Genomic DNA, 72089 nt, shown 5'->3' on the forward strand with positions numbered 1-72089 from the left:
AGTTCTCCTCGATTATCTCGAAGATCTATTCGATGTAATCTTCTTTTGCGGTGTGTTTGTCGAGATCCGATGAATTGTGGGTTTATGATCAAGTCTATCTATGACAATATTTGAATCTTCTCTGAATTCTTTTATGTATGATTGGTTTATCTTTGCAAGTCTCTTCGAATTATCAGTTTGGTTTGGCCTACTAGATTGATCTTTCTTGCAATGGGAGAAGTGCTTAGCTTTGGGTTCAATCTTGTGGTGCTCGATCCCAGTGACAGAAAGGGAAACGACACGTATTGTATTGTTGCCATCGAGGATAAAAAGATGGGGTTTATATCATATTGCATGAGTTTATCCCTCTACATCATGTCATCTTGCTTAAGGCGTTACTTTGTTCTTATGAACTTAATACTCTAGATGCATGCTGGATAGCAGTTTATGCGTGGAGTAATAGTAGTAGATGTAGGCAAGAGTCGGTCTACTTGTCACAGACGTGATGCCTATATACATGATCATACCTAGATATTCTCATAATTATTCGCTTTTCTATCAATTGCTCGACAGTAATTTGTTCACCCACCGTAATACTTATGCTATCTTGAGAGAAGCCACTAGTGAAACCTATGGCCCCCGGGTCTATTCTCTATCATACAAGTTTCCAATCTATTTTATTTTGCAATCTTTACTTTCAATCTATATCATAAAAATACGAAAACTATTTATCTTATTATTTTTATCTCTATCAGATCTCACTCTTGCAAGTGGCCGTGAAGGGATTGACAACCCCTTTATCGCGTTGGTTGCGAGGTTCTTATTTGTTTGTGTAGGTACGAGGTGACTTGCGCGTGGTCTCCTACTAGATTGATACCTTGGTTCTCAAAAACTGAGGGAAATACTTACGCTACTTTGCTGCATCACCCTTTCCTCTTCAAGGGAAAACCAATGCAGTGCTCAAGAGGTAGCAGCCATCCGTTAGCTTAGCACGATGATCATTTAGTTTGTTGCTATTGCTTTCTCCATAACTATACATGTTCCTATAACTATGAGATCATGCAACTCTCGAATACCGGAGGAACACTATGTGTGCTACCAAATATCACAACGTAACTGGGTGATTATAAAGGTGCTCCACAGGTGTCTCCGATGGTGTTTGTTGAATTGGCATGGATCAAGATTAGGATTTGTCACTCCGATTGTCGGAGTGGTATCTCTGGGCCCTCTCGGTAATGTACATCACTATAAGCCTTGAAAGCAATCTAGCTAATGAGTTAGTTACGGGATGTAGCATTACAGAACGAGTAAAGAGACTTGCCGGTAACGAGATTGAACAAGGTATTGAGATACCGACGATCGAATCTCGGGCAAGTAACATACCGATGACAAAGGGAACAATGTATATCGCTATGCGGTTTGACCGATACAGATCTTCGTAGAATATGTAGGAACCAATATGAGTATCCAGGTTCCGCTATTGATTATTGACCGGAGACATGTCTCGGTCATGTCTACATAGTTCTCGAACCCATAGGGTCCGCACACTTAACATTCGGTATTACAAGTTTATGTGTTTTGATGTACCGAAGGTAGTTCGGAGTTTCGTATTTGATCACAGACATGACGAGCAGTCTCGAAATGGTCGAGACGTAAAGATCGATATATTGGAAGCCTATGTTTGGACATCGGAATGGTTCCAGGTGAAAACGGGAGTATACCGGAGCACCGCGAGGTTACCGGAACCCCCCGGGAGGTATATGGGCCTTATTGGGCCTTAGTGGAGGAGAGGGGAAAGAAGCAAAGGAGGGGGCGTCCCCCCCCCCAAGCCCAATCTGAATTGGGAGGGGGGCCGGCCCCCTTTTCCTTCCTTCTTCCCTCTCCTTCCTTCTCTCCTAAAACCAACAAGGCAAGGGGGGAGTCCTACTCCCGACAGGAATAGGACTCCCCTTGCGGCGCATCTAGGAGGCCGGCCCCCTCCCCATCCTCCACTCCTTTATATACGTGGGAGGGGGGCACCCCATAGACACACAAATTGATCATTGATCTTTTAGCTGTGTGCGGTGCCCCCCTCCACCATAATCCACCTCAGTTATATCGTAGTGGTGCTTAGGCGAAGCCCTGTTCCGGTAGCAACATCATCACCGTCATCACGCCGTCGTGCTGACGAAGCTCTCCTTCGAAGCTCTACTGGATCGTGAGTTCGCGGGACATCACCGAGCCGAACGTGTGCAGATCGCGGAGGTGTCGTACCTTCGGTGCTAGACCGGTCGATCGTGAAGACGTACGACTACATCAACTGTGTTGTCATAACACTTCCGCTTACGGTCTACGAGGGTACGTAGACGGTACTCTCCCCTCTCATTGCTATGCATCACCATGATCTTTCATGTGCGTAGGAATTTTTTTGAAATTACTATGTTCCCCAACACCTCTTACCGTTGAATTTGATGATCTTGGTTTCTCTATGAAGGACGCTTATACACGGATGGTTCTCCACTGATGTGACAACCCTGATGACCTGTACCCGGTGCACTCTGCCACCACCACCACCATCACCGCCCCTCCAGTTGCCCTCTCAGCTGGGGTCGACCTTTGGCATGCACGTTTGGGTCATCCCAAATCCATAGTTCTTCGTCAGATTCTTAAGAGTTTTTCGTTTTCATGTAATAAACTCGACAAGAACACTTGTCATGCTTGCGTCTCGGCAAGCACGTTCGTCGACCCTTTAGTGTGTCAACGAATATTTCCACCTTTTCGTTTTAGTTACTTCATAGTGATGTATGGACATCTCCTGTTGCGAGCAATACGGGCTATCTATATTATCTTGTGCTACTTGATGATTTTTCTCACTTTGTGTGGATGTTTCCACTTCGTCGCAAGTCCAACGCCTTTGCCATGCTCATGTCATTCTACTCCTACATCACCATCCAGTTCGGTCGCCATATACTCACACTTCAAATTGACAATGGAAAAGAGTTTAACAACGCTGCCGTTCGCCAGCTTCTCGCGTCCTACGGCACCACCTATCGCATAACATGCCCCTACACCTCCCAGCAGAACGGCCGCGCCAAGCGCATTCTCTACACACTCTCAACGACCACGTCTGTACATTGTTGTTTCACTCCAATGTACCCCCTCGGTTTGGGCCTGATGCTCTCTCTACCGCCACCCTCCTCCTTAACATTCGACCGTGTCGTCCTCGTTGGAGCGACGCTCCTCATCATCTTCTCTTCGGCTCCCCTCCATCCTACGATTGTCTCCGCATCTTTTGTTGTCTTTGTTATCCTAGTACCGCCTACACCACACCACACACACTTGCACCTTGTTTTGTAGTGTGTATTTTCCTACGATATCCCACCAACACCAAAGGTTATCGGTGCTATGAACCTGTCTCCCACCATGTGTAAACCTCCCGGCACGTGTACTTTGATGAGCGGGTGTTTCCCTTCCACTAGGTACAACCTTCTGTAGAGGACTCGGCGCTTCTCGACGGATCTCGAGCCCGGCTTGCTCCTGCCCCACCTGTTGGCAGGCCGCCCGCTCCATCTTTTACCGCCGCCTCCCCTGGTGCGGCTGTCCCCGCCAGGTCCTCGGCCCCGGCGCGCCCCCGAGAAGCCCCTTCGGGCGTGGCTGCTTCGGACGTGGCCCCAGTGTGACCCCGAGCGGCCCCTTCAGGTGCGGCTATCTCGGACCCAGGCACTTCGGGCGCAGCCGCCCCACGTGCGGCTGCACCAGCCGCCTCTGCTACCGCCTCTGAGGCACAGGCTGCGACGGACTCATCCTCACCCTTGTCCATTGCTCCCTCGGCGATCGACCTGTTACCTGCCGGTGTGATGACTCGGTCTCGCGCCGGTATCCACCGATGCAGCACGCGTTACACCTCTAATGAGTATGCGTGCATTGCGTCGGCCTTGTCGTCTTCACCATCGCCCATCCCCTCATCCGCACATGTAGCCCTTCGTGACCCACATTGGCTTGCTACGATGCGCAAGTAGTTCGATGTGTTGCAACGCAACTGCACGTGGCATCTTGTTCCATGGTCCCCTCATGCCAGCGTCATCAGTGGAAAACGGGTGTTTCACCATAAGACCCGCCCTGACGGTTCTCTCGAGCGCTACAAGGCTTGCTGGGTGGTGCGCGGCTTCCAACAGCATGTCGGCATTGGCTTCACCGACACCTTTTCTCCGGTTGTCAAACTGGGCACGATTCGTATTGTGTTGCAGCTGGCGGTCTCCCGTGCCTGGTCCGTGCATCAGTTGGATGTCTCCAACGCTTTCTTGCACGACCATCTCACTGAGAAGGTGTTTTGCGAGCAGCCTACTGGCTTCATCGACGTCGAGCATCCTGATCACGTGTGCTTGTTGTATTGGTCTCTTTATGGGCTGAAGCAGGCGCCCCGGACGTGGTACCAGCTTATGGCGGTTTTTTTGCAGCAGCTTGGGTTTCACACCACTCGCTCCGACACTTCCCTCTTCGTCTATCATCAACGCACTACTACTGCATATCTGTTGCTCTATATTGACGATATCATCCTGACGGCATCCTCCCCTAAGCTTCTCCAGCAGCTCACGGCTCGTCTTCGTGATGAGGATCTGGGAGCGCTGCACTACTTCCTTGGCATCAAGGTTATCCGCCGTGCCGACGAGTTCTTTCTACATCAGCAGAAGTACGCTCATGAGCTTCTTGAGCGCGCGGGTATGCTTAACTGCAAGCCCGCCACCACGCTTGTTGACACTAAGGCAAAGATCTCTGCTCTGGAGGGCTCTGTTGCGCTTGACGCCGCCTTCTACTGCTCCATGGTCGGTGCCTTGCAGTACCTCACCCTCACTCGGCCTGACCTGCAGTATGCAGTGCAGCAGGTGTACCTTCACATGCACTCACCTCGTGACTCCCACTGGACTATGGTGAAGCGTATCCTCTGGTACATACGCGACTCATTGACCCTGAGACTCACTTTGATGATTTCCACCTCCATCTACATGGTCGCCCACTCCGACACTGACCGGGCTGGCTGCCCGGACACTCGTCGCTCTACGTCAGGCTACTGCGTCTACCTCGGGCCCTCGCTGATTTCGTGGTCGTCCAAGCGACAACTCATGGTCTCTCGCTCGAGTGCTGAGGCGGAGTATCGGGCAGTGGCTAACACTGTTGTTGAGTGCTTTATGTGGTTCCTAAGGCCACGACCGTCTACTGCGACAACGTCTTCGCCGTATACCTCTCCGCCAACCCTGTTCATCATCGCCGCACGAACCATATTGAGCTTGACATCCACTTCGTTCGAGAGCAGGTGGCACTTGGGAGGGTTCAGGTTTTGCACGTCCCTATTGCTCAATAGTTTGCCGACGTTATGATTAAGGGACTACCGACCCTAGTCTTCGAGGAGTTTCGGTCCAGTCTCTGTGTCTCCGGTGACGCTTCGACTGCGATGGGGTGTTGAGCGAACGTTGTCCTCGGTACGTGTATAGGACTAAGGTCTATATTTATACCATTGTATCTCTCTCTCCCCCTCGTATATTTGTACATCTTGGGAGACAAGTAGAGGCCGGTCCATCCTGTACCTATATATGTGCATCATGCACACGATCAATGAATTATCGATGCTTGCAATCTCCTCCTTCCAATTAACAGTTTTCCACCATGTAAATGCACTTTTTCAATAAAACACACATTTATTAATTCAAAATGTACTCCCTCCGTCTCATAATATAAAATTGTTTGTCAAGCTATCAGGTACGAAGACGTCTATGGCGATTTTATCAATCTCAAGATGATATGCCAGCTTGGTCTCTCGAAGGTGCTCATAGAAGTGGGTTATGCATACGTGCGTTCATAAAGATAAGAGTATGTGTGTATGTACGAGTGTCTACGTCCGCACTGTGTTATATAAAGGATAATGAGCCTGGACCCGTCCAGAATACATGCAAGATAAATTAGAAACTTAGCACAACACCAGCATGTGGGACATTATCCAGCGATCCTTAATGCCAAGAGTGCTCAGATTCGACTTCTGCTAAAGACTTCAGCCGCAACCTGTAACAGCAGCTTTGCCTCGTTGTTCTGTAGTACGCGCAGTCCTCGTCTGTGTAAAAACCTGACAAAAATTCAAGCCAATGAGCCGCTTGAGCTATACCGTCTTTGATCTTCAGCCAACACATTCATTTTATCTATATTGGTCAGTCGTAAGCAAGCACGGTCTTGGCGGAAATCCTGGCTAGCCAGTTCTTCCCGTTGAAATAGGCTATCTGCGGACTGTTTCACTGACAATATTCTGCTAAAAACGAAAGGCCTAAGCAAGCTTGACTTTGAAAGATACGTACCTAGCCAAGAATGATCCTGCTGTTGCCCGGAAGATGAAGTTGATAAAAAAAATCGCGACCCCCGACCTCTGCATCTGGACGATACATACAGTCACTTTATTAATTATTGACATAAGACCGTACAGAGTCATACAACAATAAGTCTAAAGCCACCAAACTAAACAACAACTGTCGCTATCCCTATCCAGTTGATGTAGGGGCGCTGAAAGTCTGGGCCTAATACCAAACAGACCACGCAGCCAAACCTAAACAGCTAAAGACTTGAGGTCCCACCCAAGACGCCTGCCGGGCATGGGCACCCACCAGTCCGGCGTGCTTCTCAGCCAGGACCCCTGCCGGGTATGAGGCCGCCGCAGCCACCTGCCACGAATTCATCTTCAGAGTTGTACTGCTGCATCAACCTTGGCCGGTCCAACTGCCGCCGACGCCACCATGACGCCAGGCAGCGTCACCCTCCTGCGCGAGTCCATCTCCGCTCATCAGGCGCCGAGTCTCCACTACGTCACGTCGCCGAGATCCGCCGTCATCAATGGAGCAGATGAAACACCGCTCCTCCTCTTGTCCCCTCCAACCAGCACTCGCTCCAAAACGATGCCCCCGTGAGAGAGAACGATATCGATAGCACCGTCATCGTCCGATCCGGTAGACTCAGATCTAGGGTTTCCCCGGAACTTCCCGATCAGGTTGATGAGACCTGCAACGACGATGCCTCCAGAAGGAAACGACGTCTGAGACGCCGCCATCGTCCGCCAAGACCGCAGTCTGGCGCGATTTTCATTGGAAGCCACGTCTTCCTGACCTCGTGGCTGGCTGGAACCGAGCGGAACCTGGCCACGAAGACGTATGTTGCCGTCAGTACTCCGGCGGAGATCCGGCATCTCCTCACCGGTCCCTCCACGCGCCGCCGGTCGGCGAAAGGCCTCCCCGCGACGGATCCAAACGGGGCGTTGGATCCGCAGTAGCCGTCGTCACCATCATGAGCAGGACAGCCCACCTCGCCGGATGGGGCGCTGCCACCGCCGCCGTCCATGCAGGGCCGCCGCTCCGCCGGCGATGGTGCTCGGGCCCCCGCCGCACAGCCCGGATGCTCCGTCCTAGCCGCCGCCGTTGGATCTCATGAGAAGGGCCACCCCTGCCGCCTCAGATGGGATCCGCTGCCTCCCTCCGCCCAGGACCTTTGGCACCGGGCCCGCCGCCACCGCGGTCCACGCCGGCGGCAGCGGCGGCAGGAGGGGGTGGAGGGGGAGGTGCTGGCGGCGCTAGGGTTGGGGCCCCTGGCGTCGCCCGGGGGGAGGCGACGCGAGGGGTTATTACCGAACTTTCTAGATTTAGTAAAATCGCTGAAAGATACCCTTGAAGATCCGAGTTCGTCAGAAAATCTAGCGGATGCAAGATAATTAAATTGGAGCATCGACGAGGAATCGACGTACTCTCTCCAGTCTCCATCTCATTGCAACTGTCCCTGTCTGTGAGAGAAGCCGTTTCTTTTCCTCTTCTTCTACGGGGGTGAACGACTCGACGAAGGTACATATAACTTATCTTTTTTTCGAAAGAAAAAAAACAACTTGACAAATAAGCTGAGCTAAGAAAGCTTGAAACTGTGTAATAATTAAGAACTACTCCCTCGATAGTGCTAGATACATCTATTTGAGGGACAAATTTTTTCGAACGGATGGAGTACTGTATTAAGGTAATGCACTGGTGCTTGTATTTTAAGGTACATACATCCGTTCCCAGATCAGCTAAGCAGCTAATTAAAGAACCAAACTTAGCGTTCTCCTGTCAGTCTGTTATGCATACTTCTCTAACTTTGACTGTTATGGATATTATTAAAGAAAAACATTTATCATTGATTAAATGAAAGCAATACTGTTAATTTTTTTGAAAGATCCAGCAATGCTGGCTTTTCATGTTGATCATAGCAGGGAGCAGTGGTTAAAGAGAAAATACATGGGCGGGGATCCGAAGATCACAAAAGGAGCAAAAGAAAAGAAATTGAGAGGGAAAACTAAAAACTACATCCGGCCAAGAACTAGCTTATCCATCAGCCTATCCCCTCCGGTGGTAGCGTGAACGGGTGCAGTAGACACGTTGCTCCAGCCTGCCTCCATAGCTCAGTGCCCCGCCTGATGGCCTGCAGAACCTCACGCCTCGAGGCCTCCTTGCTCCTGAATGTGCAGTCGTTTCGGTGACTTCATATTTCCCAAGCTGCTAGCATCATCAGGGACCTTATGCCTTTTCTGAACTCAGGTTTTGTGTCCTCCGCTATACCCACAATGCGATCAGCAGCACTGTGCGGTTGGCGAGAGGCTTGCTGTCTCAGAGCTTCGCAGCCAAACCAAGATGACAGGCTGCTCCAAATCGCCTTGGTGAAAGGGCACGACCAGAATATGTGATCAGCCGTCTCAAGGTTTCTGAAACAGAATTGGCAGAAGTAAGAATTGGGCCATCCACGTCGCTGAAGGCGGTCATTGCACCAGAGCCTGTTGAGCAGCATTAACCAAAAGAAAATCTTCAGTTTCCCTGGCGCCCAAGTCTTCCAGATGATCCGAGGGAAATTTGAGGCGTGGATCGCCTGGAACTGCGCCGTATATGCTGATGCAGCAGTGTAGCAGCCGCTGGCCTCCAAGTTCCATCTTATCTCGTCGCCCACTTCTGTAGTAAGGTTGATCGGCATCAGGCGCAACAGCCGCGCCAAGGCCACACAGTCACAGATGATCAGGTCTGTCTACCCATGCGCCAGATCAAGAATCCAGCAGTCATTGCTAAGGGCATCAGCGATTGTTCTATTCTTCCTCCTCGAGTGCTTATAGAGCGCCGGAAAGAGCAATCGAAGCGTGCCCGCCTGATGCCAGGAACAGGTCCAGAACCTGGCCGTCCGGCCGTCGCCCACCGTGACCGAGGTGGCCGCGCTAAAAAACAGCCGATCGGAGTCCGAGCATGGCACCTCCATTCCTACCCATGGCCTGTCTGGGTGTTTCCAGGTTTGCCAAAGCCATCGCTGGCGCAGGGCCCGGCCAAAATGCTCCAGATTGAGAATGCCCAACCCTTCTTTCTCAACGGGGAGCAAACTTTGCTCCAGCTTACTTTGCATTTGCCTCCGGATAGCTCCTCCTCTTCTGCCCACAGAAAGCGACGCCTCACTTTGTCAATTTCCTTGAAGAATTTCTTTGGCATACAGAGTACTGTCATAGCAAAAACTGGGATGGCAGTCAGCACTGCTCTGACGAGCACCCATCGTCCAGCAATAGTCATGAGTTTGCCCTTCCATCCAGCCAATCCTGCTCTGATTCGATCCAAGACAAACTGAAGGTGCACTAGCCGTGTTCTTGTCAGAGTAAGCGGGAGGCCCAAATATTTAAGCGGGAATGAGGTGGTGGTGCCTCCAAAACTCTGAAGAAGCTGCTGGATGTCCATAGTGTCACATCAAATTGGTGTTGCCGTTGATTTTTGTCTATTGATCTTCAGGCCCGATGCCTCGCTAAACATATTCAGAATGGTGTTGAGCACCTCCATCTCCTCTTGGTCTGGGTTCATGAAAACGACTACATCGTCCGTGTAAAGGCTGACCCTGAGCTTCAGTTCCCTTCTTGGCAATGGTTGCATCATCTGTCATTGGACTGCTGCATCAATCAGGCGTTGCAACCGGTCAATGGCTAACATGAACAGCAGAGGGGAGAGTGGATCGCCCTGGCGAAGGCCCTTGCGGTGCTGTATTTTCCTCCCTGGCACTCCATTAAGCAGGAATTCCAAGTGTGAAGAAGCCAATAGCCAGGCAATCCAATCTCTCCATCTAGCGCTGAAACCCAGCTCTTGCAACAGCTCCAGCAAGTAATCCCAGGATACGCTATCAAACGCTTTGGAGATGTCTAGTTTGAGCAGGAGAGCTGGGGTTTTGGTGCGGTGTAGAGCACACACTCCATTCTGAACATAGAGGAAGCTGTCTTGTATACACCTCGTCTTCAGGAAGGCTGACTGTGCAGGGGAGACAACCGTGTGGATTACTTTGGTCAGCCTAATTGACAACACCTTAGTGATCAGCTTAGCGAATGAATGGATGAGACTAATTGGGCGAAAGTCTGTCATCCGCACGACTCCGTCCTTCTTTGGCAGCAGTGCGACAAAGGCAGTGTTCAGAGCAGCCAAATTACCACCAGCAAGGTGATAGAACTGGTGAAGGGCCGCCATGATGTCGCTGCTGATGATCGACCAACAAGCTCTGAAGAATGCCCCAGTGAAACCATCAGGGCCCGGCGCCTTCTCCGTCGGCGATTGCATGATGGTAGTCCAGACCTTTCCTTCCGTGAAAGGATTATCCAAGCCGGCTGCTTGAATTCTTGGTAACTGCAGCTCGTTCTAGTTCAGCGTCACGTTTCGACCGGTGTTCGCTGTCATCATCTTGCTGAAGTGATCATAGATGATCTGTGCCTTGTCACTATGAGTCGTGGCGCATCGATCGTCGCTCTGAATTGTATGGATGAAGTTCTTGCGTCTTCTGGAGTAGCATTTGGCATGGAAGAACTTTGTGCTGGTGTCACCCGCCTGCAGCCAGAGCACCCTGGAGGCTTGTCTCCTTCTGGCCCTTTCAATGGCCGCAAGCCCCACCAGACGAACCTTGAGCAGCTTGCGCAACTTAAACTCGGCTTCTGACAGAGCTTTTGTCTCTTGAGCCACATCCAACCTCAGAATTATCTCATTGGCGATGTGGAACTGCACCTTTGCGTCGCTGAACAGGGATCTGCTCCAGATCTTCAGGTCGTGTGCCACCCTGCTGAGCTTGATTTGCAAGCGTGCGAAAGCGCAGCGCTGCTGAACCGGCCTATACCAAGCATGCTCGACAGTATGCGAAAGTGCGGGAATTTCGGCCAGAAGGATTCAAATATAAAGCTAGCACGACGGATCGGGGCATTGCATGGCGCCAGGATCAGTGGGCAATGGTCAGAGCATGTCGTGGCTGCGGCCATCAGGCCATAGGCGGGGAAGAGAAGCTCCCAGCTCACCGTGCAGAAGAATTTATCTATACTAACCAGCGTGGGGTTTTGGCATTCATTACTCCATGTGAACCTTCTATTTTTACACTTGATTTCCCGCAAGCCAGCCGCATCTAGCGCCGCCCTAAACTTCCCCATAATTCGCTGGTTCAGGTTGAAATTGTTCTTATCTCTAGCTTCGTAGATAATATTGAAGTCGCCGGTTAGAAGCCAGGGATCACTAGGGGGGGTGCAGATCTTGCAAGCTTGAGAAGGAAAGCATCCTTGCGAGCGTCGTCCGCCGGCCCGTAGACTGCAGTTAACCAAAAGACGGTGGCCGATCGGACGACGGTCACTTTTACAGTGATGGCAAACTCTCCTACGGCCTGGGACACGATCGAAACGATCTGGCTGTCCCAAAAAATGGCAACCCCGCCCCAGGAGCCGATCGCAGGTAGCACTACACAGTCGACTAACCTGCTACCACCTATGTCCTTCACTAAGGCCGGGGACCAGACGTCGATCTTGGTTTCCTGAAGGCAGAGGATTGCCGGTTGATGCGCAACTATTGCTTCGCAGACAGCATCACGTTTGGCCGGCATATTGAGCCCTCGCACATTCCAGCTAACTATGGGACAAAGGTTGTCATCCATATGGAAACATGATCATACTCCAGCGACTACTACTTTCATTGATCGAAGATAAACCAAATGACAGTGACCGACACACTTCGTCTTCTACCAGGGAGCGCTGATGCCCACCAATAGGCCCCAAATTGCAGCAGCACCTTCTACTCCTAACAACTAACCCTACAAGAATTACAAAGGATCCTAACTCAACCCCGCTTAAGGCTGGGCGCCGCCGGAGACATCTAAAGCATTTCACTAACATGATCACACCGCGGCCTCCTCGGCAGCTCCATCAGCGCCGGCCATGGCGGCCACCACACGCAGCGCCTCCTTGTTGAGGCGAGTTAGCTTGGCAATGCAGGCAATGTCACCATCGGTGAGCGGTTCGTCGAACTTGCGCAACAGTTTCTCGGCCGTCTTGGCAGTCATCTTCTCCTTTGGACCAAGCAAGCCCAGCTCGCGCACCAGCCGCAGCGTCTCCTGCTGCGTGACAGGCACGGTCGTCGGGTTTGCAACTTGCCTAGCGCTATGGCGAACAGGGGCGGGAGTCGCTCTAGTCTTGGGCGGGGCCGACGAGCGACGCTGCGGCGCCTCCGGCACTAGCGGCGGCTTGGTGGCTTGGAAGAGGCGCAGCGGGGCCGCGGCCGGCTCTGAAACCTCGCCCTCTGCACCAAGCTGAAGACAACAGACTTGCTAGGTGACGGCCCCCAGCTGCATCTCCACCGCCGCGGGGCGGGCCGGCTCTTTGCGGCTGAGCAGGCCCACCGCAGCGCGTGGGCCGGCCAGGGTTGGGCCGAAGGCATCTGGCAGGCCCGGAGATGGTGCTTTGACGGTGCTGACTTGGCTGTTGAACTCCAACGGTGCGGAGACAGCAGCTTCCACGTGGGCCTCCATCTCCGCAGCCATGCAGTCGAAGGGGGGTGGCTGCGGCAGTTGGCTCTTGGCGCCGGCGAAGAAGTCGGCGATGGGGTCAGCAACAGCAGCAGCGATGGCAGGGGGGCGGAGGCGGGGGCAGGGGCGCGGTGCTTGGAGAAGAGCACCCCCCGCACCTGTGATGTGGCGACGGCTGGTGTTGTGCCGGCCCCGCGAGCTTTTCGAGCGACGTTGCCCAGGCGGTGAGCGGCTGCGGCTGCGGCGCCGAGAGGAGCCCTCCTACTCCGGCGCCTTCTCCTTCCCGGCGCGGCTTCGACCCAGCAGCGTGTCCTTCCAGGATCTGCGCCCTCCCTGGTCTTCTCCGTCGTCATCTTTGCGGCCGCCGCCACCGCGGGGGGCACCGCGGCAGCCCATGTCAGCAAGCACGGCAAGCTGACGCCGGGGATGCGGCTCGCGCTGGCCGTCCTCCACTCCTTTCTTCCAAGAGCCAACGGGGATGATCCGCGGCATGGGTCTGTCGTCGTTGTCGGAGTCCGAGGAAGGCAGGCCGCTCTGCGTTGAGCGCGGCGACCACGGCTCGTAGGGCGACCAGTCCTCGATGCGGTCCACATGGATGAGGACGTCGTGGCGGCTTGCAGACGGAGGCGCGGCGATGACACGACCCGGCGGCGAGAAGCCGAGCATCTCCTCCATGCGGCCAGCCCCGCGCTCCATCCGCCAGAACGTGTGCTTGGTCGGGATGAGGTCCACGTCCCACACCCATACCCAGCAGGCGAAGCTCTTGGTGTGGCTGCGCTCGTACGTGCGGCTGTTGAGGTGGTCAACACGGTAGCCAAGAGCCTCCTCAGCCCCTTCGACGGACCAGAACTGCTGCGGCATCTTCTCGATGACTACCCGGACATGGTAGTTGAAGGTTTGAATCACCGCGTGGTCGTCCTCATGCCAGCGCTTGATGAAGAACTTGGCGCCGTCAACCGACAGCGAGCCCAGCTTGACAACTTGGTCTTGATGGATCGGCAGATCGAAGATGATGAGGTAGTCCACCGGGTCGTGGCTGGTGATCCGCAGCAGGTGCGGCGGGATGCGCAGCCGAGCCTCAAGCTCTTGACCAACCGCCATGGCACTGGACGTGCGCCGCGCATCCGCCGCCGTGAGCAACACCGCCTGACGCTTGAGGACGAAGGTGGCGTGCTCCAGCGCAGGGGTGGACATCACCACCTTGCAGCTGTGCCGCGGGCGGCGCACGGGGTCGGTGACGTGGGTGCCCTCCATGGCAATGGGCGGTGGTGCGGTGGCGGAAGGAGGCGCGGCAGCGGGGGGGGGGCAACGGAGGCCAAGCGGATCCTATCCCGCACCGGCACCCTAGCGGTGGCCGCGGGGGGGGGGGGGGGGGGGTTGCGCCTGGGATTCTGTGGGCACTCGCGACCGAGTGGCCGGAGTGGTTGTAGACGATGTAGCAGATCGGATCGCGACAGTCCTTTCTACGGTGCTTCTTGCTCAAGCAGCGAAAGCACTCGCCGCCGAACCTGCTTAAGAAAGCAGCCCAGCCGGCAGCAGCATTGATGTCGCCTCGGCGCCCATGCCGAGCCGGAGAGGGGCGCGGCCTATAGCCCGCCGTGCCAGAGCTCGGGCGCCTGTTTTTCCGGGACGAGACCTCGGTCCAACTCCCATCCAGCTCAGAGGGGGAAGTTAACGCCAGCAGCGGGAGCAACTACGATGGATTGAAGGCGTGGTCGCTCCAAAAAAAGAAGCGAGGCAGGGTCAGCGGCTAGATCCGCCGGGCGGGAAGGGGGCGCCGCGGATGAGCACTCCCCACGAAGCAGGATCCGGGGCGGAGAACCGGGATCTCGCGCATTGAAATTGCGGGGCAGCTGCGAGTCCGGCACCACGGACGGACCAGAGGACGCAGGGGAGGCCGGAGAAGATGCACGCAGGCTACCGTTAGTGCTAGATCTATGAGAGCGTGGCGGACCCATGCCGGCCAGCAGGCAGCAGCTGGCGGGCGCTGCGAGGTGGCCGTCGTGGCCGGAGCGGCCCACGGCGCAGCTAGGGAGAAGGGTGGCCGCCGCGGCCGGAGTGGCCAGCGGCGCAGCTAGAGGAGCGGCGCAGCTACCCACACGGTGTTGCAAGATGCAGCACCGGAGAAGAAACGGATCGAGATAGTACTGTTAATTTTTTCTCTCTCAACAAATTCAGTACTGATAAGTTCATCTGAAAGTTGAGATTTCTTCACCAAGACCATGTATGTTGGAGATTATGGTTTTGTCTGAACCATCAACTGTCTATAAAGGACACGTAACAAAAACTGTCCATAAAGGAGCTGGAGAACCAGTACATTGTTGCTTCAAGACGATGTCATAAATCATGTCAATCTGAAGTTCTGAACAGACAAATGTGCCTTGCAACAAAAAAAAACAGACAACTGTGTACATCACTAGTGTCAAAAACGCCCTTATATTATAGGACGGAGAGAGTATATCTTTAATACGCAAAAGAGAAAGGAAAGAATACGACTGTTTATCCAATTCAACTTGTGGAATGCAGCGTTGCTTTAATAGCAACAGATCTCCTGGTAGGCTGAAGCACACATGTAAAGTCATATACTACATATGTAATACTGCCTCCGCTCAGTTTACAGGGCAACGTTCCATAAAACATGAACTTCCCCAACTTCGGACATTCAGGGTTGTAAAATGCAAACAATACCATTAGAATGTTATTTATAAATGTTGAGGACTATACCTGTCTAAACCACCATCTATTTACAAATGAAATTACAGAACTTCTAGTACACCGGTACTACTTTGAAAACATAAGTAAATTGTCTAAAGAGAATATGCACACTGAACATCTACCTCTTCTTTCCAAGAGAGCGCGGAAGAGAGAAAAAAACAAGTCCTATATAGTCCAAGATATGGAATGCAGTCAGTGAAGTACTCATGAGCATCTGCGCTTCCCTTTACCTGAGATATCGCGCATCTCAATCTGAATGTGTCCTGCAGGGACAGAGCCACCATGCATGCCATTCTGCTGCAATGTGTCAAGCTCTGTGTCTCCAACATTTTCGCTGCTCATATGGACGCCCCCAGAATTATTATTGCGAGCTTCATGGAAGGGTTGTTGATCAAGGCTGGGGTTGTCACCTATGCCATTCTGCAACAGATGGGACTCATCGTTGGTGCCACTGTAGCTGACACTTTCCACATCAGCCTTTCTCAACTCAGTGCATTTGGCATGAATCAACCTCATTATGCTTATCAGAAGCATGAGAGTTGAAATGGATCGTGATGACGAAGAGACCAGAGAAGCTTTCTAAAGTAAGAGGCGCGGAATCAGTGTCTGGGATTGTGCCAGCACCTATCGGCGATGAAGTTGTGCCAAACCATTTCACTTCGATTCGTGATCCCTCATCCCCTCCTGCGAGGTTCAGGATGGCAGTCGAAAGATTATGAACTAGCGGAGAACCTAGACGAAATGCCTGAAGATAAGAACACAAAGTCAGCAACTAATTTTTTTGTCCAGACTGCAAAGAACAAATCAGGAATATACCAAGGCATTAGGTTGAGTAGCTTACAAAACCAAATCCAGGAGTCTTGTATATGCACCCGAGCATCCTAAAATCATTTCCATACCGACGGTCTGAGAGGAAAGAAGTCAAATAGGGGATCTCATCGACGATAGCCGACACCCCTCCATTATTGGACCCCTTCCACAAAGCATCAGCATATTCTTCTTTCGTGGTGTAGTTCCTTAACCTGTTTTCACTGATGTTATGATTCATCAAGAAGGACCGCACAAATGAATCATCTTGGTATCCTACAAAGTCACCACTGTGCCGCAGCTGGTCAAAATCTGTCATCCAAGGACGGAGCCTCTTTGCAGTCAGAATGGATGACAGGCTTGCTGTATAGCTCTGGACAAGAACCAGCACTACAAAGCACCATATCACCACCACAATTTTTGACAAGGGGCTTCTAATAGTATGGCCTGTCCATGAGATAACCAAGAGATCTTAATCTTGTAACTGTGTTAATACATCAAACCACTTATTATAATGCATCAAATATTGTCAAGAAGTTTAAGCTTGAAGTGCTGACCATGAGAAAATGTCAAAGTGGAGAAAACGAAGTAGAGGGCGGTGCTACACTGTCTCAAACTTGATCCTTGGTACTCCTGATTTCTGGGTAGTTCAATCATCCACACGACAAAGCCAGTATAGAAGAAGAAGACCATGGTTGCAAACCAAAGCTTCCCATTTAGTGGCTTTACAAATGTCCAACGGATTGTATCCGATTCATCCTGGGCAAGCACAAGCATAGACACACCAGACTGTGTGTATGGCATTGTAAAGTCGGTGGTGATGACTCGTTCCGCCGTTATGGTCACGTCGCCTACTGCACCATCATACATCTGTTTGTCCGCCAGAAAGTTAGCATGGATCAAAAGGTATATTTAGGTATAAGAAATTATAATGTTAACAAATCCATACTCAGAAAATAATAAAATACAAGTGGTGTAGGAGTAAGCCTTACCCCTGATGAGACGTTGCCTACTAGCTCATCGTAAGTACCGTTGAAGACAAAAAATGTATAGCACGGATGACGATGTAAATTCTTCATAGCAGCCTTGAAGATATCAATGTTGTAGCCAGTGACATTTTGTTTCTTGGAGATAGGATCAATAACATTCACAAAAACTTCAAAACCTAGTTTCAGTGGCACAGCAATCTTCAGCCCTGTCTCACCTCTACAATTCTTCCTTGATTTTCTTGTTTCTAGTCTTCTGCTATATCTTCTATCAGGTTCTGGATTAGGAAAGGTTATACTATCACTTCCAAGTGTAAATCCAAACTTGACATGACCCTGGGAACCTGCTACATGATCTTCCAGCCAGAAGGCACACAATGTTGGAGAAATGCCGGAGAAGGAGAGAACCGGAATGTGATTGCGGTGGTGTGCGGCGCGGTCTGATTTGGTCAGTGTCTCAGTGGCCCATATGATGGCTTGCACTTGCCCATTCTTGATCAGGTCATCGGCTGCAAAACTCATATGCATCACAGAATTAGCCGAGCAATTAGCATAATGTTGGAACAATTAGGCAATCAAATAAGTCTATTGTTGCATTATTCGTTAAAGGTCTTTTTTTTTTGAAAATAAAAGGTAGAGTTCTTTCTACCTTATATATTTCAAACAGGCCGCAGCCTGGGGACGCATAGTCCATTACATGAAACAGGAGAAAACACAGCAAAAGTGCATAAGAAACATGGGGGAGGGGAAAGAAAGGAAAGCGTCTCTGTGGCGACGGGATTACAACATAATTAGCCTGTTAAAGGTCTTTTTTTTGGGGAATTACTCACTGCAGTTTCACATCCAAGTAAGTGATTAGAGGTGTGCTGTGGATCTGCATCATCAGAGCAAGGGACTAGAGGAGTGCCGTGCATCCTCATCACTCTTATTTCCTAAATTCGGCACATAAACAAAACCACCTGAAAGAAATTTCGGCACTGCCGCTCTGTACCTTGTGAGCGAGAGACAATGAGGCATTGGCGCTAGCTGCAGGGGGTGTGGAGGCCATGGCAGCCCGCTGGTTGGGTGGCAGGCGGAGCAAGGGCTCGACATCTCGGATCCGGGCTGGGGGGGCGGGGGCGGGATGACGGAGAGGACGCCGCCGGTATGGGGGTTACGGCGGCTGGACGGCGTCCGTTGCTTCCCGAGGAGACCGCGACTGCTGAAGCCAGTGGATGTTCGGCCCTGGAGCAGGTGCGTTGTGTGGGCCAGCGTTGCATTAGGCCGGCCCGGCCGGTTTACTGTGACCAAACCAATCAAACTCTCGTTTCTCAAAAAAAAAAAAAATCAAACTCTCTCTCTAAAAACAAAAGGCTCAACGTGCCATAAGCACACCGAGCAAGTTTAGTGAGCAAAGTGAGCATCGAAGACAAGTTGATGTATAAATTATGTTTATATTTAACTAAAAAACAACCAACCTCCATTCTCTAAAAATAATCACTCTCTGCGGAGCAAACCGAGTGAGCAAATGGCCGGCCCAATTAACTGGATTTAGCTTTGGTAAGGTTCTAGCTCAGGTTTTATCAGTTTTAGGAAGTTTCTAGAAGGTTCAATTTTGGTTTGTTCTTTTTTCTATTTTCAAGATAATTACTTGTTTTCAGTTTTACTCTTTATTTTTCATTTCCTTTTTGGTTTTTTCTCTTTCAACTATTTTCACAAATTTAAAATAATGTTCACATTATATAAGAATGTTGTCGTTTTTTCAAGAACATGTCAATTATTTTCAAAAAAACTGATTTTTTAAATAATGTTCATAATTTTCTAAAATGTTAGGGTTTTCTGAAAATATGTCTTTTTAATTATGGAAACAAAATACAAAACTAATCGAAAACTGGTTAGACAGAAATAAATTGAGACATGATCAGTAACGGGCCGGCCCACCTAAGCGAGCTTCGATGCGAAAAGTAAGAGCATCTACAGTCGGCATCCTCAAATCTTCCTCAAACGTCCGCGGACGCGATCGGTCAATGACTGGACAGGAGAAAGAGAAAAAAGTGATCTAACTAGAGCCCTCATATCATCCCTATACGCCTGGGCGCGTCCGAGGGTTCGCGGATAGTCTGGATGTGTCCGATCAATCCGTCACGTAGGACGCGGCCCACTCTGGACCACCTTTTTTCGTTCTTTATTCATTCTTTTCTTTCTCTCTCTTCGTCTCTACCAATCGTCTGGAAGTGATCGGACATATAAGGGGAAAAACGAGGAGTGTTGTTGCATGAACGGATAAATAGAGGCTCAAAACAGACACACCCGATCATTGACCGAATGCGTCCGCGGGCGTTTAGAGAGCCAGGGCTGCTCAGTCTGGTTGTAGATTAGAACTGTATTTTATACATTTGTGTCCTCACAAGACCCTTTTCCTTAGCTCGTTTAGTGAAATCGCTAGTGAGGAGGCTAGAGTTCCTCCCTCCCGCCTCCCCCCCCCCCGCCGCCGTCGGCCGCCCCCTCCCGCCGCCGCAGGCCGCAGGCTGCGCGCGCCCCGCCTCCCTCTTCCCCACCCCTTCCCCACGTTCCCGTCCGCTCGCTTGCCCCCCGCGGGCGACAGGCGGGGCCCTGCCGCTCCCTCTCCTCCGGCCTCCTCCCCATCCCTCTCCCCCCCTACCGCTGCCGGCTTGGTCCGTCGGGCCCTTCCCGCGTGGCGCTGGCGGCGGCGAGCCATTCCTTCCCCGCGCGCTCATGGGGGGGGGGGGGGTCGGCCGACTGCGGTGTGGCTCGGCGGCTGGATTTCGACGGGCTTCGGGGTCCTTGGTGCAGCGGCGCGGCCGTTGGCCGCGGGGCGGCGTGGCGGTGCTGGTGACCGGCGACGCCCGCGCGGCCCAAATCTGGGCCCTTTCAGGCTCCATCTGGGCTAGGGCGGGTCAGCGACTCGGTGAGCGGCGACGCTGCTCCCTGATTGGTGGCGAGGAGGCGGTGGTCTGCGGGGTGGTGGCGGCTTCGTCGGCCGGCAAGCTGCAGCGTGACGGCAGGGGCTGTCCGGGCCCTTTTGGGTCCGACCGGGCCTCGGCGCCTGGCAGGCCCCTTGCCCGTTCGTCCGGTCGGCTCCGCGGCGACGGTGGTGGTTGTCCCCTCACGTCGGCGATGTTGCGGATGCCCCCGAGCCTACTATCTCTTCTCCCACCCTCCAGGTCTCATGTCGGTGACCTCAGGGAGACTGCGAAGTTGATTCGGTAACCGTGGTGGCACATGTTGGGAGGCAGCGTGATGGCAGTGCACTATGGGTCGTCTGGGATGGTGGTGGGGGTTTGGGTCAGGAGAAATCTCTCCCGGCTCGTCCGGCCCCGACGCGACGACGCATGTGGGTGTACACCCTCCCCCCACTGCCCCCAGCGTACCGGGGAGACTAGTCCGGGCAATAGCGGCGTCGTCGTCGCCTCCTTTTTGAAGGTATTGCTTGGCATGCGGCGTTTCAAAGTGCTGGGAGCGTGGTGATACTTCTCCGGAGGGTGCCGCGGTTGCTGGTCATCTTCGTTTCGTTGATCTGCCGTTGTTGACATTTGTTTCTCTTTTTTTCTTCTTTGTTTTTCTTTGGGCTCGTTTGTGCTGTGACCCCAGCATCTATCATTAGCTGTATCGATAGTTGCTTTGTAATACAAAGCGGGAAAACCCCTTTTTCGTAAGTCTGGTTATTATAGATGCTCCAACAGTTTGAAACACTTAACATCTTCTCTGAATAAGGTAGACACACATGGCTTGGTCTGCCGTATGATCCAAACTGATGATTATCTATCAATGAAGCCTAGGAGGTTGTGCTAAAAAATATTACACCCTCCAATCCAAAATAAATGTCATGGTTTTAATTTTTTACTCTCTTCGTTTATTTTTGTAAGTCATTTCAAATAACTCAAAGTGGGTTGTTTTGTCAATTGTCTAAAATGTCTTCAAGATCTTATAAAAATGAACAGAGAAAGTATTTTGAATTGATGAGAGTAGCATAAAATAGGAGCTCCCCATAGAAAGGGATAATAATACAACGGTTCTTTTTCTCGAAGTGCATTTACCACAGAAAACAAGTGTGTGTATAAGTAGATCCTCCCTTTCTAATTTTGTATTAAAGGTAATACAAATTTAAATCACTTATTTTGGGATGGAGGGAGTCGATAATGCAGTGGTAGTTTAGCTTGAAGTGAAGAAGAGTTGGGAGAAATTTATCTTCGGCGTTCATTACCACCGTGTGCGGCCGCGGCGAGATCCCCGCGCGAGTCCCGCACGCGCAGCTCGACCCGCCGCGCGGCGGCGGCGGCGCCGGAGCTGGCGTACTGGGCGGCGTTGAAGTCGTCTAACGCCGTGGAAATGCAGGCGCGCCTCTCCCTCCCCACGTCGCTCGTCAGGTCCAGCACCACGCCAACCTGCACCGGTGCCGCCGCTGACAGCGATGCAACGGATGCGGCGCTGCTCCAGAGCGCGAGCAAAGAGACGAGCGCGATCGAGCACCCTGCTGCCGGCCACTCCATGGGAGCGCACGGTTGGTTTCTCAGTACTAATTCGGTCTAATTTGCTTGCTGGTCGATCAGACGGGTTGGTGTAGCGAGTACGTCGATAAGTGACAAATGTACCGCGTATATATACCTACTGCCCGCCGTGTACGTATGTTGATGCGTACCGCGTGGGGAGCAACGTGTGATGTGATACAGTGTCAGGGGTGGCTGGCCGGCGGCGAAATTTCCTGGACAATCCTCATCCCCCGACGGCTAGCTAGCCGATGGTACCGATGGTAATTCTTTTTGAGGAACGCTAGCCGATGGTAATGCAAGCAAGATCTGTGGAGAATGCAACGAAACTCTCTCTCTCTCTCTCTCTCTCTCTCTCTCTCTGTGTGTGTGTGAACGATGACCATCAGGGTCAATGCTGAAGTTCTCGCGTCAACCGATGTACAGTAGTTAATTTTTGAGACACCCTAACAAAATTGTTAGGATTCCAACGGCCACTTGACGTTCAGTATTGGCCTGCACATGCATGAAGGATTCGAATCTTTGGCAGGTAAATTCTGGATACAGTAGATTCCCAAAGGAGCACTCATGCCTCATGGATCCGGTTAAAGTGTGACTTTGTATAGCTAACATCGCGTATTCCCATTTGCATACGATTGTACATATATGTGTATAGGTTCTTTTTTGGTCTCCAAGACTTGTAATCTTGCTATAAATATATGAGCCGATCGCCCCTAGAGACACGTCTTCCCTCAAACCAATTCTCGTTTATATGGCATCAGCCCTCCTTTCCTAAAACCTTAGCTTCCGCCGCTCCAACCCCATCCGCCGCCGCCCTAAACCCTAGGTGGCCGCGGTTCCGCCTCCCCTCCCAGATCGCCGCCATGTCCACCTCCGCATCCTCGTCGTCCATGTTCGGGGCGCAGACGTCCGGAGCCCTCACCACCTCCACCGCCGCCGCCGCATCGCCCGTCCTCACGTCGCCGGCATCTCAGGTCGTCCACGTGGCTAGCGTCAAGACGCACGTCCCCGTCGTCCTCGACCTGCAGCAGTCCAACTACGCCATGTGGCGCATGCTCATCACTGTCCTCCTCGGCAAGTACGAGCTCATGGATCACATCTCCGCCGTCACGCCGCCGGACGCTCGCACGGCCGAGTGGCAGCGCCAGGACTACGTCGTCGGCTCGTGGCTCTACGGCTCCATCAGCGACGACATCCTGAACACCATCATGGCCCAAGATCAAACCGCATATGACGCCTACGCGCTGATCCGGAACCTCTTCCTCGACAATCAGCTCACCCGGGCCGTCTACCTCGAGGCACAGTTCCGAGCCCTCGTCCAAGGCGACCTCACCATCACCGCCTACTGCCACCGCCTGAAGGCCCTCAACGATGCGCTGGCGGATGTGGGGCAGCCCGTGACTGACCAGACCTTGGTCCTCACCTGCCTTCGGGGCCTAAACCCACGCTTCTCCGACATCACGACCCTCGTCACGATGCAGGTTCCGGCTCCCACCTTCCTGCAGACGCGCTCCATCCTCCTTCTGCGCGAGAACCAGCTCGCCAACGCCGCTCTCGGTGGCTCCCTCTCGTCCCAAGTCGCTCTCTATGGCAACACCGTTGGGTCCTCCACCGGCGGCAACTCGGGCGGCCACTCGGGCGGCAACGGCGGCCGCTGGTCGAAGAAGAAGAAGAACGCCGACGGGGGTGCAGCCAACTCCACCACCACTCAACCTGCCACGGCACCCGGCCCGTGGATCTGCTTCAACTCGTACACCGGCGAGACTCAGCAGATGCAGCCCGCCTGGCGCCCCCACGCCGCGCCGGTTCCTCCTGCCGGGGGCGCTGGTCTACTCGAGCCGGCCCCGCGGTCTGCCTCTTCAGAGCCGTCGCCCCGTCAGTCTACCTGGGTGCCCCCAGGTCAGGTCGCCTACACGACCCAACTGGCACCACTGCACGGCCAGGCCTGGGGCACTAACCGGCCCCCACCCGTGGTGCAGCCCGCCTGGCGCCCCCACGCCGCGCCGATTCCTCCTGCCGGGGGCGCTGGTCTACTCGGGCCGGCCCCGCGGTGTGCCTCTTCAACGCCGCCGCCCTGTCAGTCTACCTGGGTGCCCTCAGGTCAGGTCGCCTACACGACCCAACTGGCACCACTGCACGGCCAGGCCTGGGGCACTAACCCGCCCCCACCCGCGGTGCCATACACCCCTGGCCCGGCATGGGACTGCTCCGCCCTCGTCGCCGCCTTGAACGCCACTGCCGGCACTCCAGCCGCCGGCCCTTCCACACCGGGCGCATGGGTCATGGACTCCGGCGCAACCTCGCACATAGTCTCCGACCCTGGTATACTCTCCACTCCCTCCCATCCTCCTCTTTCCCTTCGTGTCACCGTTGGCAATGGCGATCCACTTCCCATCACCGCCACCGGCCACGTCACTCTCCGCACACCTAGCCACACTTTCCACCTTAACAATGTTCTAGTTGTTCCAGATATCATCAAAAATCTTCTTTCTACTCGTCAGTTCACCATTGATAATTCAGTTTCTGTTGAATATGACCCGTGTGACTTTTCTATTAAGGATCTTCACACTCGGCGCGAGATTATTCGCTGCAGTAGCCCCGGTCCACTGTACGAGTTCTTCGCCAACACCAACACCACCACCTTGCCGTTTGGCCTCGTCGCCACCACCACCGCATCGGAGCTATGGCATCGTCGCTTAGGACATCCGGGTCGTGACTCTATGTCACATTTATCTTCAGAATTTGCTATTCCATGTAATAAAAGCACTCAAGTGTGTCATGCATGCCAACTTGGCAAGCACGTGAGTCTACCATTTTCTAGATCATCCACAGTTTGTGTCGTTCCGTTCCAATTGCTTCATTGTGATTTGTGGACATCACCTGTTGCTAGTAACTCTGGCTTCAAATACTACTTGGTTATTGTCGATGATTTTTCTCATTTTATGTGGACCTTCCCACTACGTCGGAAATTCGACACATGTGATATCCTCGTTAACTTTGTAGCATACGCACATACACAATTCAATCTCCCGGTCGTGTCCTTCCAAACCGACAATGGCACTGAGTTCGTTAACTCCACCTTTGTTGAGTTCCTTGCCCGCCACGGTATCCACCTACCTATGTCTTGCCCGTACACTTCTCCTCAAAACGGCAAGGCTGAGCGTGCTCTTCGCACACTTAATGGCATCACTCACACCCTCCTCTTCCAGGCTTACATGCCTCCTCCCTACTGGGCTGAGGCTCTCGCTGTCGCCACCTTCTTACTAAATCGCCGCCCCAGCCAAGCCTTGCACTTCCGTATCCCATATACCCTTCTCTACCAACAAAAACCCTCCTTCTCCGACCTTCGTGTCTTCGGGTGCTTGTGCTACCTGAATCAATCCGCCACGGCACCTCACAAACTCGCTCCGCGCTCCACCGCGTGCGTGTTCCTCGGCTACCCCACCTCGCATCGCGGCTATAGATGCCTCGACTTATCCACCCATCGTGTCATCATCTCTCGCCACGTCATATTTGACGAACACACCTTTCCCTTTGCCACGAATCGCACTGATTCTTCTCCGGATGACCTCGACTTTCTCCTCGACCTGGCCGCCACGCACCCGGCTCCCGCGATCATCACACCCTTGGCGGGCCAGCCCAGCATGGCACCGACCTCATCGGCTCAGCCCGCTATGCATGGCACTGCCTCCGTGCCGTCCACGCCCACCCACGACGCACCCGCCTCGCCTGCGTCGACTCCACCCGCGTCTCCCGGCCGGTCCCCTTCCCCTTCACCACCACCACCGCCACCCCTCCCCCTCCTCGTCGCTCTCGTAGCAACACCGCTCCCGCCACCAACACCCACACCATGCTCACGCGCGCCAAGCGTGGCATCGTCCAGCCGACTGACAGACTTAATCTCTCAGCCGAACACTCCCACATCTCTCCCATTCCCAAAACCTATCGCTCCGCTCTTCAGGACCCTCTTTGGCGTGCCGCCATGTCCGAGGAGTACGGTGCCATCATTCAGAACCGCACCTGGTCTCTGGTTCCTCGCCCAGTTGGTGCTAATGATGTTTCAGGCAAGTGGATCTTCAAGCACAAGTTTGGCGCTGATGGCGGTCTTGCTCGGTACAAGGCCAGGTGGGTCGTACGTGGATTCTCCCAGCAGCCTGGTATTGACTACGACGAGACTTTTAGTCCTGTTGTCAAACCGGCTACGATCCGTGTTGTACTCAGCATCGCCGTCTCCCATGCTTGGCCGGTTCATCATCTGGATGTCAAGAACGCCTTTCTTCATGGTGACCTTGATGAGGTGGTTCATTGTGAGCAGCCACCCGGCTTCATCGACCCTACGCGCCCCCAGCACGTCTGCCTGCTTCACAAGTCCCTCTATGAACTTAAACAGGCGCCCCGCGCATGGTACCAACGGTTCGCTCATCATGCTCATCGCCTTGGGTTCGTGGCGTCCCAGAGTGATGTGTCTCTCTTCGTGCTTCGGCGCGGTACCGAGATGGCCTACCTGCTCCTCTATGTTGACGACATCATCCTCACCGCCTCCAGCACCGGGCTTCTTCAACACATCACCGACCAGCTCCACCGTGAGTTCTCCATGACCGATCTCGGGGACTTGTCCTACTTCCTCGGGATCTCGGTTTCCCGCTCTACTTCGGGGATGCTTCTCTCGCAGCGCCAATACGCCATCGACCTTCTTCAGCGCGCCGGTATGATGGACTGCAACTCGTGTGTGACGCCCATCGACACACGTTGCAAGCTCTCTGCTGATGAGGGACCACTCGTCACCGATGCTACTGAGTACCGGAGCTTTGCAGGGGCACTTCAGTACCTGACGCTCACCCGCCCCGACATTGCTCATGCCATCTAGTAGGCGTGCCTCTACATGCACGCCCCTCGGGATCCTCATCTCAACCTCGTCAAGCAGATCCTCCGCTACATTCGTGGCACCCTCGACCTCGGCCTTCAGCTCCACTCCACGCCGGCCACCTCGCTCACTGCCTACTCCGATGCGGATTGGGTCGGCTGCCCCGACACACGCCGCTCAACATCTGGATACTGTGTCTATCTCGGCGACAACCTGGTGTCTTGGTCCTCCAAACGCCAGGCCACAGTGTCTCGCTCCAGTGTCGAGGCGGAGTATAGAGCGGTGGCGCATGCCGTGGCCGAGTGCTGTTGGCTTCGCCAGCTTCTTATTGAGCTTCATCGTCCCCTTCCGTCAGCGACCGTTGTTTTCTGTGATAACGTCAGTGCTGTTTACATGGCTTGTAACCCGGTCCAGCATCGCCGCACGAAGCACATCGAGATCGACATCCACTTCGTTCGTGAGAAGGTGTCTCTCGGTCAGATTCGGGTTCTTCACGCACTACTGGAATCAGCTACTTTGCCATCTGCCAGTTCTTTGCCGTCCGCTAGCAGACGGCAAAGAAGCTCTTTGCCATCAGCTACCAAAAAGCAGACGGCAAAGAACTGGCTGATGGCAAAGACCAACTTTGCCATCAGCCAGTTCTTTGCTGTCTGCTAGCGGACGGCAAAGATTCTTTGCCGTCGGTTAACGGACGGCAAAGAGGCAGACGGCAAAAATTCTTTGCTGTCGGCTAGCGGACGGCAAAGAGGGAGGGGCCCCACTGACGAGCTGCAAAAAAAAACCTAACGGCCCCCCTCTTTGCCGTCCGCTAGCGGACGACAAAGAGCAAGAAGGCGGACGGCAAAGGGGGGCAGACGACAAAGAGGGAGGGCCCCACGTAACGTTAACAGCCGCGCCCTACACCCCCCTCTCTCTCTTTCTCTCCCACCCCAGTTACTCTCGCCGCCGCCCCGTCGCACCACCCCGCCGCCGGCCCAGCGCCCCCCGCCCCGTCGCCCCACCACCCAGCCGCCGCCCCGAAGCCCCCCGCCCCGTCGCCCCCATCGCGCCCGCTGCCCCCGCCGCCCTGCCGTTTGGGCGCCGCCACGCCCCGGCGCCCCGGCACCTCCGCGCCCCGCCGCCCCGGCCGGGCCCGGCGCCGCCGCCCCAGGCCGCCCCGCCCCCCTCCTCCGCCGCCCCAGGCCGCCCCGCCCCCCTCCTCCACCCAGGTGAGCTCTCTGCTTCCTTTTTTTCCTTTTTTCTGTTTTTTTAGTTTTAGGTTTATGTTTAGTTTAGATTTAGTTTTAGTTTTAGTTTTAGGATTAGTTTTAGGTTTATAGGTTTAGTTTTAGTTTAGTTTTAGGTTTAGATTTAATTTTTTCCTTTTTCTGTTTTTTTAGTTTTAGGTTTAGGTTTAGTTTAGTTTTAGGAAAGAAGAATAAGAAGAGAAAAAGAGGAGAGGAGAAGAAGAAGAAGAGGAGGAGGAGAAGAAAAAATAAGAAGAGGAAGAAGAAGAAGAAAAAAGAGGAGAGGAGGAGAAGAAGAAGAGGAAAAAGGAAAGGAGGAAGAAGAAGAAGAAGGAAAAAAAGGAAGAAGAGGAAGAAGAGGAAGAAGAAGAAAAGGAAAAAAAACCCGACCCGACATGGTACCCAGACCCCGACCCGGCACCCCGACACGACACCCCGACCCCGAGACCCCGACCCCGACACCCCGACCCGAGACCCCAACCCCGACACTCCGACCCCGACCCCGACCCCGACCCCGACCCCGAGCCTGACCCGACACCCCGACCCCGACACCCCGACCCCGACCCCGACACCCCGACCCCCCGAGCCTGACCCGACACCCCGACCCCGAGCCTGACCCGACACCCTGACCCCGACACCACACCCCGACCCCAAAACAACACCCCGACACCGACACGGCACTATCCCGACATCGACACGACACCCCGACCCCCCGACCCCGAAACAGCACCCCGACCCCGACACGGCACCCCGACACCGACAGGACACCCCGACCCCCGACACCTCCCGAAAAGGTGTTCTTTGGCCTTCCAGAGGCCGAGGGGGTCATATATTTGTGAATTATTAGTTAGGTCATATATTTTTCGATTTTGTTATGAAAAACATCATATATAATTGTGTTGATCATGTAGTTTTAAATGTGCAGTTGTTTCATCGCTGCGAGGTTTGGTGTTCGACGACCTCGCCGTGCGTTTGATCTATTCCGATGACAAGTCCTCCTCCCCCATTAATTATTTGATCTATTCCGATGAAACTTGATATCTAGCTATATATGTGTCTTGAATCATCAGTATGCGTAACCAATATGTGTCTCCCGTTCGAAAGCGTCATAGTTATAAATATGCATGCATTTGCATATTTATAACCTTGATTCTTTCGAATTGTCCAACGCTACCCATGGACAGTCCGAGTATGTGTAGATTGGGTTCGTTTTCCCATATGCTTTGCTCCGGATCCGACGCATATATTTCGTCAGTGCCTCCCCTGTTGTTCTCCGGGTACACATCCTCTCTGTTTATTGCAGAGACGTGTATCAGGTGAACAGCGGGGAGGTGATGCCGAAATTTTGCGTCGGATCCGGAGCATAGCATGGGAAAATGAACCCAATCTACACATACACGGGTGGGATTAGGACATAGCATTACCTATTAGAGTGTAGGTTGCATGGACGTAATAAAATTGACAAAGTAGATCAACTGATGAATATATACATGGTGAATTACATATATAATTGTTGTGTGTCCAGTAGCTCTAAAAGTCAAGATGAGTGACCGTGCGTGGATGTATACCGGTCACACTGGTCAGAACAAATGGAGCACTGAATGGTTCACAAAAACTAAGGGGTTTGTGCAAGCCGCATTTGCAAATGGCCAAAAGAAAACCTGGTGCCCCTGTTTCCGGTGCGGCAATTGGGAAAAGAAGACAGAGGCTGAAATGGGAAAACACCTGCAGAAGAGTGGTTTTACGCCCGATTATACGGTGTGGACATTTCATGGTGAGTCTGCCCAACGTGACCGAGCTGAGGTGGATCATCGTTGCACCGACGAGCATGGTACCGGGATGGAAAACATGGTGCAAGGCTATGATGATGCTCGGGATTCGGACGAGGAGATGGAGGAATCTGCAAAGGCCTTCAATGAAATGTTGGAGTCTTCGAAACGTCCGCTCCACGAGCACACTGAGCTTTGTCAGTTGGATGCCATCTCACAAGTAATGGCTCTGAAGGCTCAGTTCAACTTGGGCAGAGAATGCTATGACGCAATTATGACAGTATTTGGATGCTTTCTACCCAAAGGCCATGTAATGCCTGCAAACTTGTACCAGTCGGACAAAATCCTCCGTGCACTGAAGATGCCCTATGAGAAGATACATGCCTGTGAGAAAGGATGTGCCTTATTTAGGCTTGACTATGCGGACTTGAACTATTGTCCCATTTGCAAGTCTTCCAGGTATATTGTGGTAGACAACGGTATGGGTGAGAAGACACAGACCAAAATCCCCGTTAGTGTTCTTTTCTATATGCCAATCGTACCAAGACTTCAACGTCTTTTCATGGTCGAAGAGACGGCCAGACAGATGACATGGCACAAAACAGGCAAAAGAACCGAACTAGATGCAGATGGGAATCTAATGATGGTACACACATCGGATGGTGTTGCGTGGAAAAAGTTTGATGAATTACATGCTGACAAAGCGGCAGATCCGAGGCATCCTTGAGTCGGCATCAGCACGGATGGGTTCAGTGTGTTTGGTATGACGGCAGCCCAATACAGTTGTTGGCCCATATTTGTCTTTCCACTCAATCTCCTCCCCGAACAGATTATGCAAAGAAAGAACATTTTCCTGACGTTCATAATTCCAGGACCCAACTATCCGGGCAAAAATATGAATGTGTACATGCAGCCGCTTAAGGACGAATTGCAAGAAGCCTGGGATAATGGGTTCAAGACATACGACGCCTTTAGCAAACGGAACTTCATAATGCGTGTCTGGTACATGTACTCGACACATGACTTGCCGGCGTATGCGCTATTCGTTGGCTGGTGTGTGCATGGAAGGTTCTCGTGCCCCACATGCAAGTGAGCTTTTGAGTTTCGTTGGCTTCAGGCCGGTCGCAAGTTTTCCTTCTTCGACATGCATAGACAGTTTCTGGATCCTCGCCATAAGTTCAGGAAAGACAAGAAGAACTTCATCAGGGGTAGAGTTGTCAAAAACTCTGCACCACCTGCATTGACAGGCCAACAGACCCTGGATCAGTTAAACGCTCTCGAGCCAGATCCACAACGTCCAGGGTACTTCAAGGGGTATAATACTAAGCACGCGTGGACTCACAAAACATGCTTATGGGATCTGCCTTACTTCAAAGACCTCCTTTGCCCACACAACATCGACGTGATGCACACTGAGAAGAATATCGCCGAGGCACTTTTTGGTACATTGTTCGGCATAGATGGGAAGTCAAAGGATAATACTAAGGCTAAAGTCGATCTAGAGGCGCTATGTGATAGGCCATTACAAAACATGAAAGAACCGAAAGGAAAGCAGAACTGGACGAAGTCAAAGGCATGGTTCAATCTTGAAAGGCCAGCTATGAGGGAAATTCTCTTGTGGGTGCAACAGCAGTTGATGTTCCCCGATGGGTATGCAGCGAATCTAAAGAGGGGAGCGAATCTTGATAAACTGAAGATATTTGGTCTCAAGAGTCATGATTGGCACATATGGATTGAGCGGGTAATGCCGGTGATGTTGTGTGGCTTCATCCCTGAGGATGAATGGCTAGTACTGGCAGAACTCAGCTATTTCTTCCGTGTTCTTTGTGCGAAAGAACTATCGCCTGGCGTGCTAGAAGAAATGGAAGAGTTGGCGCCGGAGTTGATCTGCAAGTTAGAGAAGATCTTTCCACCAGGCTTCTTTAATCCAATGCAGCATTTGATTTTGCATCTCCCGACCGAGGCAAGATTGGGGGGGGGCGTGCAAAATCGTTGGTGCTACCCAACTGAGAGGATGCAGAAGACGCTTCGAGAAAAATGTAAAAATAAACGTAGAATTGAAGCATCGATGGCTGAGGCATTCATCACAGAGGAGGCGGCAAACTTCGTAACAGCGCACTACGAAGCCAAAAATCATCATTTGCATAATCTGAAGCCTCGGTACAATGCTGACGAGCCTAAAAAGGGTGGATCCAACCTCAGCCTATTCAAAGGGAATCTCGCACCAGCTAGTGTTTCACATCCAGTATCTTTGGATAATGAAGAATGGCGGACCATTTCGTTGTATATCTTCAACAACCTGATAGAAGTGCGGCCGTACATCGAGTAAGTTCTCGGTACATTGTTTCGCAACTTCTATTTCCTTTGAACTACTCTTATTCGTGGATATGTCATACAGTCGATACGTCGCCATATTCTCGTATGGAGCGGAGATCCAAAATGATTCCGTCGAAGAGTACGAGCTTCTCGCAAAGCAAGGAGGTGGCTATCCCGGTTTCATCTCTTGGTTCAAACAAACGGTAATTTCTATTAGACAATTTCATTTCATTCGCTAATTTGTGCATAATGCAACAATCCTTTCATATTAAACTTGTAGGCTAATTCAGAATCTATGGACGCCGAATTGAGACAAGTCACTAATGGTTTTGACTATAAGGTCCGTTCATTTGACAAGTACGACATCAACGGGTATCGCTTTCGTACCTATGGCAAAGAGCTATCTATGGCCGACCGAAAGTCTACAAATTGTTGTGTATCTGCTATCGGCGAAGGAGGTACCGAGTATTATGGGAGAGTTGAAGCAATTTATGAACTTCTGTTCTATGGTGAAAACCCACCGAATGTCGTAGTCTTCAAGTGTTATTAGTTTCAGCCAAAGGAGACTAGAAGGACTCATGAAAATATAGGGCTAGTTGAAATCAACCAAAGCACTCATTTAGATGTTTCTGATGTCTATATTATGGCTCAACAGGCGACCCAAGTATTCTGTCTACCGTGGGCCTGCCAAACTAGCTCTTAAATGATCCATTTCACCTAAATTAGCTCTTAAATGATCCATTTCACCTAAGTTTGCTAAAAAACAATCCATTTCACCTTAGTTAGCTCAAAAACGATCCATTTCACCTTAGTTAGCTAAAAAACGTGGCATTTCACCTTAGTTAGCTCATAAACGACCCATTTCAACTAAGTTAGCTCAAAAACGATCCATTTTACCTTAGTTAGCTCAAAAACAATCCATTTTACCTTAGTTAGCTTAAAAACGATCCATTTCACCTTAGTTAGCTCAAAAATGATGCCCTTCACCTTAGTTAGCTCATAAATGACCCATTTCAACTAAGTTAGCTCATAAATGATACATTTCAACTAAGTTAGCTTATAAACAACCCATTTCAACTTAGTTAGCTCATAAATGATCCATTCCACCTAAGTTAGCTCATAAATGATCCATTCCACCTAAGTTAGGTCATAAATGACATATACTTCTTGTTATAGTCTTCTTCTTGTTCTATTCACCTATTTCTAACTTCATATTTACCATTTTGTAGATTTCACTCATTTCATGGAAGCTAGCTTGCTATGATGGAGTGCCTGCTTTTCCTTTGCTAAAACTTTGCATTGTATCTAGCTTGCTATGATAGAACTTGCTATGTTGATGAAACTTTGCTATGTAATATGTATATGGAACAATGTGTATGGATGGAACTTGCTATATATGTTGATGAAACTTTGCTATGTCACATGTATATGGATTTGGAATTATGTGCTGGATATGTGATATGTTTGCTGTTAAATATATCTATATATGTCATATATATTTGCTGTGAAAATTGTTGGATTAAGAAAAAACAGAAAAATAGAGACAATATACAGGCTCTTTGCCGTCAGCCACCGACGGCAAAGGGCTCTTTGCCATCAGCAGCGGACGGCAAAATGGCCACGTGGCAGGCAGCTGTGCTTCCTGGGAGGCTGACCAATTTGGTCAGTTTGCCTACAGTGGCTGACGGCAAAGGCTTTGCCGTCCGCGGCGGACGGCAAAGAGCAAAAACTTTGCCTACAGCGACAGACGGCAAAGGTCTGCCGTGTAGTGACGTCGGCTGACATCACACGGCGGACGGCAAAGGCCTTCCGAAGTTTGCCGTCAGCGGCGGACGGCAAAGGCCTGCCGTTAACCACCTAACGGAGTAACAGCGCACTTATTGCCGTCTGCGCTCTTTGCCGTCCGCTGCTGATGGCAAAGGCTCCCTTGCCGTCAGCCGCCCGAAGCAGACGGCAAAGTACCTCTTTGCCGAACCTTACTTTGCCGTCACCTTTTGCCGTCCGCGGACCTTTGCCGTCCGCCATCCGTGCCTTTGCCGTCTGCCATGGCTGACGGCAAAGTAGCTGATTCTTGTAGTGACGTGCCATCTTCACAGCAGTTTGCCGATGTCATGACGAAGGGGTTGCCGTCGCACCTCTTCGAGGATTTTCGGTACAATTTATGCGTTCGACCGACGCACAAACTGCGGGGATGTTAAAGTGTGACTTTGTATAGCTAACATCGCGTATTCCCGTTTGTATACGGCTGTACATATACGCGTATAGGTTCTTTCTTGGTCTCCAAGACTTGTAATCTTGCTTAAATATATGAGCCGATCGCCCCTTGAGAGGCGTCTTCCCTCGGATGCAAGTATGTCTGCCAATCCAAGGTTCAAGGACTAGCTAATTGGTGTTGCATTGACAAACATAACCGTACACACGTACATTTCTGTGCAGAGCTTGCGTCTACACCGAAGCTGCCTACACGCGAGTCGGCGAGTGAGTCCAGGCAGAGTCAGGCATGCATATGTGAGTTTCCACCAAGTTTCTTGTGTGAGTGACTTAGTGATTCACTGTCCATGCAATCTCAAGTATATAATGTTTGCTAGAGTAGGTGAAGCAGAGACAAGGAGAAAGAAAATAATTAACGACAAACCGCAACATCAGGACATGAATGAACATTCACTAGTGGATGGGGCGCGCCCAGGCCGCGCCTCTTGTGCGGTCCTTTACGCACTTGCCTTGACGGTGACATTGTGAACGTGCATATGCGTGCTAGAGTAGCTCAGTTGTTAAAATATGAATAGAGTTAAACAAGCTTAACAGAAAAATGTTCAATCATCAAGCATAGCAAGGTTAGGTCGATATTATCAAATAGGTGACAGTTTTACAAGATTGATAACAGTGCACATCATTGAATTGAAATCAAAGCCTAACATGCTACAAAAGACATGTGATCTCCAAAGGAGAAGTAGAGTCATTGTAGAGCTTGCCTAAGGTCACACATCATATTGAACCCCAGCCGAGACACTGCACCATCTTCTCCGCTGCCGTTGAGCCATGGCCATCGCTCGCTGTCCCTGCGGAATCAAAGATCTGAGATTGGGCTGCAGGCTGTCTTCACACTTCATGGGTAAAAAAGGGATAAAATGACAAATTCACAAATCTGATACAGGTAATCAAGAAGAAATAACATGCATACTAAATTTAGTGATAGTTCATAGAAGCGACAAGCTATCACTATGCAGATTTATGGGCAATGCCCTCTATATATCTAGACTGTCACTCCAGGCTACAGAGTATGTTGCGATATGTTTCACATGTTACTGTTTCTCATCTAGCTAAAAAGAAAGATAAATATACAATTTGACACCGAGCATCCTACTGTGTCAGTTGCATCCTCCCATCATCCTTTTCAATATTAAATTGATCCTGAAAATAACATAAAAAGCATCAAGAAAAAATTGAATGATTGAAGTGTAAAGAAACAGGAAGCAGCATGGGTGTTCAAGTTATGTTCTGTACCAAATGGTATCGTCGCCCAACAAAAATAAAGAGCAAGAATGCATAAACAACCAACCATACCGCACATGCACAACTCATAAATATGGATCGGCCATACAGAATTTTCTTCAGAGTTCCCATATCATACGTAAACTAGCCTATTAATGGAATTGGATCAAAACAACTATTGCACCAGGGTACAATTACTACATAAAATGTTGTCTCACTATTTAACTTTGCAAACCCCATATTCCATATACCACTCAGAACTCAGGGTGGACGCAACGAGCACGCTTTTTGGCCCGCTCGTGGCCCGCATAGGACCGGACCGAACGGTCCGGGCTCGCTAGCAAACTTGGTCGGTCCGGATTGAAAAAGTAGGCCCGCTCAGCACCTCGGTCCGGTCCGCATTTTAACCGAGCCGCTCGGTCGGACCGAGAACTGCCGCCGGCGACGTGGGCGCTGCGTCGAGGTGAGCATCCTGGCTCGCTTTAACCAGTCGAGCCTCGTTCGCCTGTTCGATCTCTGCATCACTGCATGCACCGCGGCTACACATACATGGTGTTCTAGTTCGCCGAGAACAGCCCGTTCAATGAGTGGCTCCACGTCCATGGAGGCGAGATGATGGGATGGATGACCCAGCACGTAGTCGGCATCTGCACAGGCACGCACGGCGAGCGGCGGCACACACTCACGCACGCCATATGTCGTTCCTGCGGTGACCGCGGTGTCAGTTAAAAGTTGTTGTCAAACATTCAGTTTCGTCAGGCGTAATTGTACTGTTAAAAGTTCAGCTTCGTCAGTTGGAATTTTCTTCAGTTTGTGACTTGGTCAATTGGTCTTAGGTTGTTAGCGCAGCCCGTCGCTTTAATCGGATCTTAGGATGGCACGATACTAAAACGATCCTAGCGACGATGCAGGGTAGCGGGCAAGGAACGCTGGGATGGCAGAAACAGCAAGGCCCGCACACAGAAAATTGTGGGTGTTTTCCTTTCCTTTTATTCCGTCTAACAGATAACAGAAACCGCAAAAGAAGCGAGGTTCGATCCGTTAATTAAGGCGTCATCCCACGACTATCTCCACGTCAAAATTGATCCACTAATCACAGCAATGCCACCACACACGAAATCGTGGGCTCATGGACGCGCTAAAATACTTGCATGTAACGGAAAAGCTGCAGCAACAAACATGAGCGGCTAACAGATGCGCCCTGGCCGGCGCCACCGCGTCTCGTCGTCGCCGATCTCGACCAGGCAGTTGTCTTCATCATGTCCAGGAGCTCGCCGGAGTCGTCTGTCGCCGCTGCCGTGGTCACCACGTCGCCGCCGCCGCCGCCATGGGCGGTCCTCTCGGTCCGGCCCGAGCTTTACCTCCGCCGGTCCGGTGCAGGAAAAGGAGACCGCCGCGCTGCTCGGTCCGGTCCGGTTCAGTCCGCCGCCGGCCGGTCCAAACGGCGGCTCGGTCAGGGACCGGACCGGCCCGGACCGTGTCCACCCTGACTCAGAACTGATGCAAAAAGATAAAAGTAGCCAAATATATCAGGACATAGTCTCGCTATGTTCTGAAACCAATATATAGGTCATTTTACTAAAATCTACCAAGTCTTCTAGACACCCACTGAACCATAATGCATGAAACTAAATACATCAGCAACGGCGAGCACAATAAGCAGCGCAGGAGCATCAAGCAAAGAGGAGTACCAGGTGGTGATAGGAAGTAGCTGAGTCGTTGGGGTCGGGCGAATCGGAACAGTGACGATGAGTATATCGTGGGCATGGGGTACCATGTTCGAATTGATCAACTGAAGAGCAACGAGAAAGAAATTGAACAGGCAAAGAGAAAATATGTCTGCATACTGTTAGAGATAGAGGGTATTACCTCAAGATGGCAATGGGGCCCCGAAACCCGCGTCCCCGCGGGTTTTTACCCTATTAGGGGACGGGGATGGGCATATTTTCATCCCCGTGGGGCTGTTGTTGGGCACATTATACAACCCGACATGTTTCGTGGGTTTGCACCCGTTTCAGCAGTCCCCGAACCCGAAACCCGGCAAACCCAGGAAAATACATTTTTTACCAAGCACTGATCCGGTGCGGCCCAAACCAAAGCTATCGAGCCTGAGCGACCGAGCCCCCACCCCCCAACGTTGAAGGCCAAACCAAGAATTCTATTTTAAAACTTATGTAATTGCACATCTTGTTGAACCATGTATGGCTTATCATCTTTCTTGCTGAAATCTGATCATTTTTGTTGCTGAAATGTGGTGTCATGCTGCTGAAATACATTCTATATAGCTGTTGAACCATCTAATATTGTTTTTTGTTGAAATTTGCTCAAGTTATGCTGCTGAAATGTGCTTGTTTTGCTGCTGAAATGTTATTCTTTGTCGCCACTATGTTTGTTTAAATATTTTGATTTTCTTGTGGGTCCCCCGTGGGTTCCCCGAAACCCGATGGGTTTAGGGGACGGGCGGAAAACTAGCCCCGCGCATGGTGATGGGGATGGGGACGGGTTTATGATTTTCTCGTGGGGATGGGTTTGGGAAGGCAAACCCCGATGGGTTTCGTCCCCATTGCCATCTTGAGTATTACCCATGTGTATGAGAGGGTGATACCCGAGTGTGTCTGGATATGTTGTGTGTGTTCTAAAGGAAATGTAGTGATCTGAGGGATATGCTTATCAGTACTTGTCACTTGGAGTAAGTTCTAAAGAAGAAAAGGTAGTGGTCTGAGGAACCAGCAAATAAAAAAGAGAGGCTACCTTGCAACAAACAAAAACTGTGTTGTACTGGTATCAATGGCATATATCCTATACGTGAACTGAACACTTCCCCAGATCAAGACTAACGCCATCATTTCCTTGATTCCTTCTATTCAACAGGACATACGAGATACAACACCATTAGTTTATCTCAGGTAAAACTGGAATTTACGTAGCGCCTTTTTTCATAGGCAAATGTAAAGAAATATCACAAAGAAAAGTGTACTAGCAATTCAAAAGAACGTCATGGCACAAACCAAGTCTCAGCAAATGACCCTCCAATATTGAACAAATCATTGAGAGGCAAACTAATAATCCGAAAATCATCCACGTGATACCACCACAACTCTTCCTTTCAATTTTCATAGGTAGCGCTATAATGCAGGAGTAATCATTCTACCAAACGATCAATCTTGCCATAACATGTCGTTTTGCACTATGAAAAGTACAGACAATGCCCCTTTCAGCAAGCATCCATCATGCTTGGCGAGACATTAATAAAACTAAACCAAGTTAGAAAATATATATCTGCAAGTAGTTGAAGATACAACACCATATGAGAGTAGAGAATGCAATCAATATGCTAACTGTATATGTGTACAGAAAAGTTTATAGACATTGAATTTAGTGACCACATATGAATCTGTTAGGTGGCAAGATGCTACGTATTATTAGTTAAATTTCAGTGGTACCTAAGATAAACTCATGCGTGGAGCTGCAGCAGGATTCAGTATGTTTAGCAGTGGCCAGACCATCAAGTAGCCAAGCTTATAGATAATCCGCTCTTGTAAGACATGTAAATAAGCACCGGCAAATGATGTTGGTACAACTGCATAACTGCAGTTACCCTAGGACAAAAGGACACATCATGAAAGGAATAACATATGCACAATTGGTCTGCTGCCGTGTTATGTGCTAAACAGTACCTGCACGTCGATGATGACCATGTGTATGAGCTTGATAGGACCGCTCTCTAAACCGCTGCGGAAGTGCGTAAGCCGAGACACCCGGACACATAGCATTTGATTTTGTCTTCCACAACATAGATCAGCAAGGGTGATAGAAGCCATCTGACAAAAGATACAGTGAATAGCAGCTATCCACTTAGGTAAACATTCAGGGGAATAAAACAATAAATGAAAAATGTACCGACTTCAAAAGATAAAACCATGATTGTATGAAAATTGTACTGATCTTAAAAGATATAAATCATGTCTCCTATGAAATATGTTAGTCCCTGGCACAAACAGACCATTGTTCTGGAAGGAAAAATAATTATCTTATTAAGTTCTTGAATTTGCATCTATCTTTCCTATAAGTATAGTGTTAGCTGAGGCAATCATTTTCCTTACACAAACTTTGCTAAGGCAAGGCAATTATTCCCTTCTAATTCATAAGTTTCCATTAAAACATTTATGTAAGAACCACATCTCATATCTTCAAACCACACACTTCCCGAAGTTCCAATTATAGAAGCACTTGCAGCAGAAGTGGATATTGGCAAGCATCGCAAAGCAGACATATAATTTCAATAAGCATTTCCATATCTATTAAAATAGTGCTTCTCATCACATAGCAGGAATAAATTGTCCATGTCTTTGTTTTATATTTCTGTTAGGAGTATATAGTATGTTTCAACAATTCTTAGAACCTAAGCTAGCCTTCTTATTTACTACTCCCTCTGTAAACAAATATAAGCCTTCCAATATTTTTTGACCCAAGACAAAATAAACAAGCCTTCCAATATTTTTCGAGGAAAAGCCTTCCAATATGGGGACTGTTATTTCCTAACTGCAAGTATTTAGCGTCATTGACAGAACTGACAGTCTCCTTAGTCACAGAAATCAGCACATATGTAAACAATAGATCTCACTACAAAAATAGGATGAAGCATAGGCAGGCAATATCTAATAAACAAAATTAAGCAAGGCAACAAACGCCTCACCTGGAAAGAGGACAGCAGGCCTAGCCTCTCTCACGAACAATACAAGATAAATGAGGGTAAACAAAAAGGGGGATTAAAGAAAGGAGGGCTAAACCTGCACAACCGTGGACGCAGCTACGGCAGGAACACGACCACGAGAACAAATCAGACGCGGGCATGAGCATGTACGTGACTTCAAGGAACTTGAGACAGATAGTAACAATCCTGTGATAAAATTGGACAGAAAATCAATGGGAAAACAAAATACAAGCACAAAAGAGAACACCTCTGGCAGCGGAATGGATCACCTGGCCGTCGTCGGAGTGGCTACGTTGGGGAGCACCGGCGCCGGCGGCGGTGTCACTCTGGGCCTCCTCGCTGACGAATGGCGCTCCGGCAGCAGCGGCCGTTTTGCCGCGTGCACGAATCAGGGGCTGGATGCGTGGGATTGGAGGCCGGCGGAGGCGCGAGGCCGATGAGGGCCTTCCATTGGCCGGCGGCTAGACGTATTCCTTTCCGAACAGAGCTCCAGAAGCAGCAGCTGCGCCGCAGGAGGGGAGGAGCACAGGTGGTGTGGGCGCGGCCATGAGAGGCCTCGAAATCGACCCTATGTTGACCCGGACCCGCCCACCTTCCCGGATTCTCCCTCTCCCACATCCATCGTCGAGAGGATCGTCCGCCACAGGAGGGGATGGAAGGGGGCACAAGGAAGAATAGGAGGAGCGGCGATAGTGGCGGGGACGGCGTGGAAGGCGAGGAGCGAGAGGAGGAGGAGGCGATGTGAGAGATGAGAGGGGGCGGTGGGGAGAGCGGATGGGTGGAGCGCCGGCCAAGGGAAGGAGATGGGGTGAGGCAGGGCGGCGGCAGCGGCGGCGGCGGCGAAGAGCACAGGGGAGAGAGAGAGGTCGCAAGGTTACGTGTGGGCTTGAGGAAGAGGCAAAGGAATCTGTGTGCCGAGCGTCCTTCTCCTTGCCTGTTAAGCTTCTGCTGCCTTTTTTTTTCCTTCTTATTATCTTCCCAATAAACACTCAACACGTGGCCCACTCAAAACAAGCAGGCTGCGGTTCTGCCCAACCCACATGCTCTCTTCGATCCGACGTGCCACCACTGAACGTTCGCCCTTACCGCGACTGTTAAAGAGTTTAATAAGCACTTCCCTGCTTGGGCCGGCTTCACGGATATCGTAGCAAGTACACGTACAGCCACGGCCAGACCGACGGCGAAGGTTTGACATGTTGGAATTGTGTGTCCTGCAATTATATTCAAATTATTTGGAATTGTTAATATTTGGAATACCTTATTATGGAATTATACATGGAATTGCTTTACATGTTTATCATGGAATTGTTACTTGCTGGAATGTACTTAAGTAACATATGTTTAAGGAAGCTGGTTGATTATCAGTGGAATACAATATAGTGGTTATATTGGAAATACTATCCGGGTACACTGATGATTGGAAGGAGCTAGATCATATAGTTAGATTACAGCCCTAATGTTGATCTACATAATTAGAGGAATTTACACTCTATTATGGCGCGTTGCTCACAAGCGTGTGCTCCAGGGACATAACAGGTTTTGATCTGGACTCTATTCCGAAAACTAGTGGAAAAGACTAGGAATCTTATATCTGTATAAGAGGTGGACTCTTTGAAAACAATATAAGAAAGTCCCTACCCCCTAGCCTCAGATATGCGAATTGTGAGCGGCACCATGGATAAGCGCAGAGGAATAGGGGATAGACCGCAAACCCTAAATTTCTAACATTGGTATCTTTAGCAAGGTTCGGCGGCCGACACTTGAACATTGGTATCCGCTGCCTACTCTGCCGCCGGTTGTCGCAGCAACCATCTGGTTTGCATTTTTCCCCAAGTCGCCGCCTGGTAGGTCAACTTCATGGACTACTCAACGTCTTCGCTTATGTGCTGCAGCCTATGCGTCAATCGAGGAGGAAAATCAAGCTGCAAAGCACATCCACATGCGTAGTCTGATCTTGCTTCTTGCAAGTGGATCAATCTCACTCGTGGCTCAAGGAAGGAGCCATGATGGATTCTTCCCGTGAAGGGAGCTCTCCATGCCTCTCTGATTCACGCACGGAGATCGAAGTTGTAGCTGGTCCGTGACCACGAGTTCGATCCGCCGGATGTACAAATCCTGCTGGCTCACCGGGTCCAACTCTGCGCCCGTCGCCGTCTCTCAACATGTACGAATCCCGCCGGCTCACCGCGTCCAACTTCGCTCCGTATCGCGCCCGTCGCCGTCTCTCAAAACCGGGAGGTCTGCTGCCTTGGGAGTTGGGAAGTCATCTGCTCCCCCGAGTCATTGAGACCGCTGTTACGCAGTCCAGATCCGGTTCTGGTGCTCATGGAAGGGTGCTGCCTACTCGCCGAGTCTGATGCAGCCAAACAGGGATTTCAAGGGTGAGTTGTTCCTACAGTGGCTACAACAAACTCTGTTGCAGTAGTTGATTGCTGCAATTAAGGAGGAAATCATTCTATTTTTAAGAAAAGAATTAGAAACAATCTGAGGAAGGCACGCCAAGGAAGAGTGGAAGTATAATACTTGGATTGCGACAAGAAGATAGCTAGCTACTGATGTTTGGTGGAAACTGAAAAGCAATCGAGGAATCTAGAAATAGTTGGGTTTTCTTTATCATTGGAAAACTAGCTAGAACTGGTTGTAACAGGAACACTCGATGGCATACTCTTGAAATAGTGAGAACACACGTTGCAGTGGTCGGGAACGGATGTCGTACGCTGGAAGGAGTGCACAGCAAAAGGATCTTGCTGGAATACCATGGAACCCACCGGAATACTACAGTTTTTTGGACGACATACAGATGCCGAGCATTGTTCGCGCCCCGTGGAGTTTTTCATATCATCGTTGACATTGAATAATTTCATTGGTGCATTGCGACACGCTAAAGGAATCATTTTAGGGGAATCATTTATTTTCAGTCTAATCAGTGCAAAGTTATTGCTGGAGAAAATTGATATCTTGCGGATAATTATGCATAACCTGAAAATGGATTTCAGGGAAGTGTTTTTATTGAGCATCACTTATTCAAAGAGGAAGCTGGGGGTCACTCCAGGAAATTTGCTCTTCATTTATCGAGAAAACTAATGTACTTAGAAATTAATTGTGAATTTGATATACTTTGGATTGGAAATTATGCCATCAAACTCCTTTTGTGGAGGAAAACTATTATTGTTCTAGGACAGGCTATTCAACTTCAGTGAGAAGGGATTTAATTTATTGCTTCATCTTGGAACCTATTGATTATGACATACTATTTGGAAAAGGGAGAGTGGAAATATTGCTCAATGGTTAAATTAGTGCATTATGATTTTCACAGAATGGTCCATCTTTCTTGATGTCCATTGGAAGTTGGTAGACCAATTTTTTATATTGGGCAAAGATTACTCCATATGGAGGAATATCGACAATGGGAACACATGCTTGGAATCTTATTATCTACATCATCAACGACTTGGTCACATATCTTGGAACTGGATCAAGAGGCTTATTGATTCTGGAATTTTAAACTTTAGTGGGAGGACTAATGGTACATGTGAAGCATATACGAGTTTTTTAATAGACCTTGTTTATTAAGGTGGAAGGAGATGAAAGGGCTTCACATCGTTTCTTTTTTATATACTTACAGTATTTCTTTGGACATCCCCACTAGAGGTCACATTATTTATTTCATCTCACCCTTCCATGGTTACACTTTTACATGGTTATGCTTATATTTTATTATACAAGTCGAAAGGTTTTATTGTGCTGGTCACATGTTATACTGAAGTGGAAAATCAGTTGATTAAATAATATCATAGTTTTAACAACCGATTGGTGGGGGAAGTACACTTCAGGAATATATCGTTTGTATGTAAAGAGCATGGAATTATTCACCATTGTTATATACCGTACACTCCACAATTGAATGGAGGAATTGACTGTCTTGTATACTCCCTTGTTTCTTTGGAAAGAAGCATTGTGTACTGTCATTTGTTGTATCTTTCTCCATCTAGTACAGTCACTTGGCTGAAAGGAAATCTTCTATTTTGGCATGAAATTCACAGTTATTACAAAGCGCGCACCAGGAATTTTTCATGGTTCTTCTAATGGATCAAAGGGTGTTTCCTTAGTTATCTGGAAAATGAATACTGGTGGAAAGTAGGAACACAATCATTTTTATGATCAAGGGTGGAATTATAGACAATCATACTGGAATATAATCTTAACCCCAAGGAAACTACAAGTGACACTCCCAACATGACATGCTTAGGATAAGTGGGAGGAATTAACTTGGAACATAATCTCTGGATAATTGTTATGTGATTTCTGGGAGAAGTCACTCTAAATAGTAGAGGAAGACTCCTAAGAAGGCTTGAAACTTTTCATCATTGTCAACTATGGGTGGAAGAAATGCGGGCAGGAATAAACTCAATGAGGAATTCTATAGTTTGGGAACTTATTATCACACCAAACAACCGCAAGCCCATTGTTTGTAAGTGTTTTTTTATTTATTTGTAAGGAAATTTGTCTCGGTGGAATATTATAATGCCACTCTTGCCATTCAGTTCTTTGCACAAAGGGAAATATATTTTGTGGAAACTCTCTCTCCTGGAATTTTGGGAAAGAGGAACTAAAGACATAATTTGCGAATTGAATATATTAATGTATTGTCTTATAACAAGCTTCACATCAATGAAATAGCAGGTCATATGGTTTTCTAACTGAAGCCTGGCGGTCATCTACAAATGTAAGTGTAAAATAGTTTAAAATATTATTGTATACATAAACATTCTTTGGGTGTTTGTGCATTGATAAGGCACATTGATGGAAGTGTAAGCTTGGTCGTTTTCTAACTTTCATATGAAAGGAATTTATGGAGCTCCCAATGTTTCGGGAGTGGAAATACATAGAAAATATCTTGAAGTGTTTCTCTATGGAAATTTGCAAAAATGTTAAAATACCTTTGATAAAGGGAATTATACTCAGTGAGGAACTATATTTGAACCCCTGAGAAAAAAAATGGAATAATAAATGGTACTAGAATTGGTATGTATCTTCATTATATTATCATACCTTAGCTACTGGAATTTATGTTGCATTCAAGCAATGGAAGGAAAGATGAGCGGCTAAGGGAATCTCACACATCATATAAGATTGTGGAAAGTGCATCACAACCTGTCACTTGTTCTGTAATTTATATTGAAGTTAAACGCATTGAGGAAGCTATTACTGTATCTACGAGATGAGAAATAAGTCCAGGTACACATATTCATTTTTTTTGTGAAATACTAATATGGCGCAGGTTCACTGACCGAAGTCAGGAATTTGTTTCAAAACATGGTTACTTATGAAGCTTCATTTACTAATTGGATTTAATATTTATGTGGTTTTGAAACTTTTATTCAACATGGTTATCATCTATTTGTCTCGATGTGGAATTAATCATATTATTGATATATGTGATGGAAAACAATTGATGCGGAATTTTACTTGAGGAAGCAAAATACTCAAGGTGCCTATAAAGGTGGAATTACACTCGAGGAAAGAATACTCGAGGCGCCAAGGACAACTATGCTGGAATAATTAGGCGGAAACTAAAGGTCTCTAGTGATCTTAAGTGTCACAACAAGAAAACATGCCGAGGGAAGGTATCACTATATATTCCTTTGGATTTTCAACATAGTTTAAACATGGTTGTTGACCCCTTGACTAAGCATATTAGTCATGAGGTATTTGGTAAGCATGTTAAGGCTATGGGTTTACGGATATTTGAATGATTGTTTTGGACAAGTGAGAGATGTTGGAATTATGTGTCCTGTAACTATATTCAAATTATTTGGAATTGTTAATATTCGGAATACCTCATTATGAAATTATACATGTATTTATACATGGAATTGCTTTACATGTTTATCATAGAATTATTACTTGCTGGAATGTACTTAAGTAACATATGCTTAAGGAAGTTGATTGATTATCAGTGGAATACAATATAGTATTTATATTGGAAAGACTACCCGGGTACACTAATGATTGGAAGGAGCTAGATCGTATAGTTAGATTACAGCCCTAATGTTGATCTACATAATTAGAGGAATTTACACTCTATTATGGCGCCTTACTCACAAGCGCGTGCTCCGGGGACATAACAGATAGGATCCGTTAACAGAGAAATGTGATCGTGGTTGGTAATTTGATCTGGACTCTATCCCGAAAACTAGTGAAAAAGACTAGAAATCTTATATCTGTATAAGAGGTGGACTATTTGAAAAAACAATATAAGAAAGTTCCTGCCCCCTAGCCTCACATATGCGAATTGTGAGCGACACCATGAATAAGTGCAGAGGAATAAGGGGTATACTGCAAACCCTAAATTTCTAACATGACATCGATTTATATGGTGACTTAAGGACGAAGCTAGCGAGAATGATCCACGCATATACAGTATGTCAGTTTTGTACGCGTATAGTAAATGATTACACCGAGAGTACGTTGGCCAGTTTTGTTTACATCCTCGATGCAGACATGCCGTGCTTCAGTTCCGTATACTCCATGGTATACAAGGTGTTCCACGCACGACCCATTTCGCTGTTGTACTTCTCCTCATATGGAGATTCAGTAATAATGCTGAACTTACATACAGATTACTCATTTTTTGACCTCCGAAACAGTAAGAAAAGATTCTATCAAAACAAAAATAGGCTTTCACTTCACTTTATAAATAAAGCAATAAAGCAACAATCGAAAGAATACATAGCCGGACAATACAAGGTGATGAAGTTGCCCTCATACAATGCTGATCCAGGAATAACCACATCACGCAGGACGCACGTGACTACGCTACCGAAAGAAAGGACCGTTGAAACTAAGTAAGCTCCATGACAATGCCACGCTACGTCCTAAAACAACTAAGCTCCACGACAGCGCCCTCACGAGGGAGAACGATGCTAAACGTCGCCGCTGCCGAGTCCACAACAGACAAAGGTTTTCACCCAGAACCCAGATACAAAGAGAAGTACCACGACAACGTCTTCAAGAAGATAACGACACCCGCGAGCATCTCCATTGTCTACGACAAAGCGTGAGACATTTGCTCAATAGCTCCCCCGTGCCAGCACGAGGTCTGCAGGACAACCGCGGCGAGTTTAGAACTCCAGATCTGGATCGGGCGCCGCTACTGCTAGTGACAGAGAGTGAAGCCACCCATAGCTCCACCTGTTGTCACAAACAAGACCAAGAGGGAAGGCCATCACCGCCACCATGCTGCCCGCTGGAGAGCCGACTATTCAGACCGCCATCCGGGGCCACTGCCCTGGCAACCATGTCCAAGAGACCCCAACTGCCCACATCGCGACACACCCACCACAATAGGAGGAGTAAAATGTGTCTCCTTTCATTCCTAGCCCAGTATCAGCCATGGAGTCTGGCTCGACGCCTCCATGGTAGGAGGCGCCGACACCCGCGTCTCCAGCCGGCCGTCCTGGTGGACTAGGGGAGACACACACCCCCGTGACTACGTACTGACGACTGTCACCAAGCACGCTCGCACGAACGCCATGTGATACGTCTCCATCGTATCTATAATTTTTCATTGTTTCATGCCAATATTCTACAACTTTCATATACTTTTGGCAACCTTTTATACTATTTTTGGGACTAACATATTGATCCAGTGCCTAGTGCCAGTTCCTGTTTGTTGCATGTTTTTTGTTTCGCAGTAAATCCATATCAAACGGAGTTCAAACGGGATAAAAACTGACGAAGAATTTTTTTGGAATATATGTGATTTTTGGGAAGAAAAATCAATGTGAGACGATGCCCGAGGGGGCCACGAGGCAGGGGGCACGCCCCAGGGGGCCAGGCGCGCCCTAGGCCCTGGTGGCCACTCCATAAGGCGGTTGATGCCCTTCTTTCGCCGCAAGAAAGCTAATATCCGGATAGAGATCGTGTTAAAATTTCAGCCCAATCGGAGTTACGGATCTCCGAGAATATAAGAAACGGTGAAAGGGCAGAATCTGAGAGCACAGAAACAGAGAGAGACAGAGAGACAGATTCAATCTCGGAGGGGCTCTCTCCCCTCCGCCGCCATGGAGGCCATGGACCAGAGGGGAAACCCTTCTACCATCTAGGGAGAAGGTCAAGGAAGAACAACAAGAAGGGGGGGCTCTCTCCCCCTCTCTCCAGATGGTGCCGGAACGCCGCCGGGGCCATCATCGTGTGACGGCGATCTACACCAACACCTCCATCATCTTCACCAACATCTTCATCACCTTCCGTCATCTATCTATAGCGGTCCACTCTCTCGCAACCCGCTGTACCCTCTACTTGAACATGGTGCTTTATGCTTCATATTATTATCCAATGATGTGTTGCCATCCTATGATGTCTGAGTAGATTTTCGTTGTCCTATCGGTGGTTGATGAATTACTATGATTGATTTAATTTGCTTCTGGTTATGTTGTTGTCCTTTGGTTCCCATCATATAAGCGCGCGTGTGGATCACACCATATGGTTAGTTGTATGTTGATAGGACTATGTATTGGAGGGCAAGAGTGATAGAAGCTTCAACCTAGCATAGAAATTGATGCATACGGGATTGAAGGGGGACCAATATATCTTAATGCTATGGTTGGGTTTTACCTTAATGAACGTTAGTAGTTGCGGATGCTTGCTAATAGTTCCAATCATAAGTGCATAGGATTCCAAGTCAGGGATGACATGCTAGCGGTGGCCTCTCCCACATAAAACTTGCTATCGGTCTAGTAAAGTAGTCAATAGCTTGGGGACAATTTCGCAACTCCTACCACCACTTTTCCACACTTGCTATACTAACTTTATTGTTTCTTTATATAAACAGCCCCTACTTTTTGTTTACGCACTCTTTATTATCTTGCAAACCTATCCAAAAACACCTACAAAGTACTTCTAGTTTCAAACTTGTTCTAGGTAAAGCGAACGTTAAGCATGCGTAGAGTTGTATCGATGGTCGATAGAACTTGAGGGAATATTTGTTCTACCTTTAGCTCCTCGTTGGGTTCAACACTCTTACTTATCGAAAGAGGCTACAATTGATCCCCTATACTTGTGGGTTATCAAGACCTTTTTCTAGCACCGTTGCCGGGGAGCCATAGCGTGGGGTGAATATTCTCGTGTGTGCTTGTTTGCTTTATCACTAAGTAATTTTTATTTGTTGTTCTAAGTTCTTCTCTATCTTGAGTTATGAATATGGAACATGAAATACCAAAAAAATTAGGTGTACCTGCTACTCATGGAGATGGGGAACCTCCTAAAACCCTCTTTGCTGGTTATGTGAAAAATATTATGTACTACTTTGATAATCCTGAGAAAACCCTATTCAATTATGTAATGGGAGACACGCTGGATCAACGTGAATACTTTAGGGATTATCGCTTGACTCAAAAATGGAAACTATTATGGGATCAAATTCATATGTTGCATTGGCATGCTCGTGAACTATGCTTGAGATATGATTATACTTGTTGCTCTAGGGTGAAGGCTCCACACCTTCCCTTTTCATGCAAATTTAATGATGATAAAACCTTGGCTTCTTATGATAATGGTATATATGATTACTATGATGTGGAAAAAATTGAAGAATTTGTTACTTTTATGGGTGCTTATGAAATTGAATCTTTGTTAAAAAGGTGTGAATTTTTTGATGATTCAGTTTATAGACCTGAAAATTTAGCTATCCTTAAATATTGCTATGAGAATTATGAATTCAATTCCGATATTGATGATTTTATTGAGAGAGTCTCCGCTGTCCAAGAAGAGACTAATATTTTGCAGGAGTCTATGGAAGAAGAAATTGATGAAACTGTGAGCTCATTGAATGAAAAAGATGAGGAGGAGAGCGAAGAACAAAAGGAGGAAGAGCGGATTGATCACCCGTGCCCACCTTCTAATGAGAGTAACTCTTTATCCCATACAATGTTTAATTTCCCTTCGTTCTTACTGAAGGATGAATGCTATGATGATTGTTATGATCCCATTGATTCTCTTGAAATATCCCTTTTTGATGATGCTTGCTATGCTTGTGGCCAAGATGCCAATATGAATTATGCTTATGGAGATGAACTTGCTATAGTTCCTTATGTTAAACATGAAATTGTTGCTATTGCACCCATGCATGATAGTCCTATTATCTTTTTGAATTCTGCCGACTACACTATATCGGAGAAGTTTGCCCTTATTAAGGATTATATTGATGGGTTGTGTTTTAATACTACACATGATGATTTTGATAGATATAATATGCATGTGCTTGCTGCTCCTACTTACAATTATTATGAGAGAGGAACTACATCTCCGTGTCTCTATGTTTCCAATATAAAATTGCAAGAAATTGTTTATACTATGCATTGGCCTTTACTTTGTGTGCATGAATTGTTCCTTTATGACATGCCGATGCATAGGAAGAGAGTTAGACTTCGTCATTACATGATATATGTTACTTTGTTCTTACTACTAAATTACAAATCATTGTTAATTAAAATTGACTTTGATATACCTTGGGATCCGGGTGGATTCATTACTTGAGCACTATATGCCTAGCTTAATGGCTTTAAAGAAAGCGCTGCCAGGGAGACAGCCTAGAATTTTTAGAGATTCATTTATTTCTGTTGAGTGCTTTCATATAGTTTAAAAACAAAAAAGTAAAGAGGGGAACCCAAAACTTTTTCAAAAAGGAAAGTGAAAGTGAGAGAGACAAGCATGGTTGAAGTGGGGGAGCACCTTGAACTTTGTTCATGCTCACGGAAACTTTGTGAATCTTGATTACAGAAAATTTTCAACAAAATAATTATCCCCTTGTAAAATTCCATTGTATTATAAAAATAATGTGTCAAGGTTTGCCTTTAGGATGTTTTAGATGCTTGTTGGTTTGTACGGTGCAGGACATAAACTTTGGCTGTAGTGCACGATTTTACATTTTTTACTGGAACGTCAAACGATTCTGAAACTTTCTGCACCGTCTTTATTTATTTATTTTTTATTTTTACTAATTTTAGTAGAATTTTTGGAGTAACATAGGTATGGTGAATGTTTAGATTATTACAGACTGTTCTCTTTTAGACACATTCTGTTTTTGATGCATAGTTTGCTTGTTTTGATGAAACTATCGATTTCTATCAGTGGATTAAGCCATGAAAAAGTTATATAACAGTAGCTACAATGCAAAAAAAAATATGAATTGGTTTACAATAGTACTTAGAGTAGTGATTTGCTTTATTATACTAACGGATCTTACCGAGTTTTCTGTTGAGTTTTGTGTGATTGAAATTTTCAAGTTTTGGGTGAGATCACGATGGATGAAGGAATAAGGAGTGGCAAGAGCCTAAGCTTGGGGATACCTGAGGCACCCCAAGGAAATATTCAAGGACTCCCAAGCAACCGAGCTTGGGGATGCCCCGGATGGCGTTCCCTCTTTCTTCTAACAATCATCGGTAATTTTACTTGGAGCTATATTTTTATTCGTCACATGATATGCGTAAATCTTGGAGCGTCTTTTGCATTTAGTTTTCACTTTTCCTTGATGCACCATGCTGGTATGAGATAGTCCATGGTTGATCTATAGAATGCTCATTGCACTTCACTTATATCTTTTGAGTATGGCTTTATAGAATGTTTCATGTGCTTCACTTATATCTTTTGAAGTTTGGATGGCCTGTTTCTCTTCACATATAAAACCGCCATTTGTAGAATTACTCTTTTGCTTCACTTATATTTGTTAGAGCATGGGCATATCTTTTGTAGAAAGAATTGAACTCTCTTTCTTCACTTATATCTATTTAGAGAGATGACAGGAACTGGTCATTCACATGGTTAGTCATAAAATCCTACATAAAACTTGTAGATCACTGAATATGATATGTTTGATTCCTTCCAATAGTTTTGTGATATAAAGATGGTGATATTAGAGTCATGCTAGTGGGTAGTTGTGGATTGTAGAAATACTTGTGTTGAAGTTTGTGATTCTCGTAGCATGCACGTATGGTGAACCGTTATGTGATGAAGTCGGAGCATGATTTATTTATTGATTGTCTTCCTCATGAGTGGCGGTCGGGGATGAGCGATGGTCTTTTCCTACCAATCTATCCCCCTAGGAGCATGCGCGTAGTACTTTGTTTCGATGACTAATAGATTTTTGCAATAAGTATGTGAGTTCTTTATGGCTAATGTTGAGTCCATGGATTATACGCACTCTCACCCTTCCATCATTGCTAGCCTCTTCGGTACCGTGCATTGCCCTTTCTCACCTCGAGAGTTGGTGCAAACTTCGCCGGTGCATCCAAACCCCGTGATACGATACGCTCTATCAAACATAAGCCTCCTTATATCTTCCTCAAAACAGCCACCATACCTACCTATCATGGCATTTCCATAGCCATTACGAGATATATTGCCATGCAACTTCCATCATCATCATATACATGACTTGAGCATTTATTGTTATATTGCTTTGCATGATCGTAAGATAGCTAGAATGATGTTTTCATGGCTTGTCCATTTTTTGATGTCATTGCTACGCTAGATCATTGCACATCCCGGTACACCGCCGGAGGCATTCATATAGAGTCATATCTTTGTTCTAGTATCGAGTTGTAATATTGAGTTGTAAGTAAATAAAAGTGTGATGATCATCATTATTAGAACATTGTCCCATGTGAGGTTACCAAAATAAAAGAGGCCAAAGAAGCCCAAATTAAAAAAAGAGGCCAAAGAAGCCCACTGATAACCCACAAGTATAGGGGATGGCAATAGTTTTCGAGGGTATAGTATTCAACCCAAATTAATTGATTCGACACAAGGGGAGCCAAAGAATATTCTCAAGTATTAGCAGCTGAGTTGACAATTCAATCACACCTGGAAACTTAATATCTACAACAAAGTGTTTAGTAGCAAAGTAATATGATAGTAGTGGTAACGGTGGTAAAAGGTAATGGTAGCAAAAGTAATATTTTTGGTGTTTTGTAGTGATGATAACAATAGCAACAGAAAAGTAAATAAGTGAAGAACAATATATGGAAAGCTCGTAGGCAATGGATCGGTGATGGAGAATTATGCCGGATGCGATCGATCATGTAACAGTCATAACCTAGGGTGACACAGAACTAGCTCCAGTTCATCAATGTAATATAGGCATGTATTCTGAATATAGTCATATGTGCTTATGGAAAAGAACTTGCATGCCATCTTTTGTCCTACCCTCCCGTGGCAGCGGGGTCCTATTGGAAACTAAAGGATATTAAGGCCTTCTTTTAATAGAGTACCGGAAAAAAGCATTAACACATAGTGAATACATGAACTCCTCAAACTATGGTCATCACCAGTAAGTGTCCCGATTATTGTCACTTCGGGATTAACGGATCATAACACATAATAGGTGACTATAGACTTGCAAGATAGGATCAAGAACTCTCATATATTGGTGAAAACATAATAGGTCCAGATCTGAAATCATGGAACTCAGGCCCTAGTGACAAGCATTAAGCATAGCAAAGTCATAGCAACATCAATCTCAGAACATAGTGGATACTAGGGATCAAACCCTAACAAAACTAACTCGATTACATGATAAATCTCATCCAACCCATCACCGTCCAGCAAGCCTATGATGGAATTACTCATGCACGGTGGTGAGCATCATGAAATTTGTGATGGAGGATGGTTGATGATCACGATGGCGACGGATTCCCCTCTCCGAAGCCCTGAACGGACTCCAGACCATCCCTCCCGAGAGAGTTTAGGGCTTGGTGGTGGCTCCGTATCGTAAAACGTGATGAATCCTTATCTCTCGGTTTTTTCTCCCCGAAAGTGAATATATGGAGTCAAGGTTGAGGTCGATGGAGCGTCAGGGGGCCCACGAGGCAGGGGGGCGCCCCCCCACCCTCGTGGACAAGTGGAGGCCCCCCTGATGTGGATCTTCCTTCCAGTATTTATTATATATTCCAAAATAATTCTCCGTTGATTTTCTGGTCATTCCGAGATCTTTTATTCTGCACAAAAATAACACCATGGCAATTCTGCTGAAAATAGCGTCAGCCCGGGTTAGTTCCATTCAAATCATGAAAGTTAGAGTCCAAAACAAGGGCAAAAGTGTTTGGAAAAGTATATACGACGGAGACGTATCAACTCCCCCAAGCTTAAACCTTTACTTGTCCTCAAGCAATTCAGTTGATAAACTGAAAGTGATAAAGAAAAACTTTTACAAACTCTGTTTCCTCTTGTTGTTGTAAGTAGAGCCAACATTCAAGTTTTCAGCAAAGATTATGAATTAACCATAGTCATAATAACATTTAGGTCTCATGTTTACTCATATCAATGACGTAATCAACTAGCGAGCAATAATAATAAATCTCGGATGACAACACTTTCTCAAAACAATCATGATATGATATAACAAGATGGTATCTCGCTAGCCCTTTCTGAGACCGCAAAACATAAATGCAGAGCACCTTTAAAGATCAAGGACTGAGTAGACATTGTAATTCATGGTAAAAGAGATCCAGTCAAGTCATACTCAATGTAAACTAACAGTAATGGATGCAAATGATAGCAGTGCTCTCCAACTGGTGCTTTTTAATAAGAGGATGATGACTCAGCAGAAAAGTAAATAGATAGGCCCTTTGCAGAGGGAAGCATGGATTTGTAGAGGTGCCAGAGCTCGGTTTTGAAATAGATATGAATAATATTTTGAGCGGTATACTTTCATGGTCAACATAACAACCGAGAGATGGCGATATCTTCCATGCTACACACATTATAGGAGGTTCCCAAACAGAATGTAAAGTTTATACTCCCCCTCCACCAACAAGCATCAATCCATGGCTTGCTCGAAACAACGAGTGCCTCCAACTAACAACAGTCCTGGGGGAGTTTTGTTTGCAATTATTTTGATTTGATTTGCATAAAGCATGGGACTGGGCATCCCGGTGACCAGCCATTTTCTTGTGAGTGAGGAGCGGAGTCCACTCCTCTTGAGAATAACCCGCCTAACATGGAAGATACGGATAGCCCCAGTTGATACATGAGCTATTCGAGCGTACAAAACAAAATGTTTATTTGAAGGTCTAGAGTTTGGCACATACAAATTTACTTGGAACGGCAGGTAGATACCGTATATAGGTAGGTATGGTGGACTCATATGGAATAACTTTGGGGTTTATGGACTTGGATGCACAAGCAGTATTCCCGCTTAGTACAAGTGAAGGCTAGAAAAAGACTGGGAAGCAACCAGCTAGAGAGCGACAACAGTCATGAACATGCATTAAAATTAATCAACACCGAATGCAAGCATGAGTAGGATATAATGCACAATGAACATAAACATCGTAGAGGCTATGTTGATTTTGTTTCAACTACATGCGTGAACATGTGCCAAGTCAAGCCACTCGAATCATTCAAAAGAGGATACCATCCTATCATACCACATCACAACCATTTTAATAGCATGTTGGCACGCAAGGTAAACCATTATAAGATCCTAGCTAATTAAGCATGGCATAAGCAACTATAACCTCTAATTGTCATTGCAAACTTGTTTATTCATAATAGGCTGAATCAGGAACGATGAACTAATCATATTTACAAAAACAAGAGAGGTCGAGTTCATACCAGCTTTTCTCATCTCAATAAGTTCATCATATAATCATCATTATTGCCTTTCACTTCCATGACCGAACGATGTGAATAATAATAGTGCACGTGCATTGGACTAAGCTGGAATCTGCAAGCATTCAATTCAGGAGAGAAGACAAGGTAATATGGGCTCTTTGTTAGATCAACAATAATGCATATAAGAGACACTTAACATTTTAATCATGGTCTTCTCCTCTCGACCCCAAAGAAAAGAAATAAAACTATTTACACGGGAAAGCTCCCAACAAGCAAAAGAAGAACGAGAAATCTTTTTGGGTTTTCTTTTTAATTTTACTACTACAAGCATGGAAAGTAAACTAATTAAAGGCTGCAACTAATTTTTTTGTTTTTATTAAGGTTTATTAAACACACAAGAAGAAAGCGTAAAAAGGGAAATAAACTATCATGGATGATACAATGAAAAAGTATGAGCACCGACAACTAGCAATGAGTGTGTGAACATGAATGTCTTATCGGTGAGAAATACGTACTCCCCCAAACTTAGGCTTTTGGCCTAAGTTGGTCTATGGCCACGGCTGGGCTGGAAGGATATCCAAAGTTGTAGGTGGGGTCGTACTAAGATGCAATAGCTATTGCCTCATGAGCTGCCGCTTGGAGGCGAGCCGTCTCCGTCCTCCTCTTATACTCGTCCGCCTCCTCCCTGGTTATAACATATCTCCCTTTTGCCTGAGAGTCAAAGAAAGCAGGAGCAGGGAGAGCGAAGTGATAGGTGCGTCGTCTGTCAAAGATTAGTCGGTACTGGAGGAACTCATCGTTCCTCTCAACAAACTAATGACGAACCATAGTGAGGGAGTTTTGGATTAGGGGGTCTCCGGACAGCCGGACTATATCCTTTGGCCGGACTGTTGAACTATGAAGATACAAGATTGAAGACTTCGTCCCGTGTCTGGATGGGACTCTCCTTGGCGTGGAAGGCAAGCTTGGCAATACGGATATGTAGATCTCCTCCCTTGTAACCTACTCTGTGTAACCCTAGACCCCTCTGGTGTCTATATAAATCGGAAGGTTTAGTCCATAGGACAACAACAATCATACCATAGGCTAGCTTCTAGGGTTTTAGCCTCTACGATCTCGTGGTACATCAACTCTTGTAATACTTATATCATCAAGAACAATCAAGCAGGACCTAGGGTATTACCTCCATCAAGAGGGCCCGAACTTGGGTAAACATCATGTCCCCTACCTCCTGTTACCATCCGCCATAGACGCACAGTTCGGGACCCCCTACCCGAGATCCGCCGGTTTTGACACCGACATTGGTGCTTTCATTGAGAGTTCCACTGTGCCGTCACCGTAAGGCTCGATGGCCCCTTCGATCATCGGTAACGATGCGGTCCAGGGTGAGGTTTTCCTCCCCGGACAGATCTTCGTATTCGGTGGCTTCGCACTGCGGGCCAATTCACTTGGCCATCTGGAGCAGATCGAGAGCTACGCCCCTAGCCATCAGGTCAGGTTCGGAAACCTAAACTACACTGCCGACATCCGTGGAGACTTGATCTTCGATGGATTCAAGCCCATGTCAGTGCGCCGTACAAGCACGATGAGCACGACGTAACTCTGCCGTCGGACAGTGTTTGGGAGATCGCATCTGCAACTACTCCGGCCTTCAATCCAGAGAAAATTGCGCCATCCGAGGATAGAGGGATAGACCCCGCCATGGAGGCTGTGCTCTCAGTGGCGATGGATCCGGATACTGACTTCACTCCTTACGAGAGCCGTGTCGCCGAACCACGGGATTCGTCTCCGGCCACAGACTCCGAGCCGCCTGCATCCATGCCTATCGAATCCGATTGGGCACCGATCATGGAGTTCACCTCCGCAGATATCTTTCAGCACTCGCCTTTCAACGATGTGCTAAATTCATTAAGGTCTCTCTCCTTGTCAGGAGAACCTTGGCCGAACTATGTCCGGCCAGAATGGGATGCAGATGACGAAGAAATTCGCTGCCCACCCACCACCTACTTAATAGCCACTGTCGACGATTTAACCGACATGCTCGACTTCGACTTCGAAGACATCGACAGTATGGACGACGATGCAGGAGACGAACAGGAACCACCGCCCATAGGGTGCTGGACCGCCACCTCATCATATGATATATACATGGTGGACACCCCCAAAGAAGGCAATGGTGACGAGACAGCGGAGGATGACCCCTCCAAGAAACAACCCAAGCGTCGATGTCAGCGGCACCGCTCTAAGTCCCGCCACAGCAAAAGTAGTGATACCGGCACAAGATACAATAACACTCCGGATAGTTCCGAAGACAACCACAGTCCCCTCCAGCACAATGTAGAGCAGGAAGGCGAACAAGCTAGCCCTCCAGAGCAGACAGCAGATGGAAAATCGGAGGAGGACAATTACATGCCTCTCTCTGAAGACGAGGTGAGCCTCGGCGACGAAGAATTTATCGTACCTGAGGATCCCGTCGAGCAGGAGCGCTTCAAGCACTGGCTTATGGCCACAACAAATAGCCTGAAGAAAAAGCAACAACAGCTTCAAGCTGATCAAGACTTGCTAGCAGACTGATGGACCGAAGTCCTTGCGGCCGAGGAATACGAACTCGAGCGCCCCTCCAAGAGTTACCCAAAGCGCATTTTGCTACCTCACCTCGAGGAGGAAGCATTGAAACCCACATCACCAGTGTACGATGCGGCTGACCGACCACCTCGTGGCCGAGCTAGAGAGGCATTTCAGCCCGATGTTCAGCCTGCACCCCGGCGCCACTCAAACAAAAATACCAAGGCCCGGGGCAACACACGGGACCTGCGAGACGTGTTGGACAACAGGGCAAAACATGCAAGGCCGATATACGGGTCATGGGGGCACGCGCCAACGCGGGACGATGACCGTCGCGCCGGATACACTAAAGGTAAATCCGGCCGGGCCGAATACAGCAGACAAGACTCATATGAACTGCGTCGTGATATAGCCCGGCACAGAGGCGCCGCACACCCCCTATGCTTCACTGATGAAGTTATGGATCACGAATTCCCGGAGGGTTTCAAACCTGTAAATATCGAATCGTATGATGGTACAACAGATCCCGCTGTATGGATTGAGGATTTCCTCCTTCACATCCACATGGCTCGCGGCGATGATCTACATGCCATCAAGTACCTCCCACTAAAACTCAAAGGACCAGCTCGGCATTGGATGAATAGCTTGCCAGCAGACTCCGTCGGCAGGTGGGAGGATTTGGAAGACGCATTCCTTGACAACTTCCAGGGCACTTATGTGCGACCACTGGATGCTGACGACTTGAGACATATAACTCAGCAGCCAGGGGAATCAGCCAGGCAATTCTGGACAGGGTTCCTAACTAAGAAAAACCAAATTGTCGACTGTTCGGATGCAGAGGCCTTAGCGGCAATCAAGCATACCATCCGTGACGAGTGGCTCGCCCGACACCTCGGTCAGGAGAAATCGAAGTCTATGGCAACCCTCACGACACTCATGACCCGCTTTTGCGCGTGCGAGGATAGCTGGCTGGCTCGCAGCAACAACACATCAAGGAATCCGGGCACTTCGGATACCAAAGATGCCAACAGCAGACCACGTCGTAACAGACAAAAGCACCGAAATAACGGCGATAACACCGATGATACGATAGTCAATGCCGGATTTAGAGGCTCTAGATCCGGTCAGCGAAAAAAGCCATTCAAAAGAAGTACTCCGGGCCCGTCCAGCTTGGATCGCATACTGATCGCTCGTGTCAAATCCACGGCAATCCTGATAAGCCAGCCAATCACACCAACAGAGAATGCTGGGTGTTCAAGCAGGCCGGCAAGTTAAATGCCGAAAACAAGGACAAGGGGCTACATATTAATGACGAGGAAGAGCCCCAGCCGCCGAACACGGGAGGACAGAAGAGGTTCCCCCCCCCACACAAGTGAAGACGGTGAACATGATATACGCAACCCACATTCCCAAGAGGGAATGGAAGCATGCACTAAGGGACGTCTATGCGATAGAGCCCGTCGCCCCAAAGTTCAACCCATGGTCCGCTTGTCCAATCATCTTCGATCGCCGGGACCACCCCACTAGTATCCGTCATGGCGGATCCACCGCATTGGTCCTAGACCCAATCATCGATGGATTTCACCTCACTCGAGTCCTTATGGACGGCGGAAGCAGCCTGAACCTGCTCTATCAGGATACAGTGCACAAAATGGGTATAGAGCCCTCGAGGATCAAACCCACCAAAACCACCTTTAAGGGCGTCATCCCGGGTGTAGAGGCCCATTGCACGGGCTCAATCACACTGGAAGTGGTCTTCGGATCCCCGGACAACTTCCAAAGCGAGGAGTTAATCTTCGATATTGTCCCGTTCCGCAGAGGCTATCACGCACTGCTCGGGCGAACCGCATTTGCAAAGTTCAATGTGGTTCCACATTACGCATACCTCAAGCTCAAGATGCCAGGACCTAGGGGGTCATAACAGTCAATGGAAACACAGAACGCTTGCTCTGCATGGAAGAGCACACTGCGGCCCTCGCAGCAGAAGCACAAAGCAGCCTTTTAAGGCAAACCACCAATTCGGCGATACAGCCCCCGGACACCGTCAAGTGAGTCCGGAGTAAACTACAACAGGATCGCCTGGCACGTTCAGAGCTCGCCTAGCAATTCGGCCCCTGTCCCAGTCCCAGTCAAGCGACAAAATCCGCGTGGCCCGTACATAATTACGCACTCAAAATACCATGGACATAGGCGGGGGCACAATCAGGACACGTCCCGCAATGCGGCTTAACTGCCCTAGGGGTTGTATACCTTTATCATGTTTTCTCTTTCAGGACCTAACTCTCTGGAAGCCCTTTCCGGCAGTACGATTGTCGGACACATTACGAGAATGAACAACCAAGGAGGCAAGAAGCTAAGATGTACACGGGAACCCCTAGGTGGTCTCTAATAATAACCGATATACCCACTTTCTACTATCTATACGCAGCTTGCCCTTGGATAGGACATGTCAAATAGTCCTATTTTCTGCTTATTGCACTACTTGTATCAGTACGCTTCGACGTATTATTTAAATAACAATGCATAGCATTAGCCTATTATTGCATTATTTATCCCGTTTTTCTTATATGTTCATTTACGACAACTTTCTCCCGTACATTCTGGTACGGTCAATACGCCAGGGGCTTTCGTTTACCCCATAATACGGTGTGAGTGGTCTGAACACTTTCGACAGTGCGGCACCCCGAACTTATAGCATTATATGCATCGGCTCCGAATCATGTCTTGGGTCAATAGTTGGGTTTGCCCGGCTCCCATGATTTGGTACCTTACGTTCCGCTATATGGTCTAAGGTAGCGCTGGGAGAACTACTGCGATTGTGTCCCGGTTCTTCCAGACGAGCACCTCAGTAGAGAAAGCCGAAAACTGACTGTCATGATAAGGCGAGAGCTGGTCGCTGTTCGAGAGGTCTCAAGTCCTTAAAGACTTTTTCCGCTTCGGGCGAGGAGTCGGCCTTGCCCGACTTAGGTGTGTATAGCGCCCCAAATTCGGCCTTCCAAATACTAGGGGCTTTGCCAAAATTTAAAATTGTAGACTTCTATGGCTAAGTGAGAGTGATAAAGCCCTATAGTCCGATTGCCTGGTTCGTTGTGCTGAACACCTCCCTCGAAGGACCCAAAATTGGGATAAAGAGTGCTCAGGTTTATCCCGAACACCCCAGTACTAGTTACACGGGGGCAGAAGCCGACGACTGGCCAACTCTCAGATTTTATAAACGGCCACACAGAAGGTAATATTTTAAATTAAAAAAGCGCTGCATAGCGCAAATGTACTTGTTTCACATTATAGGATCACATGAGCATGTTCATTCAAAAATTACATCTCTGGCACATTCATCCACCACAAGACGGGAACCCTTTAGGACACTATCATAATACATTTCGGGGTTGCGATGCTCCTTGCCCTCCGATGGCCCCTCCTTCACCAACTTCATGGCGTCCAGCTTCGCCCAGTGCACCTTTGCCCGGGCAAAAGCCCTGCGCGCACCCTCAATGCAGACGGACCACTTTATGACTTCAAGTCGTGGGCAGGCATCCACAAGCCGCCTCACCAGACCGAAGTAGCTGCCGGGCAGGGGCTCGCCAAGCCACATCCGGACTATAAGACCCTTCATGGCCTATTCGGCCGCCTTGTGAAGCTCTACCAATTGCTTTAGCTGGTCTCTCAAGGGCATTGGGTGTTCGGTCCCAGTATACTAAGACCAGAACAACTTTTCTGTCGAGCTCCCCTCCTCAGCTCGGTAAAACTCCGCGGAATCTAGTACACTATGGGGAAGATCTGCGAACGCTCTTGGAGAGCTCCGAACTCGGGTAAGTAAAAGGTAAGTTTCCTTCATGTGCTTGCTTTGCATAATGAATGCCTTACCCGCTGCTATCTTCTTCACCACATCAATCTCCTGGAGGGCCTTGTGGGCTTCAGCCTTGGCGCTCCGGGCGCTTTTGAGCGCCTTCAGAAGCTCGGACTCTCGTGTCTTAGAGTCAAGCTCCAAGGACTCGTGTTTCTTGGCGAGAGCCTCGAGCTCTTGCTGCACCTCACCTACTAGGGCTTCTTGCTTTTCCCACCCAAGGCGCTCCTTGGCTGCTTTGTTTTCGGCCTCGGAAAGCACCTTCTTCAGGGTCGCCACCTCGGTCGTGGCCCCTGGCAAATTCATGATGATCCTATTATTTTACAACTGAACTTCTTTTTATAGCGTAGACAAGGTATTTCTTACCTTTGCTCTCCTCGAGCTGCCTCTTGGTAAGGCCGAGCTCGTCCTCGGACCGCTCCAGGTCCTGCTTCAGTGCAGAGACCTCCGCAGTACGTGCGACAGTGGCCAGCAGTGAAGCCTGCACATACACATAGACATATTCTGATTAGACTCCCGAGTCATCATTTGATCCTCTATTCGGCCTTTCTTCTCGAACGCCAAACAGAGCATCAAGGGCTGATATCTATGCGGTAATATTTTCTTATATTTTGATTGCTTACCTCAAAGCCTATTAGGAGGCTGGCGCAAGCTTCGGTTAGTCCGTTTTTGGTGGACTGAACTTTCTCGATCACCGCACTCATGATGGTGTGGTGCTCTTCGTCGATGGAAGCACCGCGAAGCGCTTCCAGCAAGTTGTCCGGTGCCTCTGGATGGACAGAGGACACCGACACGGGCGGCTGGCCCCCCTTAACGGGGGATCGCCTGCCGGAGTCCGGAACCATCGAAGGTTCCGGCGCAATGTTCGGTTGGGGGCCGAACTCGAAGCCCGTGGGAGTTTTGCTCCCTTTGCGCCCAGGGTCTGGGAGGTCTCCTCGAGGCGCCCCCAGGACCACCTCCCTTCGGCTCGGTGCCTTTCGAGACAACACCTCGACATTGTCCGTAGTACAAGGGGTGGAGGTGGTCGGAAGAGAACCACTGTTCATATCCGACGAGTCCAATGAACCTCTAGACGAAGATACGTCAAGATGAGCTCGGGACAGACTTCAGAATCATGTTCGGCATGAGGAGAAGCAGTGCAATAAAACATACCATGAATTACTATGGTGTCTGGATACTTACGACTTCGCCAGGGGCTTGACCCTGGGTAGCCACTCGTCGCCGCTATAGGCGGCCGTCGTGGAGCAGTCCGGAGGGAGGGTCCTTCCCTTCTTGGACCCTTCGGCCTCCCGGTTGGGTCGGCCTTCCTTTTCTTGTCTTCCCCGGCTGGGGGGGAGAACTTTCCTCCTCCACCTCCTCGTTTTCGTGGGAGAAGTGCGCATCGGAGTCATCGGACGATGAGTCCGATACAACCTTGCGCCGGAGACCCTTTCGGGTCCCCATGGCCTTCTTCTTGGTCTTCTTCGCCAGCACCTCGTAAGGTGCCGGAGCCAGCATCTCCGTTAGGATAGCATCTGCGGGATATTCAGGTAGGGGGGCTGGGCAATCGAGCTGCTCTGCTGTCTCTATCCAGTCCTGTTAATGGCATGGGAGCTTAGATCCCGTACATCATTTAACTTGGGCAAATAAATACCCTGTGAGATACAAAAACTTACCGGATTGGCATGGCGCTTTGCGCTGAGTCCGCGGTCCTCGGTGAGGGAAGGAGGTACCTCGGCGCCCTTGAACAGCACCCTCTAGACGTCCTTGTGCGTCGTGTCGTAGAGCTCTCGCAGCGTCTAGTGCTTGGCCGGGTCGAACTCTCACAAATTGAATGCCCGTCGTTGACACGGGAGAATCCGGCGGAAGAGCATGACCTGGACCACGTTGACGAGCTTGATTTTCTTGCTCATCATGTTCCTGATGTAGGTCTGGAGTCCGGTCAGCTCTACCGAGGAACCCCAGGATAGGCCCTTCTCTTTCCAGGAAGTGAGCCGCGTGGGGATTCCGGATCGAAATTTGGGGGCCGCCACCCAGTTGGTGTCGCGCGACTCAGTGATGTAGAACCACCCCGATTGCCACCCCTTTATGGTCTCCACATAGGAGAATTCAAGCCAGGTGACGTTAGGCATTTTGCCCACCATGGCGCCTTCGCACTCTGCTTGCTGGCCAACCACCTCCTTTGGTTTAACATTGAAGGTCTTCAGCCATAGGCCGAAGTGGGGCCTGATGCGGAGGAAGGCCTCGCACACGACGATAAACGCCGAGATGTTGAGGATGAAATTGGGGGCCAGATCATGAAAATCCAGCCCGTAGTAGAACATGAGCCCGCAGACAAACAGGTGGAGGGGAAATCCTAGTCCGCGGACGAAGTGGGTAAGAAAAACTACCCTCTCATGGGGTTCGGGCATAGGGATGAGCTGCCTTGCATTTGGCAGCCGGTCCGCGATATTCGCGGCCAGATATCCGGCTTCCCGTAACTTTGTGATGTTCCCTTCCATGATGGAGGAGACCATCCACTTGCCTCCCGCTCCGGACATGCTTGGAGTGGTTTGAGAAGAAAGACGCGAACTTGGGCGCTGGAGCTCAAGTGTGCGACAATGGGTAAGCAAGGAGGAAGAAGGCGTGGGTAAAAAAGGGTGAGTCCTTGTCCCTTTATAGGGGCGTAAGAGGCGATGCGCCTCCCCACTTGCCTGGTAAAATCGCTTATTCCCCAAACGCTGTAATTGATGGCACGGTTGGGTTACCCACGTCTGTATTGATGAGAATCATGTAATAAGTGGGACACGATCTCTACTTTGACAAGACGTGTCAAGAAAACCGCCTCGCGATATGTGCGGTGCTGGTTGAGAAAAATGGTTCGAATAATGACCGGGCCAAGACACAATGTTGTGCTGTCAAAACGTGTCAGCAGATTAGATTTGTGGAAATATTATTCTCTCTACGGTGGTGTGTGGAACTTGTTTTGCAGAGCCGGACACTATCCTTGGGTTCAAAATCTTCTATGGAGTATTCGGAGGAGGAACCCGCCTTGCAATGTCGAAGACAAATCTGCGTGCCGGACTCATCGTCATTGAATCCTGGTTCAGGGGCTACTGAGGGAGTTCTGGATTAGGGGGTCTCCGGACAGCCGGACTATATCCTTTGGCCGGAGTGTTGGACTATGAAGATACAAGATTGAAGACTTCGTCCCGTGTCCGGATGGGACTCTCCTTGGCATGGAAGGCAAGCTTGGCAATACGGATATGTAGATCTCCTCCCTTGTAACCGACTCTGTGTAACCCAAGCCCCCTCTAGGGTCTATATGAACCGGAGGGTTTAGTCCGTAGGGCAACAACAATCATACCATAGGCTAGCTTCTAGGGTTTTAGCTTCTACGATCTCGTGGTACATCAACTCTTGTAATACTTATATCATCATGAACAATCAAGCAGGACATTGGGTATTACCTCCATCAAGAGGGCCCGAACCTGGGTACACATCGTGTCCCCTGCCTCCTGTTACCATCTGCCTTAGACGCACAGTTCGGGACCCCCTACCGAGATCCGCCGGTTTTGACACCGACACATAGCCTCATAATCTAAATAAATAGGAGGCAACTCAATAACATACCCACGAATGGGTATATCAAGAAAATTAGCTAGACGGGCTGCATAAATTCCACCAAAGAAATCTTCATTAAATATATTATTATGCAAACTACGTACAACAATGGCTCCCAAATTATATTGTCTATCTCCTAATACAGCACTCTTGAGAACACTAAGATCTGGAATGCACATGTGACATGCTTCATCCTTACCATTTATGCACCTACCTATAAAGAGAGCAAAATAATGTATAGCAGGAAAATGAATGCTCCCTATGGTAGCTTGTGTTATATCTCTAGATTCCCCCACAGTTATGCTAGTAAGAAAATCTCTAAACTCAGATTTGCGAGGCTCACTTGTGCTGCCCCATTGCGGAAGTTTGCAAGCAGTGGTAAAATCCTCTAAGCCCATAGTACAAGAATTTTCAGATCAAATAGGACAGTTTGAGAATTACGTGATGATGAAAATTCAAACCTTCTCACAAAGGAATCAGTGAGATAGTGATATTGGCGGCACTTATCTGTCTCGAAGCTCTCAAGATCGGCATTACGCACATACGCGTTAAATTCTTCCTGGATTCTTGCTCGATCCATAAAGTCCTCTGAAGGCCATTAACAAGCCCGCATTTGAGCTTCCCTCGGTGGTTCATCGTCGGCATCGCGTATTGTGAGCCTGGGTCCTTGCTTCCCTGAAGGACCACATTGGTACATTTTCCTAAACATATTTCTTCCTCTGAAAAATTTCTAAAATTTTAATAACTTCAAAATAAAAGTGAACCAAACTCAACAAAGTTGATAGCAACTACTCCTACAAGTGCCTAGAGACTATATCATGCATCAAAACTACTTTTGACCATATAAATTTGACATGCAAGCTCAAGAACAGGGTCACCTAAGCAACAAAACTATGCAATGAATAAAGCACTAGAACAAAAACTAATTGGACCATTGGAGGAGTCACATATATACCAAGGAACAATTCCCCAAAGCAGTTTTGTGAGAGGTGCTTTGAGCAAGTAGATCGAAAATGACAGCAAAATGAGCTTGGACTCGGGTTTGAGCTGGCTAGTGGTGTTTGTGGGAGGAAGAAGGAGTGTGTGGTCGCTGGAATAAGTGGAGGGGAGCCACCGTGGACCCACGAGGCAGGGGGCGCGCCCAGGGGGGTAGGGCGCGCCCTCCACCCTCGTGGCCAGGTGCTTACTCCCCCTGTTGTGTTTTCAGTGCCAGATATTCTCAAATATTCTAGAAAAAAATCATATTTAATTTTCAGGGCATTTGGAGAACTTTTATTTTTGGTGTATTTTTTATTGCATGGATAGTTCAGAAAACAGACCGAAGTTACTATTTTTGCTTTATTTAATATAAATAACAGAAAGTAAAAAGAGGGTACCACTACTAGGGAAAACCTTATACACAGAAAATTACTAGCAACGCTCTTCAAAATACGACGCTACTGCTATTTAGCAGCAGCGCGTTCCATGAAAACACGCTGCTGAATAGAAAATAGCAGTAGCGCGTCATCTCTAAACCGCGCTGCTGCTCCCATTGCCATGACCTTGCCATCCAGCTAGTTATATCAGTAGCGCCTTATGCCTTACCCCGCTACTGCTATTCTCCTTAGCTGTAGCGCTTTCTCATGCCCGCGCTACTACTAACCCTACCTTATCCCCACACGTACGGCCGACCCTGTCTCTCTCACTCACTCTCCCTCTCTCAGTCACTCCCGCCCGCGCCGATAACCGTTGTCGTTCGTCGCCGCCACCGCCGTCGTCCGTCCGTCACCGAGGTACTCCCTCCTTCCGTCCCTCCTCCTCCCACTATGCCCTCCTCCCTCGTCCTCCCTCCGCCTGCGGCCGCCCCCTCCTCCCTCCTGCGCCGGCAGCCCTCCTCCCACCGCCCCTCCCTCCTCCTCCTCCGATCACCCCTCCCTCCTCCTCCTCCGGCCGCCCCTCCCCCTCCTCTCTCCTCCCTCCCTCCCTCCCTCCCTTGTCTCTGTTTTTGCAAATCATAGGTAACTAGTTTATTTAGTAAGTGATGATTATAACTAGTTTATTTATATTAAGTGCTTAATAGAACTAGTTTATTTAGTAAGTGCTTAATAGAACGAGTTTATTTAGTAAGTAGTTAATAAAACTAGTTTATTTAGTAAGTAGTTAATAAAACTAGTTTATTTACTATTAGGATTATATATAAGATATTTTCAAATGTTTTTTTCATATTTTGAACCATTGAAATGCAATGACCATCGATAAGTGGCCTATGTTTTGCCGGAGTGTTGATTAATTTCCGTTCCGGAAAATTTCAGGCGCTCGATATGTCCTTTTTTTAGCAAAGGTCATGCCAGATTTTTTGGGTTTTGCTGTCGAGTTATAATCTTTGAATTTTGAACACAGGAGATGTCTGATGACGATGGGATCCCGGAGTGTGTGTACTGCTACGATGACCGAGGTGTGTGCGACAGGTTTCCTCACCTGCAAAACGATAGGTTTTTCACCGTGAAGCTGGAAGAGACCTTCGATGTTTGTACGGTACGCAACGACAAGCATTTCAGCGTATTTAATATCATCATTTATGCTTCTTTTGTTCAACGTCTAATTTATGGATTTTTTTCAATTTGATTAGTACATCTCGTGCCATGCTAGACCATATGTATTGGAGAAGCTTGGTTTTGCTTTAGATGACTTTGAGAATGTGGAGATGAGGAGGGCTCACTTAAGAACTAAACATGGTTATGAGTTTCTGGTTAAATTCTACAATGCGGTCGATCGCTCCCATTTTGGTTGCTCTAATTGGGAAGCTCTCTGCAGGTCTTATGGATTTGAGGACGGAATGCAAATAAGATTTGATATTCATCCCGAAGATTATGATGATGATGATAATATCGACATCTGGGTGGATGTGGATATGCCTCCAGTTTTGCCTAGATGTGAGTTTGCCAAACTAATTTGTTAAGTTTAGTAATTTATGTTGTTAATTTAAAACTATTTGGTGTTCGTCCATACTAAACTTATTTATTTATAATTTTCAGCTTATTTCTTATCTTCAAGAAATACTCGGAAGGTAGTAGACAACACATACTACAGCTATGACTCCAAGCTTAATTGGGAGGAGAAAGGTTATCTTGTCTCATTCATAGAAGATGTTGAGGCCTTCAAAAACATTCACTCTATCAGCCCAAATTATACTAGATACGTGCCACTAGTCCATAGATTGCTTGATGATAACTTCATTGCCAAAAACTTGGTAAGATTTTGTTAATGATGGTAACTTCATTGCATACGTTATTCTTAAGTGAACCATTGCTAACTATATATGTTACTATTCCATTTTTGAATAGAGGCTCCCGAAGAAGGTTTTGCCTGATATGCTATTTACCGAAGGTGATATGCATATGGTTAGCTTACGACCAACTCCTTCGGAGGCTTACCATACTGCATACTCGATTTCTTCAAATGATGGAAGACTCAAAATCAAAGAATGGAGAAAAGTGATGAATGCGCACACGCAAATAATTGGAGACCAAATGAATGTGCGCAAGCCACAAGTTGGAGATAGGTTTATGTCCATTCTCCATTATGGTGAAGTACCGGTTTATCCGTTTTATGGTATTTTAGCTAGGAGAGAGGAGTAGGTCCTAAGTATTAAGAACAATTAGTTAGTGTTGATTATATACGACTACAATGTCTTAGATTTGATGGTGATGCTGAGTAGGAGTAGTGATTATGATTACTATGATGATGATGAGGAGGAGTTGTTATTATAACTAGTGACGAAGTTGTTATATGACATTGGACAAAAATGATGATTATGAGGAGTTATGTGACAATGATGTATTATTATGATAAGTTGTTAATGATATTATGATGATGATGATAAGTTATTATGTCATTAGGTGAAAGAACCGCCGATTAGTTTCAAATGGATGGATCCAAAGTGACCATTGGTTACTTTGGATCCATGCACTTGAAACTAATCCAAGGTTCTTTCACCTAGTGAATTAATAACTCATTATGATGTAAAAACAATCTCTAAATTGCTACTGTATGAAAAATTGTATACATGTATATGAATACGACCTAAAATTCAGGAGAAATGGAATAGGGAATAATAGTAGTAGCGATTGTTTTCGAAAGCGCTACTAGTAATTAGCAGTAGCGCTTGACTAGGAAAGCGCTACTACTAAGTAGATATAGCAGTAGGGAGTGCCTGTAGGCGCTACTGCTAAGCATTAGCTGTAGCACCTTATGAGTAGCGCGCCTATCCACGCTACTGATAGGCCAAAAACCACTGCTACTGCTAGGCTTTTCCCTAGTAGTGTACGGAGAGTTGTGTTTTCTAAGTTCATCCATCTCATGCTCATCAAAAGGAATCCACTAACAAGGTTGATCAGGTCTTGTTAACAAACTCATTTCAAATAACATGGAACCGAAGAATTTTCGAATAACACTAGGTTACCTCAACAGGGATATGCACGTCCCCAATAATAAGAATATCATATTTCTTCTTGACAGTAGGAAGAGGAAATTCAAAACCTCCAATAGTAATAGTTGGAATTTTTCCAATAGAATTGATACTGTGGACTTGAGGTTGTTTCCTCGGGAAGTGTAACATATGCTCATTACCATTAACATGAAAAGTGACATTGCCTTTGGTGCAATCAATAACAGCCCCTGCAGTATTCAAAAAGGGTCTTCCAAGAATAATAGACATACTATCGTCCTCGGGAATATCAAGAATAACAAAGTCCGTTAAAATAGTAACGTTTGCAACCACAACAGGCACATCCTCACAAATACCGATAGGTATAGCAGTTGATTTATCAGCCATTTGCAAAGATATTTCAGTAGGTGTCAACTTATTCAAATCAAGTCTACGATATATAGAGAGAGGCATAACACTAACACCGGATCCAAGATCACAAAAAGCGGTTTCAACATAGTTTCTTTTAATGGAGCATGGTATGGTTGGTACTCCGGGATCTCCTAGTTTCTTAGGTATTCCACCCTTAAAAGTATAATTAGTAAGCATGGTGGAAATTTCAGCTTTCGGTATCTTTCTTTTATTTGTCACAATTTATTTCATATACTTAGCATAAGGATTCATTTTGAGCATATCAGTTAATCGCATACGCGAAAAGATAGGTCTAATCATTTCAGCAAAGCGCTCAAAATCCTCGTCATCCTTTTTCTTGGATGGTTTAGCAGGAAAAGGCATGGGTTTCTAAACCCATGGTTCTCTTTCCTTATCGTGCTTCCTAGCAACAAATTCTCTCTTATCACAACATTGATTGTTTGATTGTGGGTTATCAAGATCCACAGCAGGTTCAATCTCTACTTCATTGTCATTACTAGGTTGAGCATCAACATGAACATCATTATTAACATTATCACTAGGTTCATGCTCATTACCAAATTATGTTTCAGCATCATAAATAGAAATATCATTAGGTTTCTCAGGTGTGTCAACAACAAGTTCACTAGAAGCATGCAAAGTCCTACCATTTTTCTTTTTCTTCCTTTTAGAAGGACTAGGTACATCAATATTATTTCTCTAAGAATCCTGCTCAATTCTCTTAGGATGACCTTCAGGATACAAAGGTTCCTGAGTCATTTTACCACCTCTAGTCATAACTCTAACAACATTATCATTCTTACTATTTAATTCATTGAGAAAATCATTCTGAGCTTTAAGTACTTGTTCTACTTGAGTGGTAACCATAGAAGCATGTTTACTAATAAGTTTTAGTTCACCTTTAACATTGGCCATATAATCACTCAAGTGTTCAATCATGTAAGCATTATTTTTTAATTGCCTACCAACATAAGCATTGAAGTTTTCTTGCTTAACCATAAAGTCATCAAACTCATCTAAGCATTGGCTAGCAAACTTAGTAGGAGGGATTTCAGCTTTATCATATCTATAGAGATAATTTACCTTTACTACCTGTGTCGGGTTATCAAGACCATGAGTTTCCTCAATAGGCGATGGACTAAAACCATGTATTTCTTCAACAGGCAGTAAATTAATACCATGTATTTCTTCAATAGGAGGTAAATTCTTAACATCTTCAGCTTTAATACCTTTTTCTTTCATAGATTTCTTTGCCTCTTGCATATCTTCAGGACTGAGAAATAGAATACCCCTTTTCTTCGGAGTTGGCTTAGGAGTTGGTTCAGGAATTGGATCAGGAAGTGTCCAATTATTTTCATTAGTCAACATATTATTCAATAGAATTTCAGCTTCATCTGGTGTTCTTTCCCTGAAAACACAACCAGCACAACTATCCAGGTGGTCTCTGGAAGCATCGGTTAGTCCATTATAAAAGATATCAA

The 72089-nt window shown here is 47.9% G+C and overlaps 1 long non-coding RNA gene and 1 pseudogene across 3 annotated transcripts; both read right to left on the minus strand.

Annotated features, from left to right (window-relative positions):
- Positions 1-15465: 15465 nt before the first annotated feature.
- LOC123153290 (glutamate receptor 2.8-like) lies at positions 15466-17825 on the minus strand (annotated as a pseudogene).
- Positions 17826-36432: 18607 nt separating this feature from the next.
- LOC123154928 (uncharacterized) lies at positions 36433-41058 on the minus strand. Of its 3 annotated transcripts, none has more exons than XR_006477125.1 (4): positions 40435-41058; positions 40242-40351; positions 39129-39272; positions 36433-39050 (listed from the first exon to the last, which is right to left on the minus strand). It is a non-coding gene; the product is annotated as an uncharacterized lncRNA (long non-coding RNA). The 3 variants fall into 3 exon arrangements; XR_006477127.1 differs by having other exon boundaries at positions 36433-36948; positions 37143-39272; XR_006477126.1 differs by having other exon boundaries at positions 36433-39272.
- Positions 41059-72089: the final 31031 nt, after the last annotated feature.

This window comes from Triticum aestivum, chromosome 7A, assembly GCF_018294505.1.
Source record: "Triticum aestivum cultivar Chinese Spring chromosome 7A, IWGSC CS RefSeq v2.1, whole genome shotgun sequence".
Classification (NCBI taxonomy): Eukaryota; Viridiplantae; Streptophyta; class Magnoliopsida; order Poales; family Poaceae; genus Triticum; species Triticum aestivum.